Source organism: Trichosurus vulpecula, chromosome 6, assembly GCF_011100635.1.
Source record: "Trichosurus vulpecula isolate mTriVul1 chromosome 6, mTriVul1.pri, whole genome shotgun sequence".
Classification (NCBI taxonomy): Eukaryota; Metazoa; Chordata; class Mammalia; order Diprotodontia; family Phalangeridae; genus Trichosurus; species Trichosurus vulpecula.
Window position 1 is genome coordinate 4,004,004 of NC_050578.1, and position 70,327 is coordinate 4,074,330.

The 70,327-nt window shown below is 53.9% G+C and overlaps 1 protein-coding gene and 1 long non-coding RNA gene across 2 annotated transcripts; one reads left to right on the forward strand and one right to left on the reverse strand.

Moving 5' to 3' along the window:
- The first annotated feature begins 7,247 nt into the window (after positions 1-7,247).
- LOC118853750 lies at positions 7,248-8,399 on the forward strand. Its single transcript, XR_005010685.1, has 2 exons — positions 7,248-7,514; positions 7,851-8,399. It is a non-coding gene; the product is annotated as an uncharacterized LOC118853750 (long non-coding RNA).
- An 8,285-nt stretch (positions 8,400-16,684) lies between these two features.
- TEX15 (testis expressed 15, meiosis and synapsis associated) lies at positions 16,685-45,399 on the reverse strand. Its single transcript, XM_036763302.1, has 10 exons — positions 45,394-45,399; positions 44,857-45,037; positions 43,731-43,896; positions 40,808-41,045; positions 40,177-40,323; positions 34,798-34,960; positions 24,303-31,662; positions 23,571-23,588; positions 18,975-19,004; positions 16,685-17,771 (listed from the first exon to the last, which is right to left on the reverse strand). Exons 1-10 carry the CDS (start codon positions 45,397-45,399, stop codon positions 16,685-16,687), a joined length of 9,396 nt encoding a protein of 3,131 aa, XP_036619197.1.
- Between the last annotated feature and the right edge of the window lie 24,928 nt (positions 45,400-70,327).

The window sequence follows — 70,327 nt, forward strand, 5'->3', positions numbered from 1 at the left end:
CCATGGGATTTTCTTGGCAAATTAGCACACAGTAGGTGCTTCAAAAATATTTGCTGAGTTGAATTGAATAGATCAGAAGGCATGAGGCTGGCTACTACTACTCTTAAGGATCTAAGAGTAATCCTAAGGAGCTATGCTTCTAACAGTATCACTCCCATGTCCCTGGTCAGCCAGTAGACTTAATTAGCTTTTACAAATGTATTGACTCAAAGAGTTTAGTAAGAAAAGCTGGCAAAATATATTGGCTCCCACCCCCAAAAGCCTGGAGGTACTCTCTCCCACAAATACATACAGGGCCATGGGAAAGATGGACTCAAACTTAGACTACCATGGTAGTCACAATGAATTCACCTTTATGCTTTATGGCCCAGAAGTCCTTTCTTGAGTCCATAGCCAGAATTCCTCTATGGCACAAGGTGTCATACTCCCTCCATAGGTAATCATCTTTCGATATCCATTTGTCCTTCCTGTATCACTCTTCTTGTATGGCAAGTGTTGTTTCCTACTGATCTCAGGTAGTCTTTGTAATCTCAGCTAGAAAGACTTGGTGCTGCTGGTCCAATCTTTCTGATGACATGGTCAATTGGAAGAGAGAGAGAGAGAAACTTTTCTCCCTGCTCTTCCCAAGAACAATTCCCTTTCAGGGACCTAGCTGCAGCTCTCACAATGGAATCCCCCAGCTCCTGAACTTAGAGCCTGTCACTGCTAGCTTGGCCCCCGGCTAGAAAGGCTGCTATTTTTATACATAGGCTGACAGGTGTGTCTGATTCTTTCAGCCAATCAAAAGAAGTTCCCTGTAGGGAGTCATCTATCTTTATCCAATGGCCAAATCTGCACAATGCTCTGAAATGATTAATGATTTATTCATACTTTATGGGGGAGGTATAGAGGCAGCAGAGTACAGGGGACAGAAAGCTGTCCTCAAAGCCAGGAAGACCCAGGTTCAAATCTAGCCTCTGACACATATTACCTATGTGACCCTGGAAAAGTCACTTTGCTGCCTTAGTTAACTCATTTGCAAAATGGGGATAATAATGGCTCTTACCCTACAGGGCTGTTGTGAGGATTGAATGAGGTCATGTATGTTCAGCTCTTTGCAAACTCTCAAGCAATACAAAATTCTATTATCATCAGATGAGTATTTAAAAAGAACATGGAAGGTTGTCAAACATGATGCAACCAGGGAGGGAGGCCCCTAGCATTTGCAGATCTTTATGAAGAAAGGCTTCATACAGAAAATCATGCTTGAGCTGCATCTTGAAGGAAGAGAAGTCTTTGAGGCAAAGTAGATTCTCCAACATAGAATCCCCAATGTGGGGGACATCCAGAGGTGGCTGGGTGACTCAGTTGTGGAATGAGGGAGAGTGAGAGGTCATGGATAATTCCAAGCTTGTGAGCCTGGGACATTGCATGAATCAGGAAATTTCAGAAAATGGGTAGAATTGGGGGGGGAGGGGAAGACGTAACTTCTCCTGTGGATGTGCTGAGTTTATGATGACTCTGGGATATCCAGCTAGAAATGCCCTTGGTGATGCAGGGCTGGAGCTCAGGGAAGAGCCTGGGAGTCATCTGCATGGAGACGGAATTGATCATTCATTTATGAAATGGGGGTAGGCACACCCAGTTCTGTGGGTACTCCCTGCAAAGACCCTGATTGGCAGTGGAAAACTGGGCAGCAGTCACAGTTTAATTAAACAGAGGCTGTGGGGGCAAAAAGCCCGTAAAGGCAGAGACAAGTAGGGAAAGAGGGACAGAGGCAGGAAGAGTGGTGAAGGAAGGCAGGCAGCATGGGGAGAGGATGCGGAGTGGGGCGGAGAGAGGCGGAGAGTAGCGCTCAAGTAGGGAATCATGGGTTAGATTTGAGAGTCCCCAGTGGAGAGGGGACGTTGTGGATGCTCAGGGGGAGGGGGGGCAGGGATTTGAAGTCTCATTTTTATAGGGCTTTTGGGAGAAACAGACCAACTCTTATCTGTGCCCCTTGGTCTCAGTTCATTAACATATGCAAATCATCGCAACGTCTGCAAAACTGAAGTTGTCATCTGCAGGTTTTCAGCACCTCTTGATGTCCCACAGCTGTGGAGATGTAGGTTTTGTCTGGGATTCACACGAATTGCAGGCCAGAAACCTCGACAAACCATGCTTAGATGGTTTCCCCTGCTTCTGCACATCCCAGGATGTGAATTCTGATTGACACATAATACAATTTGTACACTGTGCTCCACTGACCTTTGGGATGGTTTGTATGTGACTTCCAGATTCCCCTGTGCAATGTGCTTTCTTGCTATTATCTCTTTATGCTGGCAACTTATAAAACTTACTATATTGACCAGAACAGTGGTCAGGGGGACCAGAGCAAGATATGATTTTAACGCAAAAATTATTAAACACAGGAGAGATAGAGAAGAGGAGAGGAGAGGGCAGGGGAGAGGAGGGGGGACGGGAGAGGGGAGGGGAGAGGACAGGACATGGTCAATTGGAAGAGAGGAGATGGGAGGGGAGGGGAGAGGACAGGACATGGTCAATTGGAGGAGAGGGGAGGGGAGGAGAGGGGAGAGGAGGGGAGGAGAGGAGAGGGGAGTAGAGGAGAGGAGGCCTAGAATAGAGCCTTGGAGAACCACCATAGTCAAGGGGATGCTATGTGGACAGTGAATCAACAAAGACTGAGAAAGAATAGTGAGCCAGGTAGAAGAATGCAGAGAAAGTGGTGTTCCAGCAAACTAGAGAAGAGGGGAACCAGACAGCATGATCCAGTGAGCAGAGAGCCTAGGAAGGATCAGGACTATGAGAAGACCATCAGACTTGGTAATTAAGAGATCACTGCTAAGTTCAGAGTGAGCGGTTTTCAGCTGAATGGCGAGGAGAGGAAGAACTGGAGGCTTTTTCAAGAAAACACCTTTGCTTCCCCTCTCCTCAATCAGCAGCCTAGAAGCCAGGAAGGATCCCTAACAATGTCAAGAGACAGAGCTTCCTGGACACTGCACGGCAGCTGGCAACCCACAGCCCCATCTGGATGTACTTTCAGGAGCACTGTGCCCCATCTCTATCAAGCAGGAGACTCCAGCAGTGGCACACAGTGGGGTTTGATTCATCTCACCTGGACCATTAAGGCTCATGTAGGGGTTTTGTCGTTTCCTCCTTTCTAGTGTGGATGCTCGTTCACGAAGGAATGAATGAAGAAGCCTTTACTAAACACTTACTTTGTACACAGCATGGTTAAGCACTGGGGATACAAATAGAAAAGGAGCTAGCCCTTGCTTCAGTTTGCGCTGAGATTGGGGGATACAACACAAAAGGGAAAGCTCCACTTCTGGGTATGCCCTAAGGGGCAGCTGGGGGGGGGGGCAGGGAGGGCGACGCTTGGGGGCCTTCAGTTACCAGTAGCTCAGAGGACTGTGCTGGGGGACTGAAGGGCAGAGTCCAGTGGTCCTCCATCTCACTGGAAGGAAAGAAGCTACTGGTTCCCATCATTTGAGGTCCAGGGGAAACAGTCTCAGGTTAAAGGCGGAAGGCTCTCAGTGGGGCAGAGGTTGGTAGAGTGGCCCAAGGGGTGGTGGGTCTTCCTGCTATGATGCCAGGGGAGGGAAGGGTGTGGGTGGAGAGACCTGACTTACTGCATAATCACTCACTGGAGACGCTGTGTCAAATATAGGAGTTGAAATGGGTAGGAGAAAGTGATTAAGTGTCCTTTCCATTTTAAATGCTAGAATTTACACGCCCTCTTCATTCAAATTGCTGCAGTAAGTGATCTCTCCGTCACCCAGGTTCCAAGCCTCCCCATCATCCTTGACTCAGTCTTGTCCCTCACCTCCCATGTTCAATCAGACTCATCAGTGTATTGGGAATCAAGATGGGCTCTGAGCACTTATGGAGAGTTTGGCCTTTGTTTCCTCGATTAAATTAGGAGTCCTTGGCGACCTCCTTGCCTCAAGGGAAAGTCTAGTTTACATGGGTTTGAGTGACGTTTGTGACATCAGAGGCTTTTAGACCACATGGGTTTAAGTCGCATTTTTTTGTGACGATTTTAGGTCACGTGGGTGAGTCACACTTGACCCTGAACAAGACATATAAACCCAGTTGTTTTTCTCTTTTGGAGCTCTGAGCCGCAGCAGGAGTGGCGCGACTCTGGGCCAGCCGCTGTTATGAGCTCCCCGGCTTTGATGTCGATGCTTCTCTGGTAACTGTTTATTGTGATTTTGTCAGACAGAAACCTGTCTGTTGATTTGTGCTTATTTGCTGTTTGTATCCGCTCTGAAGCTCAGGGTGCTGGCTGAGTGAATGATATTTGTATGCTGGATTAAAGTAAGCTTGCTAACCCCTTAACGTTGCTTTCCTTAGTAAAGCAGGTCACAAGAACCTGTGCTGGCAGCGTTCTTGTCGTTGGGCTTGTGTTGGTTTTTCACTCCCACGGCAGCTGTTCGTCGGATTGTTGAAACAATTGGTCAGTTCTATCTCCACCGTCTCTCCTCTGTCCATTCCTTCTTTACCCACACAGTGACCCCGTCCAGGCTCTCATCCGCTCGTGCCTGGACATCAGCTTTTTCATTGGTCTCTTGCTTCTGATCTCTCCCTCTCCAGCCTTCGCATAGATATCAAAACCATGTTCTAAAGGCCTCAGATCTGCCCCGTCATCGGCCACCCTACCCCCTTCCCCACAGTCATCAATGGCTTATTGCCTCCGGGACAAAACCCTAACTCCTCAGCCTGGCTCCCTCCACCATCTGGCTCCTGCCCACCTTTCCTGACTTCTTGTTACTCCATTCACCACACACTTTTTTTTTGAGGGGTAAGGCAGGGCAATTGGGGTTAAGTAACTTGGCCAGGGTCAAAGAGCTAGTGTGTCGAGTGTCTGAGGCTGCATTTGAACTCGGGTCCTCCTGACCCCAGGGCCGGTGCTCCGCTCACTGCGCCACCTAGCTGCCCCCCACCGCTCACTTCTGCAGCTGAAGTGGTTTACCCTTCCCTAAACCAAACATTTCCTGTTACCGTCCCCTTGCCCCAAACCTTCCCCTTCATCACCTCCACGAGAATCCTTAACTGCTCCAAAGCACAGCGCCGGTGACACCTGCTGATGTCTCTGGCCGCTACTGCTCTTTCCAAACCTAAAGGTACTTTGTATTTACTTGGGTTTATCTGCGATGTGTCCCTCCGGCAGAAGGTAAGCTCCTCGAGGATGGGACAGGACCGTCATTTTTGTCTTGGCCTCCCGGTGCCCGGCACATGGGAAGCATTGCTAAAGATCTGGTCTGGACTTTCGGGATGGGAGATGCGCTGCCCAAGTGCCCAGACACAGGCCACCCAGGATGACGAACATAGGGATGGTGTGATATCAATTAAGTTGGGACTATTTTATTTTTTTACTGTTTTAGAATGATAAATTAATTGTCTTTGATTGAGCCATACTAGGTGCAAAGCCCTAGGCCCAAACCCCCATCTACTAGGTGCTAAGCCTATGTTGGCGTGAAGCCCCCAGGGTCCTAAGGGGAGTTGCCAATAGTAGGAGCCTGAGTTCTGGTCGCCCAGATGACGTTTGATGACGGCTAAAGAGTGTATAAAAAGAGAGAACAGAGCTATCTGTGGGGGCTCTCACTCTTGGAGGTGTGCTGATGTGGAGACTCTGGGCAGCTGTAGTTAAGAGCCCCGCAGCTTGTAAACCGCATGTTGGGACTTTGTTAAACTCTGGTAACTATGCATTGAGGTTTTAATCAGACAAGGTCTGTCTGTTGATGTTTGTAATTTGTATTTGCTCTGAAGCTCAGGGTGCTGGCTTTTCCCCTGAGCTGAGTAAGTGATATTTGTATGCTGGATTAAATAAGATTGTTAACCCCTTAACGCTGCTATCCTTAGTAAAGCAGATCAAAAGGACCTGGGCTTGCAGCGTTCAGCAAGCTGGTTGTTGTTGGTTTTTCACCCCCACAGCCGCTGCTAGCCGGACTGTTGCAACAGATGGCTAACAGCAGATAGCATGTGTCAGGGGGTATAGTGGGGAGGCTTATGAGCCTTGAACGGTGTGCTAAAGAGTTCGTCTTTATTTCAGATAATTGAGCATTGAACACTTTGGGCCACGGGAGGAAGTAAGGAAAGAAGTGGGGTTTTTTGGTGGTGGCGGCGGAAGGCTAACTCCATATATTTTTACTTTGTTAAATATTTCCCATGTACACGTTAAAATTTTTAACATTCATTTTTTAAAATTTTGAGTTCCAAATTCTGTCGTTCCTGCTCCTTCTCTAGCCATTGAGAAGGCAAGCAAAGATAACTGTATACCCGTTGAGATCATACAAAACAAAATAGGCATTTCTTAAATGCCTACTATACGCGAGGCACTGCTAAGAGCTTTACATATCTGATCTCATTTGATCCTAATAACGGCTCTGGGAGGCAGGTGCTGCTATTATCAATTTACAGTTGTGGAAACTGAGGCAAAGAGAGGTTAAAGTGGCTGGCCCCATCACACAGCATATGCCAGAGGCTCCTGAATCGGTCCCCTCTGCTGTACTAGGCTGTCTCTGGGATTGTCTCCATGCCATGGCCAGCCATGGCCAAACCCTGCTGCCAGCACACCAGCCATTAGCCTCTCTGCCCTTCCCCAGTGGGACTCTGGACTCTGCCGTGTCCCCTGGCTCATCTCACATTATCCAAACAGGTCTGGCCCTCTCTCCCCTCAGGACTCTCCTACTTTCCAGCTCCCATCTGTGTGCTGTCTTTCCTCATTAGAAGGCCCCCTGAGCGCAGAGCAAGTACCCAGAGGTACTTGGATGGGGGCCTGGGTGGTGTGGAGAGGCTCAGCCCATGGGCAAAAAAGAAATGAAGGGACCCTATGGAAAAGGGAGGTGTTGGGGGAGGCTGAGTTAGAAATGCCTTTGGAGCGTGGGCAGAGGAGCCTGGAGATGGAGATGTGGGAGCCATCCCCACTGAGGGGATAAACCTTGGGAGAGGGATCTCCAAGAGTGAAAACAGAAGAGAAAGGAAGGGGAAGGGGAGGGAGGGAGAATCTGCCAAAGGCCAGAAGAGACGCGATGAGGAGGTATGCTCCTCTGTAGCCAGGGGGCGGAGATGATGGGAGAGGGCAGGGGTGCCGTGCTGGGGGCTGGACCTGGACTCACTTCAAGTCTTGCCTCAGACTCTTACTGGCTATGCAACCGAGGGTGTGCTGGTAAATGTATAACCACCAGCTCTCCAGAAAAGAAAATACGTACACAACAGTTTCCTCGGCACAACCTTTTCTCCTTGGCTTTTTTAGGTCTAGACAGTCAACAAAGTGATAAGGAAGTCTTGATTCATGGATTTCTGAGTTGTAAATGCTCCTATAGCAAACAGGACACTCAGCAAGAGACTACCCAGTCCCAGCACCAGCCTGCCTGCTCCCTGTGAAACCTCGGGCAGGCAACGAACCATTCTGGGCCTCTACCCCCTTTCTCTGTAAAAGGAAGGAATCAGCCCAATGGAGTCTGAAGGCCCTTCTAGCCCTGAATCTAGGCTTGGCTCCAGCACCACGTCCTCCCAGGGAGAGAAAGAGGGTACGGAGGGTTCAGCTGCCCGGGTGAAGAAGGGGTAGTGATTCCGAGGCCAGCGCAGGGGAGCCAAAGGGCACAAATGAGGAGGAGGAAGGGGAGGGGGAAAAGGAGGAGGAGGAAGAGGAGGAAGGAAAGCAAGCAGGCCAACAGGCAGGCAAGGAGGCCCCACTGCCTTCCAAGGACCCCAGAAAGCACACACAGAACCGCAGACACAGATCACAAGTTTTCTGATTTATTGGTTTTTTCCTTCTCCCGGATTCCAAACTGTTCCCCAATGGGAATTTTCTCTTGCTTATACTTTCTAGCAGAACTTGATTTTGCTTTCTTTTCACTCTGTAGAACAAGAAACATGATGTGGGACAGGAAAAGAACAGCAACCCCGCCCTTAACCTGGGCTGTACTGCTAAGGGACGGCGGGGCTCGCACTCGCACACTGTGCTTTGGAATAAGGGCAAGGACAAAGTAAGACAAATGAAGTGAGAATATGCAAACGCAGGACTTGCGGCAGAGCCTCGATGGACAGGGAAGCAACAGAAGAGAGCGATGTGACGTGCCAGCGTCCGGCGAGCCCCTTCACACTGTTTTCTTGGGGTCTCTTTGTTCTAAAAACATAAAGAAGCGATACCCTCTTTTTATTCTGAAGGGGAAAAAAATAACCAAAACCGGGAGGAGACTTAGGATTCTCAGTCACACTGACCTGTGACCTCCACGTCTGCATCACCCAATCAAAGGGAAGCCCTAACGTTTTTATGTGACTTTGAGAGTTAAGATTATCATGAGCCTTTTACAGAGGTGGAAAGGCCTGCCGGGATTTCTCTGGGCAGTAGAGAAAAAGGATTTTCTATCGCGTCTTAAGAGGTCGGCTTATAAAATGATTTTGTCCTTGTTTCCTTGTCTGGCTAATAGTCTGGGTTTTGCTAAGTGGCTATTTAATGATTAATTATCCTGACCAAGGAGCCTGACCCTGCTTTAATGTTTCATTACTGCTGTGTGCTTATTCCCATCAGTGGTGCTTGCCAGAATGTATGCTTTCCCTTTAGATGTGAATCTGCTGGGAACAGAAGCTGGGGAGGAGGGACCAGGGTTTTTAAACAGAATCTCCTTCCTCACCAGCTCTCAGGATTACTTTTCTCCTGTGGCACAAAAGATGCCAAAGTATGATGCGAGGAGGCATTTGGAAGCTCTGAAAACTTGGGACCAGATTCGGGTAAAGGGAAAAAAAGGGCAGGCTCTTACTATCCTGTTATGAAAGCACAGGGTCAGGTTTGGGAAAAGGTTAAAAAAAGAAAGGACGGGCTCTTGCTATATTGAAAGTTATGGGGGTTGAGTTCTAGCAAAGGGGGAAAAAAAGGACAGGTTCTAGCTGTACTGCTATGTGAAAGCACAGGGTCAGGTTGAGGCAAAGGGAAAAAAAAGACAGGTTCATGCAATACTTAATGCTAGAAGTAGGGGATGACCCTATTTATTCCATTAGGGGGAAATAGGATGGACAAGGGAGGCTCTCTGAGGGCCCACTGGCCACTGCACCTCCAAGGTCACACATACTGTATTACAAGGAGAGGGGGGGAGAGCATTTGGTGATCTTTAAAACCATGAAAAGATGTCTCCGAAGCATAACACGGCGTCCCGTGTCACGGGGTGGATAGAACAAGGTGCCGGCAAGGGGTACTGTCGCCCTCACTCTCTTTGCTCTCCTTTTTTTCCTCTAATGTTTGTTATAAATGTTTTCAAAAGGCCTGTCATCGATGACTGAGAAACAGCACATTGAGTCAGTCTGCCCTGGAAAAGACAGGGCTTGTCTTTAGTGTAATGAGAGCCGTTAGAAATGCTTCAAATCTACAAAGTTACAAAAATAAATCTCTGCTTCGGGGAAATGCTGAGAACACACAAAGCAGGGTCTCTATAATAACAGTGAAACGCGTCACAAGTACAAAGGTCCAAGGTGGTCTTCCCATTAAAGAAAACCATCAAGGCTGGGTGTGTGGGGGGGTACAAAAATACCTATTTGGTGATCCAGTCATCTAAGAAACTTAGAAAGTTCTGACGACTTTGATAAAAAAAGAAGTGCGAGGATTCAGGACGGGCCCCCTGGGCCCTTTTTGGCATTTGTTCTGAAAACAGAAAGCATCCCCTCTTTGATTCTGAAGGGGAATAAAGCGAGGCTGTGGAGGAGACTCCGCATCACACCGATAGATGGTACTTGCTCCTTTCTCGCCGACAGAATGCTTTTATGGTGACTAAGAACCGTTTACAAAGGTGAAGGCCTGCCCGCGGCCCCCTACCCCCACCCCAGTCTCTTAGAGAGCAAGCTCAGCAGAAAAGGTATGGGAAATGAACCTAGCTTTGGAAAACGGTAAAGAAAATGGCTTTTCCTACTGCTTAATGGGTGAAATTCTTGGACTTAAGTGTGCTATGGCTTCTAAATTTAAAACCAAGCTGACATAAGTTGAAAACACATTGAACAAAATCAAAGATAAAACAGAACAAACCAGCAAACACCCCACCGCACCACCCCCAGCCCCCAAACCCTCTGTTCCTGTAGACAGATCCGGGAGTATTTTCAATGTCCATTCTGGAAAGATCCTTGTTGCCAGGGGGCTACGGGGGAAAAAAGAAAACAGAAACAAGAAAACAAACCATGAGATGGGAGTCGCTCAGAGCAAAAGGCATCTCCTGATCCCCTGTTCTCTCCCGCCTTCTCCAGACCCTTTCACTGTATCAACCACGAAGTGCTGCCCCAGGGAGAAAGTGACCCCTCTCCTGATGAGGCCACAGACATGATCCTTTTCAATGACTTTCCCCCCATGGACACGGCCAATTATCACTGTCACTATTAATGAGAAGACAGGTCTAATGTATAGGGAAGGCAGAAAATCTTCCTGGGGGTCAGGGAGTTGGTTTGATGAACACTGTCTGGAGGTAAAGCTTGCCTCCTGCCTCATGCAGAAGGAGACACCGCCAGGCCGTTATTAGGGGAGCTTCTTTTCTGAGCCGGGCACTGTGCTAAGGGCTTCGTACAAATATGGTCTCATGCGATCCTTAACGCCACCCTGGGAGAAAGGGGGCTTCAATCCACACGCCCGTTTTACAGCTGGGGGAGTAGGAGGAGGCAGATGATGGGTGTGGGAGGACAACTATATCGTCAGATGTGGTGAATTCGTTCTACTTAAATATGCTTCTTTGTCACTGGTTGGGAAGGGAGCGTCACTGGGATGTTGTCTGAAAAAAGTGTTAAAAACTTTGAGTTTTCACTGGAAGGCAGCTAAGCAGTGATAGTGAGTACAAGTGGGGGTGGTATGACTCGTCCTGTGCTTTAGGAAAATGACTTCAGTGGGTGAGGGGAGTCATCCAGGCATGAGGTGAGGAGGGCCAGAACCGGCGGACGGCTGTGTGACTGGAAAGAAAGGGGCATCATGGAGAGATGTGGCCAGGGAACGAGACCTGAGCATGGACTGGACGGGCTGGAGCGAGAGAGAGTACGTCTTCTTCCTTCTCCATCCCCTTCTTATCTCTCTCCACTCATGTCAACTGAGAGGCAGCATGACATCGTGGATGGAGTTCTGGACTTGGCATTTGGAAGACTGAGTTTCAAATCTTGCCCCTGCCACTTGTGAGGTGGGTGACCTTGGGGAAGTCTCTTAGCCTCTTCTGTAAAATGAGTCACTTGAAGTTTTGAGCAGTGCTGCCCTGATTCTGGATTTAGGGGACACTGACACTTCTATGAAATTGGACTGTCCTCTCCATGTGCCAGGAATACCCCTCCAATTCACAGAGTGGAAAGGAACCTCAGCAGCCATCTAGTCCAAACAATGCCTGGAAGAGAGCCTCGCCATACTGTCAGACAAGGGCTCAGCCAGCCTCTGCCTCAAGACCTCCCGATACCACCCATTTCATTTACAGTGTGAGCTCTTCTCCTGACGTCAAGCCTCAGCGTGCCTCTTGGCTCCTTTCACCCACAACTCTGACCCTGCCCGCTCTGGGGCCAAACAGAACGGATCTAATGTCTTGTCTATGTCACAGATTTCTCATCCTCCCCTTCTCTTATGTGCCAGTGCCCTTCCCAAAGTGAGCCACCCCAAGCTGACCCTGCCCTCCAGAGGTGACCCAACCAGTGCCCAGCATGGGGGGGCCGTGGTCTCCTCGTCCTGTAAGCTGTGGCGACCACTGCCTCACACTGGCAAGTCACCCAGAGTGTCCAAAGCCCACAGATCCCGCCTCTTCAGACAAATCGCCGTTTAATCACGCCTCCCCATCTCATACAGCTGGTGTCTTTGAACTGAGGTAACGGACTTTACCGTTATTCCTAGTGAATGCTGTCTTATGGATTGGGCCAATGCCCAGCGCTTAGCATGGGGCCAGGCACACAGTAGGTGCTTAATAAACGTTGATTGATTCCGTAGCAGGTTTCAGACTCTTGTGTCTCGGGATCCCTTTCACAAGTGATCTGCCCTCTCTGGCTCTGTGACAGTAGCACCAGCACCATCATCGTCTTTATCGTCATCATCACACTCACAGAAAGCTGTAGGTCACAGCTATGGACAGTGACGATATTAGAAATGGAAACGTCTTGGCATCAGATGACAACAGTTCTGGCTCCTGGGAGCCCGCGGGGGCCTTGGGGAGCCCAGAGCACACTTTGAGAACCTGGGCCGCCGCCTGAGGCGCAGCAGACGCTTCTGAACCCTGACTCTGGGTCTGCAGGGTCTGGGGGTCGTGCATGGACTCGAGGAGACTGATCCACCCACACCTTTGGTTCAGGTCACAGAGACAGCTGGCCAGCGGGCAGTGGGCCCTGAGATTCTGTTACTGTCAGTTAAGGTCTCCAGCTGCTCGAGTTCTGCCAGAATAAAGAGGGGGTTGAGTCTAACTGTGTTTCTCTCCCTGGGAGCACGGCTCAGTATCGGTGTCATCTCGAGTCCAGAGTGGGAAGGGACCCTGAGGGTTATCTTGTTCCAGACCCCTCCTCATACAGCGAAGGAACCTGAGGATCAGGCAGGGCCTCAGACTGGCCGGTGGCCGAGGCACAGTTTCTCTGCCTCCGGGTCCAGCTGCCGTTGCCGGCTCAGGCCACCTTAGACCTGACAGCGTAGCTAGCTAGCAGTTATAAAGCACCTACTATGGGCCAAGCGCTTTGCTAAGCACCAAGAGAACAAAGAGACGTTACTAATACCGCATCAGCCCTGCTCCTGCCCACAAAGATCCTTGGCTTCTCCGGGTAAGTGTGACAGGCAGCCACTTAGCCTGATCCCTGGGGCACACACCCTGGCATTACAAAGGCATTCTGGGCTGTAAGGGAGCCCTACCCAGCTCAGCCCAAATGATTCGAGGTGGTCCCTAAAGGGAGTGGCAATCTGCTGGAAAATCAGAGAAGCCCACAGTTGGGAGGGCCTTGGAGACCACCTTGGGGTCTCCTTCCTTTGAAACATTCTCTAGCTTGTTAGTATCACCTAGAAATGAGCCCTGGCCCACAAGTGCAACCAGAAAAGGGCACAGGACGATGAGACTCTCACTTATGTGAGGCCAGCTGCGTCACCTGCTGACTCCCGCTCGGCAGGCCATCCATCCGTGGATCCGTCCATGCCCATCCGCCTGCGTCTTACAAGCTGCTTCCTGGGCATAGCCACGCACACACTTAGTTTCAGCACCCAACGGCGGGACATTCCTGAACTTCATCTGGTTGGCGTCACCCACTGTTCTGGACCATCAACACCTTTCTGGATTTTGATTATATCATTCAACATACGGAGCTGGTTAATATGCCTTTATCTCCAGGTCCGCTGATAAAATGGCTAAGCACCACAGAGCCGGCCTCAGGTTCCTGGGGCACTGTGCTAGCCGTATCCAAAGCCACCCAGCAACGGCTCTTTGGCATGGTTATTCACCTAACTCTACGGTCATCCAGTCTGTACCTCCCCATGTTGTCTATATAAAATTCCTGCCTGGGGTACTAGGAATTGAGTAAGGCACGGCCTGTGGCAGTCTGCCAACAATGCATTAGTACGGTAATACTGTTAAACAAGGAAACGCGATGGCCAAGAGTGGCCCCTTCCCAATGCTCGGAAACCTTTTTTTTTTAATGGTCTATTATAGAAAGATGCCAGGAATTGACACAGGGCCCAACCAAGCAGAGAATCCGCCTTCATCCTGTTCTTGACGGTGGAGATGACAATACTGGCTCTGGCAATGGCTCCGTCCTCCACAATTTCCAGAGATCGTCGAGGACGGAACAGTAGTCAATCCTGTAGTTCTTCCAAGGCTCGGTGTCATCCGGCCTTAAAAGAATCAGGCGCAGCCAGGAACTTGCTGACCATCTCTTTACGTATTTGGGGGTTTAACCTTCCTGACTTTCTAGTAGTTTGAGCTTCACCGATAGGGACGACGAACGCCAAGCAGCTAAAATCGCTTGGTCCATTGGAAAGAGTAGAGTCTGGGAGTCAGGAAACCCGGTTTAAGTCCCACCTTTTACAGGTACTTGCTGTGTGACCATGAGCTGACCACACCCTCTCTGAGCCTTAGTGAGTTCCTCTGAAAAGACAAAACGGGGCAGTGATAACAGTAACAGTCGTAACAGTAATATGATGCTAGCACTGGTGTCACAAAGTCAGAGGGCAAGTCACCCAAGAACCATGCGCTGTTTGTTACCCACGCAGTGGGGCTTCACCGTTTTATCAATGGACTCGGAGATAATCAGCCGCATACATGCTGAATGATAGAATCAAAATCCCTCGACAACACTGGGGCATCCACCCCCAGAGATGGGCCATCCTCTCACGGCCACACGATGCCTGTCCTTCTCCGCTGGACTCAGACCTGACAGTGTGATCAGAATTTCTGAAAGTTTCCAGCTCTTTGGAGCCTTCGACCCTGGGACGTTCTGTCTTCAGCCTGATGGTACTGATATCTGCCGTCCTGACATCGAGGGCACATACCCTCCTGCCCGATTGACCATCACGGTCCTTCTGCTGGGTGTGGGCGCTGCTTCCCAAGGTTCCTACTTTATCCACTCCTTCTTGATGGCTAGAATCAGGCCCAAGGTAAGGGGCCTCCTCTACTTTCTTTAGATTAAGTTATCAGCAAGGGAGAGGAGAAATTGAGGAGAGAGAGGGAGGGAGGGAGAGGGGGGGGGAGAGAGACAGAGGGAGAGAGAGGAAGGGAGAGAGAGAAAGAGAGAGAGAGAGAGAGAGAGAGATAGATGGAGGGAGAAACAGAAAAATGAGACAGAGAAACAAACAGAGAGAGACAGACGGAGAGACAGAAACAGAGAAACAGGAAAAGTGAGAAAGAGAAACAGAGAGAGAGACAGACAGAGAGAGACAAGAGAGAGCCAGAGAGGGATAGGAACAGAGAGAGAAATGGAGACAGAGAGAGGGACAGAGAGTGAGAAGAGGAGAGGAAGAGAAATAAAGACAGAGAAAAGAAAGACAGAAAAGGAGAGACAGAGACAGAGAGGAAGAGAGAGAAAGACAGAAACAGAGAGGAGGGAGAGACAGAGAAAGAGAGAGGGAGAGAGAGAAAGCGGGGGACTGTGGGGGAGAGAGACAGCAAGAGGCGGAGAAGCAGCCAGATCAAGCCTCTGCCCTCCTCAGCCATCAGAGCGACGCCTCTTTGGGGACCAAGCTGAGGGAGGAGGACATCAGCAGCAATCCCGTCCTCCTGGCCAGAGGCCGACGCACACCGCCCCCACCACCCCCACCCCAGGTTTCTGTCTTTCCGCCAATGCTCCCTGCCAAGTTTCTCCCATCAAGTTCATGGCTTTCCATGCTGGCGCCCATTGTCTTGAGGTCACAGGCTGCGTGATGGCTGTTCATCCTGTGTCCTCTGTGCTTTATGGAGAAGGGGCCACTGATGGGGGTTTGTGGCTGGTGTGGGTCCTGCCCCGTCCCATTGAGACCCAGCGCTCCTGCTCCCCAGGAGGTCCCACTCACTCGCTCACCTCCTTGGCTTCAGATCCCTGGCTTCTCTGGGAGCTTAAGGAGGCCCATGGTCAGAACTGCTGAGGGGATGGTAGTTGCCAGAAAGCCCATGGCTGGTTTTTAAAAGTCTGGCCGGCGTTCTTGTGGTGGCAAAGAACTGGACATTGAGGGGGTGCCCATGCTCAGACCAAACAGTGCCTTGAGGATGGACAAAGGGACAGCGGTCTCAGACAAGCTTGGGGAGACCTTGACAAGGGAGCGAGGCCAGTGGCATTTCTACCAGGCTGACGATGCGGCTGAAAGCCTCTGGTTGAAGCGTGGAAGGCCTCACGACAAAGGAAGCTCACCCCATCTCGGGACACAGACAGCGTGGGACCTTGAGATGCGGGCTGGGGGTGGTCTGGCTGGCCGTGCTGACCCAACAGCACAGATTGTTCTTTCTTTCTTTCAATGGAGGCGGGGCGAGGGGTACTGGGCAAGGGGTAGAGAGGCACCAAGAAAAACAGCCATCGACGCATTTTTTAAAAGGCCTAGGAGAGATCTGAACCAAGGTCCCCAGAAAGCCCACAAGCCAGACTGCTTTGAGGGCAATGGGGCGCATGACGGTCAAGGAGGCTGGAGGCCGACCAGAGGCTAGCTAGTCCTTGTCTCACATGTGGCTCTGAACGGAGGGCACAGATGCGGAAGGCACGTCAGGAAGGTGAGGCTGAACCATAGGGTCTGGGGGCTGCCCCAGGGTGGACTGGTCTGTAATAATAAGGATGATGGCAGGTGCCCCCAGGCATTGCTTCATATGCATATCATCACCTTTTTTTTTTTTTGGAGGAGGGAAGGCAGGGCAATTGGGGTTAAGTGACTTGCCCAAAGTCACACAGCTGGTGTGTGAAGTGTCTGAGGCCGGATTTGAACTCATGTCCTCCTGACTCCAGGGCCGGTGCTCCACTCACTGTGCCACCCAGCTGCCCCATGCATGTCATCACCTTGCCCCCACCCTGGGCAGCTGGGGTGGGGCTCACTCTCCCCCTTTTACAGATAAAGAAACAGAGGCAGGCAAACACAGAACCTGAGGCCCAGAGTCAAGAAGAAGGCCTCGGTCCCGGCGTCTCCCAGAGCAGGCCAGGATCCCTCCCCCCTGGACAATGCTTTGGGACAGAAGCACGCAGCCAGGGCTGACCCCTGCTAGTCTCTCCAGCGGAGAAGAGGATGCTCCCGGGATGTTCTCCCAAGCACCCTTCACCTGTGGGCACTGCTCCCTTCTCATCAGGATCGAGCCCGGCCGGCCAGGAGCCCACAAGCCTCTCGAACCCTTCCCGGTCCCTTGAGGTACTCACCGCACTTGCAGGTGACTCCTGGAATCGAGCCTGGGCGAGGAGGGCAGGTGTAGGGGCCATGTGGCGAGGCCTGGCTGGCTGCACAGGGGGCAGCGGGGCACGGGAGGGGTCCGTGGGAGGCGCAAAAGCTGAGCCCCTGCCCGGGCAGCAGTGGCTCTCCTAAGTCGCTCCTCGGGGGGTCCCTGGGGCCCAAGCAGCCGAGCAGATTGGCGGGCATGTGGTAAACAGGGGCCACGGCCGCAGCTGCAGGGAGGGGCTGGCCCTCGAGTGGCGTCATCCCTTGGTAGGTCTGGGTGGCGGAGCTGCTGCCGCTGTTGCACAAATGATAGACGCACCATGAAGAACAAGGGTACAGGGGATTGCAAGTGTGGCCCCAGGCCTGGGACCCCTGGCGGGTTCTTGAGGGGTGGCCGTTCCAGCAGCCCCCAGAGGCTGGCACAAAGACCCCCGGCACGTCCTCAGGCTGCTGCTGCAGAGAGAAGGACCCCGGGGCCGCCTGGTTGGGGGGCTCAGCCCTTGGACCTGGCTGGGGGGGAGCGGCTGGGCCAGGACAGGTGGGATGTAGGACCACGGCCACGTGGCTCGGGAGGATCACACTCAGGGGCTGGATGCCGTTAGCGCCATCCAGGAGCATCTCGCGGTCTGCACAAACAAAGCCCAAGTCCTTTGCCGCTGCAGCAGAATGGAGATTGTCTTCACTGTGGAAGCTGGCACGTGCTGCAAAGCGCGTGGCCTGGAGGGCATCCGCTCCAGTCTGGGAAGGGAGGCCTCGAGCGCTGGGCAGGGTCCCCTCAGACCAGCTTCTCTTCCTTAGGCCTCTTCCTCTCATCCCCTTGGGGCTCCCCTGTGGCCCAGCTGTAACTCTGACAGTCGGGGGGCTGTCCTCAGTGAGGCTCCGCAGCAGAAGCAGGCAGCTGGGCCCTGGAGACCCCTGCCCGGGCACATCTGGGGACTGCTTCCTGGTCTGGCTCAGGCCGGGCGGGGGGATGAGGTCCAGAGGATCTGCTGTCTTCTCCCTGGAAGTGGAAGACCTTGAGACGGAGGGTTCCCCGAGGGTCATACGGCCCACCACACACACACACACACACACACACACATACACGATACACACGACACACTCATGCCATGCACACAGACATTCGCCATACACACACAAACATAAACACTGAGAGGTGGCCAGTGGGAAGGACAAAGATTCCCTGGACAACACCACAGTGTCCACAGCAGGGCTGGATTGGGAACGGAGGCCGGGCCTGTCCCACACCTGCAAATTCAGGGCCCCTCACCCTGTGTCAGCCCCACTGAGAACTGGGGTGGGGGTGGGGCCCAGGCCAGGACCAAAAGAACAGGTCTGGTTCAGCAGAGGACAGGAACACGTGGCTGGGGCGTGGGCGTGGGGGTGGATTGAGGGTGGGGTTCGGGGCAATGTGCTGGAGATGTGGCCCATGTCCCTGCCCTCTGACTGGGGGGTCACATAGCCCCTGGGAGGTCAGGATTCCCTAGCCCTCCTCAAACAGCCTGGCCCACCCATCCCCTGCCACCCTGTAGTATCTGAACAAAGGGTCCTCTCTCCTCTCATTCTCCAAGGAATGTGAATTTGTAATAGAAACAGCCTCTGGAACAAGATCCCCACTGTCCTCTGTTCTAGGGGGACCCCACCTTCCAGCACCCTGAGACCACTGTGGGCGTAAAGCTGGGATGGGATGGGGGCCAGGGATCATTCAAACCCCCTTATCTTACAAATGAGGGAACTGAGGCAAAGGGGGTGCGCTGTGATGTGCCCAGATGCACACAGACCAGGCAGGAGAGCCAGGTAGTCAAATCTGAAGCGGACACAGAAACCACAACCCAAGGAGAGGAGGGGGACGATGCCACAGAACGATCATTTGAAACAACTGGGGATCTTTAGTATGACCTGACCACGGGGAACGAGAGGCCTCTGGTTTGTAGGGCCAGAATGTGGGAAGGGGCTTGAATTGACCCTCTCTGACCAGAGGGCAGGAAGAGACCATTTAAAAAGTACAATGGGCCACTTGGGCAGAAAGTGAGCTCCCTGTTCTGGAGGCATGTGAGCAGAAGCTGGATGACCAGCGGCTGTCCTTGCTGGAGGAGGGATTCTTGCAGGTGCGGCGGAGGGAGGCTGGTTAGGAAAACCTTAGTTTGAGGTCTGTCTCTGGCAAAGTTGGCTTTGTCGCTCGTACCTCCCATCCTGGGCCGGCCCCTCAGGCTCCCTGGCTTTCTCGACGTCCCTTGTGAGATCATCCGTCTGCGGGGAGACCAGAAATCGAGCGGGTTACGATGGTGATGCCCTTTTGGCAAGTGCTGCTTTCATATCAGCCCCTGACACCCCTGCATCCCACCGCCCCAGCACTCATCCCCTCTGGACCCACCACCCCCGCATCATTCTCAGCTTCCCAATGTCCCTCACACGCGCCCCCTCTGCTGACCGGCTGGAACCCGCTGACCTGTCCTTCACAATGGGCTTCTAGTCGGTCACTCCACTGCAGCCATTCTCCCTCCTTTCACTCCAAATTCCTCTCTTTGTCCCCCAAACCCCTTCCCAAGGCGGCTCCAATCCTTTCACAGCTTTTGAAACTTTACTCCCTGCTCTCTGAATACAATGCATCATCTCTCATCACCATGCTTTGCACAGGCTGTGCCCCCTACCCGGAACGCCCTCCCTCTTCACCTCCGCCTCACGGCTTCCCTGGCTTCCTCCAAGACTCCGGGCCCAGGCCCTTGCAGCTGCTCCTGCTTTTCCCTTTATTACCGTGTCTTTTGTACATCTGAAATAGGCACATTTTCTCCATCACAAAGCAGATTCCTTGAGAGCAGGGGCTGTTGTCTGCATTGCCCTGCCCCTGGCACTTAGCCCTGGCACATGAATAATGGTGACTGCTGGAGTCAACGAGTCCGGTCTGGTGACGCCTAGGGTACAACCCCCTTTTCTCATAATCATGGTTTTAAAGGCACAGAATAAAATACAGAGGATTACACAGAAAACTCATTCTAGTGAAACACAGTTAACCACAAAATGCGCGGAGTCGGGTCAGGAATCTCCACCTCAGAGGGCCCTGAAGCACCTTCTCTATTCACAGCGGACTCCAGCCTCAGCATCTGTGCCACCCGCCCTTCGCCTCCCTCACACCATCCCTCTAGCCAGAACCTCCCGAGCCCCTCGTGGGCCTTGCCGAGCTGCCCGGGGCTCATGCTCTCCGTGGGACTGATTCGAGTGCTGAGGTCCCACGAGAGGACCGGCCAAGTTGCGGCAGCAGGCTTCTCGGCTGATGGTCTGCAACGGGGAGGCATTCTCCTGCAGGCACATAGTTACCAAGTGACACGGAGCTATCCTGCCACCAACTCAAACTCAGCTCGTCTTTTTTTGTTGTGTGTGTGGGGGGGGGGGGGCTCTCTCTCTTTGCGGCCCCGCCATGCACCCAGTCTGACAGGTCCACAGGCTGGGGGTTACTTCTTTTTTTGTTACTCTGACACTTAGGAAGTCTTAGTGTTTCCACGTCAAAGAACAATAAAAAAGTGGTACATGCAGCTACAAACGTTGGTTTCAAAGTTACCCTGCCGTTCTGAGTTCCCCGAGACCTGGCTCCTGCTACCACGGTGCCCTCATCAGCAGCCGCCTCTCGAGACAGTCTGCCTGGGCCTCCACTCAAACGCCCTCAACGACTCCCCCTTGCACCTCGGTGTTCTAGATTCTCCAACATTTCGGCCTTATCGTAGTACCCACCCTCTCTGTATCCCATGCTCTATTTCCAACCCTACCCTCACACCAGAGCTGGTCTGCCAACATCACTAAGAGCCTACCAGGTATGTCAAACACATACAAAACATCTTTTACCTTTTTAAAATTTTTATTACTAAATGTTAAATAAATTAATAAAATAAATTATTAGAAATATAAAATAATGTTACATAACATATAATATCATATATTAATGACAATAAGAAATGAAAACAAAAGTAAATAAAAATAATAAAAATAACTAAAATAAAAATTTAAATATTAAAATTTTATTTTAGGTTGCAAATTCTCTCCTTCCCTTCACCCCCCAACCACCAAGAAAGAATTAAATATTCATTTGATTGTCACCTGGGTGAGGGGGGGAAGGAGGGCAGGGCTTTAGAAAGAGATGGTATTGAGCAGAGATCACTAGGAGTGAGTCCACTCCAACCTTACCAGCTGCTTCTTCTTTGTAAAGAGGGAGGGAAACAGAGAGAAGAAAAGTCATGAAAAAGAGAGGAGAGAGAAAAATACAAAATCAGCCGCTTTAACTGAGTATAAATGGGGCAGATTCACTCATGTAATGGAAGAGGAAAGCAGAAGAGAAGGAGAAAAGGGCAATCATGAGACGCATGTAAGGGCCTGCCATGTGCTGATTAACAAGGAGCTCGGGCGTTAGCAGAATCTAACTATCTACATTCTGGACCAGAAACACACGTGAGCAACAACAGACGCAGAGTTAAAATAAGGATGGAGGAGAATCTGTTATTTTTCAGTAGAAATTAAAAAAAAAGCAGGGGTAGCAGAAGCAGAAACAGCAAAAAGAGACTGATTAAAAGAGATAAACAGGGAAATGACTTTATGATTAAAGGCAATGAACTAGTATCGATATTCAATGTGCAGTCCCCAAATAGTCTGATATCCAAACACTTACAGGAAAAAACAAACAGGTTAAAGGGAGAAATAGACACTAAAACTGTAATATTTCAGGACCTCGACAGGCCCCTTTTAGATCTAGACAAGTGATGTACGTACAGTGCTTTGCAAACCCTAAAGTGCTATATGAATACTTTGTTATTATTAACTTGTTTCGGTCATGCCTGACTCTTTGTGGCTCCACTTGGGGTTTTCCTGACAAAGATACTGGAGTGGCCTGCCACTCTTCTCTCCAGCTCATTTTACAGAGGAGGAAACTGAGGCAGAGGTAAGTGACTGGCCCAGGGTCACACGGCTAATGCGTGTCTGAGGCCACATTTCACCTCAGGAGGATGGTGCCACCTAGCGGCCGTATACATGCTAGTTATTATTATTGATAGGAATCTAAAACAATAACGAGAAATAAATTAAGGGCTTGAATAGAATTTTTAAAGCTAGAAACAATAAATCTCGGGTGATTACTCAATAGAGTTCATTACTGAACAGAAAGAAGTATGCTCAGCTACGCGTGGAACCTTGACAAAAATCAGTAATAGATCAGAGCATAAGAGACTCAGGAAAATGCAGAAATATTAATCCAGAAGCGTTGGAGGTCAAAGAACAAGTCACAGGAACCACCATCAAAAACACTGAGACAGCAAATGTTGGGGATGTCGCCAAAGCGGGTCTCAGGGGACATTTTTAATCTCTAAACATGTTCCTCAACAAAAGAGAGAAACAAAAGATCAATGAACTGAACGTGCAAAAAAAAGAAAAAACCAATTAAAAAAACCCTGCAGACAGTGACGCAGAAATTCTGAAAGTCAAGTAAGAGATTAACAAAATCTAAAACCTCGTTTCACAAATAGTTAAAACGAGAGATTTTTGGGGGAAAGAATCAATAGACTAAAACTGAAGTGGAAAATCAGATTACCAATAGCAAAGTGAAAAAGAATTTACAATGAATGAAAAAAGGAAAAGAATAAGAAGGTATTTTGCTCAATTATATGCCAATTAAACTGACACCTTAATGGATGCATATATTTACAATAAAATAAAATACCCAGATTAAAGATCAAGAAACAGAGAGGTTAAATAACCCAAGCTATAAAGGAACTCCTCGAATGAATTAAGATCTTAGGATCACGGAGACTTTTTAAACTGCTCCATCTGCGTTCTCTGTTCCTTTGGCATGCAGCCCTGTCTTTCCGGTCTCCCAAACTCTGTCATCTCCGAGTTCACATTCTCCCTCTGACCCTAGCTGCCTCATCAGTTGCTAGATCTCGGGGGTGCAGATCCCCAGCATCTCTTCTCTGCATCCACAAGGCCGTGATCTTAGCTGAAGCCCACCTCGTGCCCTCTCTCCCGCCCTGTGGCAGCAGCCTCACTGGTCTCCATACGCCCGTCAAAGGTTGTTGCTCAGGCTCAGGGGTGACCACGTCAGTCCTGAGTTAGTTCATAAACTTGGGTGACTCCCTCTTGGCTCCACAGTCCAGTACGCATTCCTGCCTGGCTTTCGCAACCTAAACCCATCCTACATTTTCCAGCCTCCTCATGCCATCAGGTCTCTATTAGTGCGAATAATCCGTCCCTCAAAGCAGTTACATACTTGAATTCATACTATTCAAAGTTATAATTACGTAAAAGATGGGAACTGGTTCCAGTCCCGTGGAAAAGGACAATCATGCACCCACATCAAGGGAGTTGTCATTCACACATCTGGACCCAGCCATACATTCTTCTCCCTCCTCCCTAGCACAGGACAGGAATATTGGCCTTCTGGCCCGTCCTCCCACCAGTCCCTCCATCTCCACCTGGCTTTACTCGGGCATCAGGGAAGGCTTTCTCCCCCTGGTTGCCTTTGAGACCCACAACACGAGGTCTTTGCTGTTCCCAGTGGGCCCCTGCAAACTGTACATTTATTGCAGATATGTTCTGAATATACTCTTCCATCTTTGTGTTTTCTCTCCTGATAGACCTTAAGTAAGCTCCTCGGGGGCAGGGGTGGCAACGTTTTGGTTTTCTCGTCTCCTTGGTGCAGAGTACGTCCTGACTAAATATCTCTGGACCGAGTCACTGACACAAGAAACTGCCAATTCAATGGAACAGCTGTGAAACCAGCTTTTTGGCGACAGTCTGAGTCCGGACCTAAATGCATCTCAACAGGGCGGGTCTTGACAAGCTAGACAAGAACCGGTGAGAGGTATAAAAATGGCAGTTTTTAAAAATTAAGTAGGCCATTACGCCCTCCTCTTCTGACTCCCATTTAACAGGCTGCAGGGCCAGGTGGAACCTTAGCTGACATGATGATGCCACTGTGGCTGTATGTCCATGGTGGGGTGGACACTGCAGATTTAACACAAAAAGGGACCTCGGAAAGCGTCAGCACCAAGCTCCTCACCTGACATCTGGGGACAGCAGGAGACTGGACTACCGGCCCTCGGATCACCCGGTGCTTTTGACCTCTACGCGTCCCAGTACATCGCCCTGCCTCCTGCCAAAGGAAGAGGACTGACTTCTGACCCAGGAAGCACCAGCTGGCTGGACTAAGAACTCACTTTTGTGGGGCAAGAGTGAAAAGTTTCCCCCCTCCCACACCTTTCTTGAGGCAGCTAGTGCTAACTTTACTTAAACTGTGAAAAAGAATTGCAGCTAGAGGTCACTTTTCAATTGACTTCAGCTGCCAATGACGGGCTTCGATGTCCGATCTTAGGCTGGGCGCTTCAAACCAGATACGGAACATGGGTATTGCCCTTGGGAGGACTGCGGTCTAATGTCAGGAGACAAGGGACAGTAAGTGCCAGGACAAGTGTTGGGAGAAACAGAGGGGGCAGAGGGCTTGGGGGAGGGGTGGAAGGGAAGGCTTCAAAGGAGGCATCGCTTGAGTCCTTAAGACCTTCTTACCTTTGGTTTTTTGCATCTTGGTGAATCACGACTTCCCGAGTACTTTTGGCCGCTTTCGCAAGGAGCTAAAGGGAAAGGTCTTTTTTTGGAGACGGCTAGGTCTTTGTGGGGCATGCCTGAAGGAGGTGGCGATTCCTTCCAATAGGGCCCCAGTTTCCTGGCCGCCATTCTGGGCTTTGCCTTAGGGACAACCCTGGTCTCCTTCCTCCCCTGCCGGAGGGCTTTCTCTGCATTGTAGAACATCTGGCAGGTGAGAAGGGAGATGTCGCCGCTTCCCTTTTCGGCACAGGAGACCTTCAGGCGCTCTATGGTCTTCATGACCTTCATGACATGGGCCATTTTCCCCAGGTCTTTCTGGGAGGCCAAAGTGAGGCTTTTCAACAACGCAGCAAACTGGTTATAATTGTATTCAAGATCAGAAAGGGTCGTGCCATAATTCACTGACGTGGTGTAAGGCACAAGGTCCACGTAGGTGGCGATGGGTGGGGTTGTCTGTTCCAGGAGCGTCTTTATTTCAGAGAGTTCGGTGAGTTCTCTGGACAGTAGCTGAAGGGCGTAAGAGGAGTTGGCCCCCTCAGGGTACTCGCAGATGACAGTGGCATCCCCCTTCAGTTCCAATATGGAAGCCTCCACCGCCTCCCACAGGCAGGCTGCTGCATTCTCTTTGAGAAATGAAAAGGAAGCTGCTTTTTCTTGGTTTTGTATCAGCTCCGGAAGGAGAGACAAATCGAACCACAGCATACCCCGAAACCTCGGCTTGTCTAGCTTCCTGGCCGTGACATTTTTCAAGAAGTGAACTGTTTCAGCAAGCATGACCACTTCGATGTACATCTCAACAGCTTCGGGCTTCAGGATGACTACCTGATGGCTGGGCTGCTTGGCCACGTCCAACACGTTGTCTTCCGTGATCAAGATGCTGTCCACAGAGTCCTCCTGCAGAATCTGGAAGCATTTCTTTAAGGTCTCTAGGTGGTCTCTGCACCTCGCTGTAAGTTCCTCTAATTGTTTCACGTCAGCAGATTCCGCTTGGTCTAATATGTCTCCAACGCAGCAAAAATCTGGGAGAGAGAAGAGAGTATCACTAAACTGGAAGCTTCCCCTGCCAAGCACCTCTCCCTTTACGTAGTCACAATGCTTACCGGGAACATTTCCAGCAGTTTCCTCAAGCGAACCCTTGGAAGCCCGTTCTGCTTTGCCGTCAGCCTCTAGAGTCTCATAGATCTGCTGAAGCTTCTTAAAGGCACACTGGTTAAATGCGAGCAGCTCTTCCTTCATCTTCTTGGGGGAGTCATTTTTGCCGACTGACAGGCCCCTCTCTTTCCAAACAAGACTTTTAGCAGCATCGAAGAAGATGTGTTCCAGGCCATAGAGAGATATCTTCATACTAACTGATTCAGAATTTTTTATAAACTGCATCTTGGAGGAGATGATTTCCATGATGATCCAGAGATGGTCTTGTTTCCCAGGACAAGACTGAATTGTAGAGAAATGGTCCTGGTTACTGATCAGTTCCAAAGTGCTTTTTCTCAATGTTTCTAAATCTTCTAAATTATCTCCAAAATTAACCCCACAGCTGAACGGTGCCGAAAGGGTAAAGTCGAAGTCATTGGAGCAGCGTTTCATGATGTCTTCACACTCCTCGATCTGTCGTTTGTATTTCAAGATAGCATAGTAGGAACTGTTCTCCTTCCTGGCTTCTTCTAACAGTTTGACTAACTGACCGTGGTAGGGCTGTAACTCGCTGAATGCATCGTACCTGAGCCGTTCTTGGAAAGCTGGGTAGAGAGAGGACTGCTGCCGGTAGCCTTCGTTCCCCCGGAGCAGCTCGCCGTAAAGAGAAGCGTTGTACCACAGCAAGCTGCGGAACGTGGGCTCGCTGCCCAAGAGACCTTTCTTATTCTCGATGAACTGCATGGTTTCCATCATCATCTGGAGCTCCACTAGAGAATCGAGGGCTCGTGGGTGGAGGCAATGGTGTCTGCAGTTACTCCACCCGTTCCCTTCCACCAGCAAATTCCGGGAAATCAGCACGTGCTGAAAGGAACATTTCTGTTTTCTTTCAAAAGCTTCAATGAATAAAGGAAGGACAGCTTGGCAGGTTTTGATTTGCTCCTGTAAACTCTTTAGCGTGGACGCCTTGTCTGCCTTCTTCAGAATTCTGGATAATTTCACAATGAGAGTCATAGGGTCCTCTGAAGACCGATCCTCCTCTAGTTCACTTGTGGGAGGGGGCTGCTGAGCAGGGTCAGCCTCGGGGGTCCCTGGGCGCATTTGCACGGCACAGGTCTGGGGGTCTCCCTTCCTCCTGGGGGCAGAATCACCCATTATTGTGGCCGGAGGGCCACTGGGGGAGAGAGTTGGCTCATCCTCCACTTCCATTCTGCTCTCCACCTCCTTGGTCCTGGCCAGCTGACCGGGAGTTATTTTACTCCAAAAGGCAGTCACCACAAAAGAACCCTCCAAGGTCTGGCCCTGTTTATCTTGCCCTTCCATCTGAACAGATTTCTCAGAAGGTCCTGGTAAAATACTTGACTCTTCCACTGGCTTTTTTGATTGCTGTTCCCTTTCTATTGGCTTTTTCCGTCTTTTTTTATCTTTTTCCTTTACCATGGATTTTTGTGATGAGGAGCTCCCAGTGTTCTCCAAAGAACTGTTCAAAACGAGGACCTTGACAGCACTTTCCTTACAATTTTTATTTTTGTCAAGTGGTACAGGCTCCACCGGGGCCCTTTCAGAATCACTTTCTTCCTTCCTATCCCCTCCTCGAGGGGAGTTTTGACAAGGCCTCCATACTGTATCGAAAGCCTTCTCACCACCATTTTGAAGCTGTGGCTGCTCCTGCTGTAAGGACGAAGTGTGGGTTGCAAGGCCATCAACAGTCGGCAGCTCCTTGGAGTGGGGTGTCCACCATTCGGCCTCATTATTAATAGAGATGCAGGAAAAGTTCCGAAGCACCCTCTCTCCCTCTCGGCTTGTCCAGGGAGCTGTCCCACCTGAGCCCCCGACTAAGGGTTCTGAACCGGAGCTTGGTTTTGAGCTTCTTGCAGGTGCTACTGACTTTTCTGCAGGAAGGTGACCTTCCATCTTAGGGGGATCTCCAGGCAACTTCAGATCATCTGTTTTAGAGACATCAACATTGAAAAAGTGTTCTGTGCCTGATTTTAAGGCAGAAATGAAGAGGTCAGAATTCGCTCTGGAGTGAGTGTCACCATCACCTTTTACATGTGGTCTTTTGGTATCCTGGGGAAGGCTCTTTTTCCCAAGGCCACTGGAAAACTTTACATTACTTTCCATTCTAGATGGAGCAGAATGGACTGCTGAGGAAGCCTCCCTGGAGGTGAGGTCCCTCGAGGGCCTCTCACTTCTTTCTTCAGCATGAACGTCAGACAAGAGGACAAAGTCCAAACTCCTTTCCCTGTCAGAGCGAGGAGAAGGGAAAGCTTGTGACTGTTCATCAGGGACCCTGCGGTCAGCCCTTCTTCTTTGATCTTTCAAACTGGCCCTGCTCACCGCTGAGTCCCAAGACTCAGAGCGGTGTGGTCTGTCAGGACTGGCGCTTCTCGGGATGCTTCCATGACTTACAGAGGCCTTGCTGCACGGACCTTCTATGGAGAGTGGCCTGCGGACTCCATGGTCCCTGCTGCTGCTGCTGCCACAGCCCTGGTGGTGTGAGGCAGAGGTCCGAGATCGAACAACTTCTAGTCCTGAAGCTCTCCTCTCCTCCCTTCTGTCATCTTTTCTCTTCTGCCAACAACGCCTCGAGTAATACCTTCTTTCCGTCAGAAAATTGTAACCTACCAAGTCACAACATTCCCATAAGCTGTTGCGTATGACCTCGTAAGACTTGGGCAAGGGGCTATTTCTCCTTTTCTCCCCCACTTTCGTGATGAGCTGCAAGAATCCGCGAACTCTCCTGTGAGCTTTCTTTAAATGAACAACAGCCCGGGCGAGTTTTCTGGACAGATGTTTGCTCTTGCATAAGGATGCTTCGCTATGGAGGACATCCAGAACGTTTCTGATGTACCTTTCTGACTGAGAAAAGGTCTTTATCCGTCCCTCGGATAAAGAAGAAAACTGCTCATATGACTGGTGATGCGTTGTCTTTCTGGTCATGCCGCAAGGTTCTGGATGCCTGAAGTTTCTGCTTGGCATGATTCTGTTCTTTAAGGAGGCCGGTAGCTTCCCTTTACTACTTTTAGGTTCCATATCCTTAATCCTTGGAGCTTTGTTATGGGCATCCCTTGGCTTTGCCAGGGGGCAGGCACTCTCATCCTTTTTGGTTTGGGAAGTAGCAGCAGGTTGAGGGGACAAGGCCAGGGGGTTTTCCACTGCCTTGTGAACCGATGAGTCAGGAGGTAGGGAAAGGACCAAATTCCCCGTTCCTTCTGATGCCTCTGGCTGCACGTTCGGACCAAGCTCATCTTTACCAGGAGGGTCAATGTTCTCACAGGTAAACTGGGAAGGACTAGCCACAGGCTCTGGGTCTTCCCATGCGTCGGTCATTTCTACCTCTGTAATCTCCGATGTGGCCCACATCAGGTCCTCGTCCTGCGCTGCTAGTGGCTCCTGAGAAAGGGCAAATTCCGACTGAAAGATATTTGTAATCTGAATCTGTAAATCAGGAACCACCAGTGGACTTAAGAGCTCCCTGTGGTTTTTCTGGGTACAAGAATAAATGCAGCTGCTTTCCCTAAGGAAACACTGGCTTCCATCCTCCTGTGACGAACTGCCTTGGGAACCCTCTGAGGGCTTCTGGCTACCGCTTCCAAACAGATTTTCCCAGTCTATACGAGCTTCCAGCAGCTGGTACAGAGAGTTCATTTCCTCAGCGGACAGGTTTCTACGGAGGGCTGGGTCTTGTTGCAGGAAGAGGTCTTCGCATTGGTCACATTCCACTTCAATCTCGTTGTCAAAGTCCAGTTCCTGAGGAAATAGGAACATCGTGTCCTCGTTAACTGTGGGCTGTTCACAGACTTCATTGGGTTTCCCGTAGTCCTTGTCATCTTTGTGTTCCCCAAAGACATTTCTTCCCCTGGCTTCAAAACTGGGGCTCTGGACAGCTTGTGCCAGTCCTGGGAATTTGCCTTGGTTGTCTTCATACTCAGTGCTGCAGCCTGGCATCTGAGCAGCAATGGGCATGCTCGTCCCGGAGTCTTTGTGCACATGGGCCGCACAGGAGCCCACGGCCTCAGATGACGTGGCTGCGGAAGCCTGTGGCATCAGCCTTTTTTCACTGCTGAGAAGGATCCCTCCCTGATTCCCAAGGGTAGTTCTGTTTTCACTTCCAACCAAGGCAGTTTCTACAGACACATAGCTTTTTTTCCAGGCTAAGTTAAATGTGGAAGAAAACTTTTCAGAATACATTACTGCCGAACTGCCCAAAGTCTTAACCTCTCTCTCATCGCTGACAATGGCGGTACAGTTTTTGTTCATATAAACTACTTGCTTCTCATCTACATAAATATTTTCCATTCTGTTTTTTTCTACAAAAGGACTTTGTCTTCCTGCTCTTTCAGGATGTGGGTCACCACTTTCTTCACTCCTAAATTCTTGTTCTTGAAAATAAACGTTCAGGTCAGGAAAAGAGGTATCATCATCCCCAAAGGCTGGGTCACAGAACACAGGGCAATCTTGACTCCTGTTGATCTCTTCAACAAGGTAGGCATTCAGTTTGCCATTTTTATGTGGGCCAGCTGGGGACACCAGCTCATTTTCATTTTCCCCATGAACAACTGGGTATTTCCCATTCTCATCTCTGATCATCTTGAAATGGGGCACTTTAGTGTCAAGTGACAAATTAATTACATCATGAGGCTTTTCTTTGGTCTGAACAATGACGTCCATGTCCTGGGAAGCATCGGGCTCCATACCAACGGGTATCAGATGCAGATTTCCCATTTTCAATTCTGTTACTTTTGTAGATTTGGAATAATATTTATCAATGTACATTCTTTCACATCTCAACCACTCTTCAAGGCAATTTTTTGAAGACTTCTGTGCACTTACAGGAGGGAAATCATTTTCTGATTTACTAGGTATGTGTTGGGGGTTTGACTTGCTTTCTTGCTCTGTAGGTGATGGGGAAGGTTGCACCAGAATAGATGGCCCCTGTCTCTGAGGCTTTTTACAGGCTTCACCCTCTTCCTGGGATAAAATCAAAGTCTTGTGCTTCTCACGGGGAAGATAACAATCTCTTAAGCTGCTCCTCCTTTCTCCATGAGAAGAGTCATAACTATCTTTTTTCTTGGAGTATTTATTTTTTCCTTGTTTGGAATGGTTTTCTGCGTCTGTGTTCAGGTTTTTCGTATTTTGAGTATCCTGAATGAATTTATTTCTGGTTTCTTGCTGAGCCTGGAAAGGTTCTGGAGGAGAAGGTGGTCGAAGTCTTTCATGCACAAATTTGAAGTCAGCAGGCTGTAATTCCCATGTTTTAGGGTCACTAAGCCTCTCTGGACTGGTATCCATTGACATGCCCTTTCCAGGAAAGTGACCTATCTCTGAGATGTACTTTCCCCTGGCTTGTTTCTTAACTGGCAGGAGGATCCTGTTCATCCGGCTGGAGTCATGCCTTTCTTTTTCACTATATTCCTGGGTCTCATGTTCTGGAATGACTTCCTCGGAAGCATGTGAAAGAAGATCACTATTTTGGGGGTCTTGTTTTGCATCCTCCATGGTTACCTCACGGATAGCTCCATAGTCACAGCTCTGATAGAATGTGCCCTCAGAACGAGGGCAGCCCCAATTGAGCGCCATGGGCTCACTAGGGACAGCTCCAGAGGGGAGAACAGCATCCGTGGGCAGGGATGGTGAAGGATTCGCTTCTGAATCAGGGCATTCTTCCCTGCTCTCTCCGGAGCCTGTCTCGGGGTTTGCTCGGTCACAGGATCCTCCTCTTTTCACCAGCCGAGGGTCCTTGATGAGCTTGGAGGTCGTCACGGTACTGGTACCAATGTTGTTGGGAAGAGCCACTGCAGCAGAAAGGGTGGTGAAGAGTTTTTCGAAGTAATTAAGGTTCATCGACAGGTCACCACTCCCACTTTGAGGGGCATCCATGCCGGGTGGGAGGGGCGGGTTAGCCTCAGGTGCTTGCACTTGAGACAGGGTGTAGCCTTCTGCTAAATTATGCTCAGTCTGGCCATCGACGGTGCCTACAGCAAAGAAGCTAGTGTTCTGCACACTTCCACAGGGAGAGGATCTATCGGCGGCCAAAGGATTCATCTCTGCAGCACAGGAACAGCCGTCCTGGGGCGAGGAATCCGCGGGCTTCGGGAAATGCTCATAGATGATCGTGGCGTCTTTTCCCTTCCCGATTCTCTTGGCAATCGTACAGTTATTCAGGGAGCCCCTTTTTTCTGTTGAGAATTAAAAAGAAAGAAAAAGAACATGTAGGTGAAATTGTCCCCCTGTAATTGGTGAGCACGAAGCCAGGTGAAAATCTAAGAAGGGGAGAACATTCTGAAGGCTAGAAAGGATTCTGGAAGTTATCCATCTCTGATCGGACAATTTCTCATCCCACCCTTCCTATACCAAGCTTTCAGCTCTGGGCATTTTCACCGGCCATCTCCCCGTGCCAAGAGTCCGCCGGCTCCTCATCTGTAGCCCTCAGCTCCCCTAGCAAGCTTCTGCTGAAAGGGGCCTCCCCCCTGCCCCCACCTGCTAGAGCATTCCCTCTGAGCACACCTGCCTGAATCCACTCTTTCTCTGTTCTCTCTGTATGTGTGTGTACATACAGACACAAGCATGATAATAATTTACTGTACTTTTTTTGCTTGCAGTCTCCCTGCACAATGGGAACTCTTTGACAACAGGGAACCCCGTGTTTGCTTTTCTTTGTGTCCCCGACACTTACACAATGCCTGGTGTAAAGTAAGGGCTCGCTGAAGGAGTGTTGACTGTCCAATGTTAAATCTTTGGTGGGGACGGATACTGTGGAGAAACTTTAAATGGTTTTCTAGCATTGCAAGGCCAGGGGGAAAAAGAGGTTACATCCACACAAAAGTGGGTCGGATACAGTACTGTATCAAAAATCTGGATTGGGGGGCTTTGGATTAAAGTTCAGCTAGGATGCCCTTGAGGAAAACCGGCAAGGCTGGAGATGCCCGAGATGGCGTTAATGAGTGACCCTCCAAACTGAGATGATCTGGGTTCAAGTCCCACCTTTCAGGCATCCTGGGCCTAGGTCACCCCGGACTAGGGCCCTGACCCGCCATGGCTCTCAGCAGCTTTCCAGGATGGTAACTCACTGCCCTGTATAGGCTGACAAAGGGAGTCTCCCCACCAGAAGCTCCTTGCACCAATATCCCCATGTGTGGAGCAGTCTGGCACTTTGGTGCCATGACCAAGGATGTTTAAATGTAAAAAGGGCAGGCAAGCATCGATCTCATCGACCCGCCAGCTTGGCACTGTCGTTAAAGAGACAGTGAGAGGACACCAGAGATTCCACAGAGCTAACCTGGCCTCAAGGAAGACCCAAGTTCAAATCTGACCTCAGACACCCACTAGCAGTGTGACCCTGGGCAAGTCCCTCAACCTCTGTTAGCCTTAATCCAACGCAGGAGGAAATGGCCAATCGCGTGGGTGTCTTTGCCAGGAAACGTCCCCCATGGGGTCACAGAGAGTGGGACACGACTGATGACAACCTCCCAGGCCGCGCAGGCTGCCTCCCCTGCCCTCGCTGACGGGGTTTCTAAACCGCACAGAGCCGAGAGCCCCGCGTCACTAAGCTTCTCAAGGAGCTCGGCGACGCTGCAAAGACGGAACGTCGAGGGCTCACACGCAGATGGACTCAGATCTAACGGGGCGGCCAGTCTCAGCGCAGGAGGAACTGGTTCAATGTCAGTGTGGTGGGTAGGGGTCTCCAGGGAGGGCCCCAGGGGTCTGTGCGCGGCCTTGGGCTACTGAACCTTTGGACCACTGACTTCCAGAAAGGCACCAAATTCGTAGGTAACGCAAAGCCGGGAGGGACAGCTAACGGCCGGAGGACAGACTCAGCACGCAGGAAGTTCCTGACAGGCTGGAAGTCTGAAGTTGGAACTCAAGAGTGAGAGATGTAAAGTCTTACATTTAGGTACCCAAAAAATCAATTTCAAAGCCTTAAATGGAGGCAAACATAAGTAAGTAATAGCTGTTCAGAAAGGGCTCTGGGGTTCTCAGGGGACCGCAAGCTCAGCAGGAGTCGGCAGCACGTGTGGGATGTGGCCACCAACAAAGGCTGGTCCACTGTCCTCTACCCTGATGAGACTCCACGCGGAGTCACCCCGGTTTATGGAGGACACTGAGGTTCCTGAAAAAGGCCCAGGAGGCACGGCTGAAGGACCAGGCTTGTTCAGCCTCAGGGATGAAGAGGTACCCCATCCCCCCCACCCCAAAGTCTAAGCTAGCTCCTGAGGAGTCCATCAGTCCATCAACCAACATCTGCTAAAGTGCCTCTTCTCTGCGTCAAGCCCCGGGCCAGGCGCTGCAGACACAAGGACCAAAACGAAACAGGCCGAGCCCTCAAGGGAGAACGACTCGTGTGGAATGAGGAGATAACACAACTATAAACTAACTATTTGGGGAGAAAGAGTGTTCTGGTTGGGGAATTAGGGAAGTCTCAGCAGGAGCGAGGGATTCCAAAAAGGAGAGCACACCAGGCAGGGGGAACAGCGAAGGCAAAAGCATGGGGATGGGAGCATCTGTAATGGAACTGCTCTACTTTAACTTTACCAGGCCAGATATTCGAGATTGCTGCTCCTCCCTCTGCCATGCAGTAAATAAAGACCACGGTGTCCTGGAGGGGGCGACCACAGCCACACTCCCAGAGACCACCCAAAGGTCCTCCATGGAGACAGGACACGGAGAAAAGCGCCAAAATCAGCCATCAGTGTCTTGTAAATGGCGGCTGTGTCCTCACTGTGACATCTTTACGGCGCAGCCAATCCCGGAGGTGGGGAACCTGCGGCCTCGCGCCCCACGTGTGGCCTTCTAGGTCCTCGGGTACGGCCTTTTGACCGAGTCCAAGTTTTACAGAACAAACCCTTTTATTAGGGGGATTTGTTCTGTGAAGTTAAGGGCCACACTTGAGGACCCAGAAGGCCCAGGTGGCTCCCCACCTGTGGTCTATCCTGACTTCTCGGGCAGCCCTCAGGAAGAGTGAGTAGGAGGCTCGGGCAGGGCTGGAGGCAGCTCCGACCTTGGAGATGGGCTCAGGCCACTAGTCAAGGCCGGACCGACAGCCTTGTCGATTGTTAAGACTTCTTAAAGTGATGGAGAAAACACCAACGATGTGGTGTGAGCCTCAAAGTGTATCGTGGAATATCCCTCCACCCCAGACCTCGATGTCCAACATTTTACCAGCATGCCCATGAGATCCCATGGCTTTATACATTTTGCTTATTTTTAAATGGAATCTGACTCAGACAAAACAATGCCCTTCAGGCTCCTGCCCCAGACACAGTTCTGTGACTCATTCTCCCACTGGCTGATGGAGAGGACGACCCCATGCTTACCAGACCACGTGGGGAATCCCGTGGAGAGAAATCGCAGGGATGTGATAGTTGGCCGGCTCTCTGCTCTGTGACCCAGGAATCTGACCGTCACGGCAGCGTATGGGAGACACTGCCGCGGCTTGTCCACGGGCTTCGAAAACGTGTTGTACTCGTACAGATAAACCTGCAATGGACAGAGCAGAGAAAAATGGAAGCCACGTGCACCCTCCTCCCGCCCACCAAGATCCAAGGTGGCAGCTGGACGTCCCGAGCCCCTCTAGGGTCTGCAAAGTGCCCGCAACCACCCAGGGCAGGGGGGCTGTTGTAACCCCCATTTTCCAGGTGGGAAGATTGAGGGAGAGGTGCCCAGAGGTGCCAGTCAGTGTCTGGGGCGAGATCTCGCAGATGCCAGGGCTGCCACTTTACTCTCCATTGAACCCTCCATCTTTGCCTCTGCAGACTCTCGAGATGCCTACACTCTGACCCAAAAATCTTAAAAAATGCTGCTTGTCCTACCCACTCCCCACACACCGGGGTCCTAATCAGGGCTTGGCGTCTTTGAGGAGCTCCCAGTGAGGGGAAGAAATGGGAACGGTCTTGTTTCTGTCATCCTGATGGTAGCAGCGGCAGTGGATGACACCCCAGAAAGCCCCTTCCAACATCTCCCTTGGCCTGCCTCCTGGTTGCCTAGGAAACAAGCCACCAGCAGCGCCCTGTGCAAGTGGAAGGCCAGCTCCTCGCCTGGTCCTGCTGCAGGCTTCCACCAGACACCCCGGGGGAGAAGCCCTCAGGCACTGCTTAGAGCAGTCTCTCTCATCTCTGCCGTGCATCAAACCAGCTCAAGGCCTGGGCCGGCCCACTGCAGCGCCTGCAGATGCTTGTTATTATAGACGCAGATTCTGCAAAAGCTGGGGTGGGGGAGGGTAGAAAAAGAGAGGAGGAAAAAGAGGAAAGGAAAGATGGAGGAAAGAAAACAAGGAAAGAAGGAAAGGAGGAGGAAAGAAGAAGAGAGGGACTCTGTAGGACCCACTTATGTGACAAGCCCTGTGCTAAGTTCTTCACCAATATTATCTCACATGACCCTCACAGTAACCCCCAAGGGAGGTGCCTTTTCTCCTCCCTGTCCTCATTCCTCATCTGTCAGGGCCCGTGAAGGTATGGGGCAGGGGAAGGAGGAGGGCACTTTTGTCTAGGGACTCCATCACAGCCACCCGCCGGCCAGGCCGTTCGGATCTTCACCACGGCTGTACTTGGTTCTTTTGGTCGAGGCAGGGCACAGCCCGTGGCCGCCGCCTCGCCCAGCTGTGGGTGAAGGGGCCATCTGGGGGCATGGCCGGGGCTGCTGTTTTTCCTTCAAATAAAACTCGTGTCTTTGCTCTCAAGGGCAGGCTACTGATAACCGGGAAGGCCATTTAAAAAACCAACTGCCCCTCCGGCCTCAATGTCCCCTCTCCACACAGACAGCTTCCAAAGCTATGTGGCCCCTGGCTCAGGCTGATCCCTCTCCAGCTCCACGCGACCCACTGGGATCTCATCGTCTTCTGCCCCAAACCTTCCTCCTCCAAAGCTCTCTGTTGATCCTGAAGGCAGCCCCTTCTGAGGCACATGGTCATCCTGGACTCTGGCCTTTCTCTCCCCCAGTTCCTCATAGTGATTCAGTGGATGGCTACATGTTGTCCATTCTACATCTCCCTATGACTGCCCCGCCCACAGGCATACACAGGTAAGTCAGATGCATGTGTGTGTCCTCTTGGAGCATCCATTCCAGCACCCTGCACACAGATAGCGCCCCGTTCCCACTCTCACTTGGACCATGATGTAGTGCGCACGTTAGACGATCTTCCAAGGTTTCACAGAAGTCACCCACAGACCAGCCTGGATGATCTATTCCTCCAGAGGCTCCCTAGCCAGGGAAGCCCCTGAACCTGCTGCTTTCTCAAGCAGGAAGCTGCGTTTCAGTCCCACTGGCTTCATCTCCAATCTTCTGTATTGATTCCAGGCATTGGCGAGCCTGCTGCTTCAGCAGCCCCAGCCAGGACTGACCGAGAGAAGGCCGAGGATCCCCCTCCTTTCCCCACCAGCTCAGTCCCACTCTCTATGAAGACTGCCGTGTTTGCCGATCACCACTGGACCAGTGGAGAGGCCCAAGACAGAGCAGGCTGCCCCTCTCCCGACAGAGCGGTGAGGGGCCCTGGCGGCAGAAAGAGACATCGCTCCAACCATCCAAGGTGGGGATCTGCTTTGCTCCATTATGTCTGTCTGCTTCAAGGGGTGTCTGTCTTTTTTTTCCAAGGGGGGCTGGGAGATGGGAGGGCGGAGGGGCAATTCAGAGGGGTGCTAGAAGAAGGAAAGCAGGTCATGAAAGCATTTCTTTTTTTTAATGCAGAGAAGAGAAGCAAGGGCAGAAGGAATCCCAGCCAGGTGGTATGGCTTTGTAGGCCACAGGAGGACAAGCCAGCCCGGACTGAGCAGAGACAGGCAGGCTTGTGAACATTCATTCTCGTGCTCTGTGTAACTTTTATACTGAACCATTCATTTGGGCATCGTCACAACCTGAATAAAACTTTTTTTTTTTGAAAATCTCTTTCATTTCATATTAATTGGCATTTAAAATTTTTGTAAATAATCCTCCATTTCTTTTTAATTTTTGGTTTTGCTGGCCAACTGAAAGAAACAGGATTATTTACCATGGTTTTGCTGGGCTAATAAGGCAAGCAGGTGGAATAGTGGGTAGTGTTCTGGGCCTGCAATCAGGAGGACCTCAGTTCAAATCCAGCCTCAGACACTTCCCAGCTGTGTGACCCTGGACAGCTCGAATAACCCAATTTACCTCAGTTTCCTCATCTGTCAAATGAGCTGAAGAAAGAAATGGCAAACCACTCCAGCATCTTTGCCAAGAAAACCCCAAACGGGGTCGTGAGGGGTCGGACACGACTGAGAATGTGCACGGCGACTCCTAAGGACGATGACAGCAACGTGCATTTCTGTAAGGCTTTGAAGGCGGGCCACACACTTGGCGAATAGGACCTTGCCCGTTCCTCACAACAGGCCCAGGGGTGGGTGTCTGATTACCCTCAAGGAGGAGATCTGGCCTGGGCCGCTCATTCAGCATGCGACGTGGACTCAGGCGTCTCCCGCCCCCACGTCCGAGCTGGTCACCACGACGCTTCCGATGCCTCCTCTGCGGTGACGTTCCCGCTGCATCTTGGGCCCGTGATTTCCGCCCTATTCTTGGGGCCCAGATGAGCTAAATGTGTCCCGGCGTGGGCAGTCTTCAAAGACGCAGCTGGAGGCTTTCTTCTGATTCATCCCGTCTTCCGATTTCCACTTTGTCTAGATTTTCTTGAATTTCAGGTCTTCTGGGTTGATTTGCAGTGGCTAAAACTCCACGGGAGGAGGCGTTCGTGCACGTTTGCAGAGGAACACCTCTCCCTCGAGAAGGAGGGCTGCGGCGGCGGCAGCTCACAGTTTGGGGACCTTGACTCACGCCTCGTTCTCTCTCCCGAGCCCCGGCCGCCATTGCTTCTGTTTCTGATGCCCAGCGTCTGGGGGGGCTCGTGGGGCCCCGGTGCAGCGGCTCCCCGTGTCTGTTACTGTGTTCTGCACAGAACGGCTTCCACACGTCGACTTTTGAACATGTACGTGTCGTTTCCCAGCGTCTGAGCGGACAAAGGCCAGCCTGACGTTGCAGCCTCCGACACAACTGTCGCAGCGGCTTCCTTTTTTCCAATCCTCTCCTCCGGTTTCCACCCACTGTCCCTAGTTCCACCCACGGGGGCCCAAACACAAACCTAACCCTTCTTCCATGCCATGGCGCAGCTCTTCAAGTATGAGGAAACAGAAACAAGAAAGCTCTTCTCTTGCGGGGTTCGACACTCTGGGCTCCTTCTAATGATTCTCATACGGCATAACCCAGAGGCCTTCCGCCATTCCCACTTCTCTCTTGGGATGCTCTCAGACCCATCGATGCCCCTCCTAACAGGTGGTACCAGCACTCACACACAGAGTTCTCACTCACTCACCGACCTGGTGACTTGACCAGGGACACATGTCACTGTGCATCTGGGCTAGATTTGAACCCGAGCCTTTTGGACTGCCAGCCTGGCCATACCACACACTACACATCTCTACCAGACGACATTTCAGAGACATTTCCTAGAGGACTGCACTGACCAAAGACCAGGTCGAGGGAAAGGCCCATCTCTGTTCTCACTCCCCTGTCCCATGTGGTTGATCAGCCCACTCCAGGGACGATCAGGACAGCCAAGGGCCGGCCGAGTGACAGGCAGCTCGGGGTGGCGGGGGGGGGGGGTGAAGCGGGGGATAGGGATGGAAAGACTCCCCAAGTCGCCAATAATCTGAACTCTATGGAAGCCCTGCTAGCCAACGAGGCCTGACGGCTCCTCCTTTCCCCAGACAGCTTTGCGGGGCGTATGCAATCTATCTGGGCCTGGGGTCAGAGGCTGCCAGGCCACAAGGACGCCCAAATGGTGAAGAAACCACAGGACCAGGGCCGCCGTCACTAACTGTGTGACAGGCCGCACAAGGACGCACAGCCTGAATGGAGGAAGGCGGCAGCCACAGTCTTTATTCTACAAAATAAATTAATATTAAATTAAATTAAAACCTCCTTCTGGAGAAACGGGGAGGGGGCTTCTGACGAGCAGAGTCAGTAAAAGAGGCCAGCTTCAAACCTACAGCTTCTGCGTCCGAATCCAAGGTTCTGCCCTCTCCCCAGCACTGGGTTCAAATCTCACTCTGATTTCCACTAGCTCTGTGAGCTTTGGGCAAGCGATAATGATGAGGACGGCAAACATTCATTAGGCACCTACTGCGTGCCAGGCCCCAGGCTACGCACTTTGCAAAGATGACCTCACCACAGCCCTGCGTACCACAGCATGACCCTGCACTGGAGGGACAGAGGCAGACTGAGGGTCCCCAGCTAGGAAGTGTCTGAGGCTGGATTTGAACTCCTCACTCCAGACCCAGCCCTCGGTGCACTGTGGGGCCCCGTTCCTGTCTCAGCTTCCTTACTGTACAGTTCATTTATTTTTGGGGTTTTCCGGAATTAATTAAAGCGACAGGCTGCGCTGAACTGGGCTCCCCAGCTGTCCCACCTTCACTTCAGAGGGAACATTCCAAGCAACTCAAGGTCACTCGGTGCTGGCCAATCCAGCCTCAGACATTTATTAGCGGTGTAACCTTGGGTGAGCTCCCAACTGTGCCTCAGTTTCCCGTCTTGTGCATGAGGGTTGCTGTGGGCACAGGAGAGGGCATTTGTATAGTGCGTGGCAAACTTGGAGGCACCGTGCCTGTCATCATTATCATGGTGGCTGCCATGATGATGGAGGAGGTGACGCGGCTTTGCAAGTGAGGGAAGACAAGGAAAAGCGGACGTACAGCGGAGCCGTGGGCCTGCTGCTCAATGGGGTCTTTGGGCTTTGCGACGAGTCTCGACATGTGGCAGTCAAAATTGGGTGAAGGGTCCAGACACGCTTTGTTCTTGTCCACCATGGGCTGGATCTTCTTCACCTTTCCATAGAGAACCTGAGGGAGGGAGGGAGGGAGGGACAGGGAGGCATTAAATGATGGCCCCTGCGCCAGGAGGACAAGAGTGGAGACGCTGTCACTGTGTGGGTTAGCGCACCCTCTGTGCCCAGCACAGTGGAGAGCTGGAGGAGGGCTGATGGCGATAACCTCAGTGGAGAACACTGACCACATCCACCGGTCCAATGCACACACTGTACTCTCCACCCAAACCAGCTTCCTCTCTGCTCCTGCTCCCTCTCACCTCCCAGGATTTGCACAGGCTGTGCCCTGTGCCTGGAGCACACACCCTCTCTTCTCCCCTCCAACACGAGAGCTTTTCTGATGCCCCCTGTTCTTAGTGCCCCCTCCACCCTGAGAAATCACTGCTTATTTTGTGAATCTTTAGGATGGAAGCCCCCCCAAATAGTTGTGAGCCTGGTACTCAGAAGGCACTCAATAAACACGTGCTGCATGGGCGAATAACCCCAAGGACCCTGCCTACCTTAAAAATCATGAGATTGTCCACACGGTACTTCCTACTGTGCGCATAACTCAAGGCGACATCGGCGTGCCTGAACAAATAGACGCCAAGCAGGGGATTGCCGAGCGCCTTCATGGCAGACTCCCGGGTGCACAGTCCGTTGTGGTATATGCGGTGCATGGCTCTATGGGACAGCGCCAAGAAGCAGTAATGCTCCTCCAGCTCGCGGCCTTGCCGGCCGTATTCTCGCATCTCTGTCCTACGAGGAAGCACTGGGGGTCAGTGGGAGCTGGGCTGCTGGGCTTGGGGCAGACGGCAATGTTTGGAGGCATCGTGGAGGGCTCCTGGCCATGCCAGGAGCCAGGAAGCGACCAGAGGATGCCCACCACCCCCATCTCCATCACGAGATGGAGGCGCCATGGTCCTCTCTCATCATCTGGAAAATTAGGGGGTGGCCTGGCTGGCCTCAGAGCTAGGACCCTGGTACCCTCAGTCTCCTGGGCATGTGTCCTCTATAAAAATGAAGGCGTCAGACCTGATGGCCTCCCAGGTCCTTTCTTGGCCCCAGAGACAGGTAGGACCCTATCGGCCTCCTTCATGGTCCCTGACCACAGGATGAAACCTGCCAGCATCTCAGAAGGAGCCACACTGGGCCCACAGGGCAGGGGCTGGACCTCCACGGGGACCTCTTAAGGGAGGAGGCCCCTTCTCTACCACTCCTGATCTTAGAGCAGGGATGCTTAACCCGGGGTCCCGGAAGCACCGATGTGGGAGGCCTGAGACTTCCAGGGGAAAAACAGCTGCAGCCTCACTTCATTAAAATTGGCTTCCTTCCGCATCCTGTGCACGCATATAAAAACACGATTCTAAGGAGGAGTCCCTAGGCTTCCCCTGAGGGCCCCCAAAGGGGCCTGTGCCACATATGAGGTAGGTCTCCTAGAACCGCCCAGAGTCTTAAGGAGTGACCTGCTCAGAGTCACTGTGCTGGGCAGGGTCTGAGGCAGGGGGCTCTGAGGGCAGCCCTCTATCCACTACCCTCCCTTCCTCTCTCTCTGGGGACATGGCTGCAGGTAAAAGTGGTTCGTACGCAGACAGCTGGGGTCACAAGCCCTAGACAGGTGAGAGGTCAAGGCTGGAGACCCATTTGGGAAAAGGTGGCCACCCCCGAGTCAAGAAAGGTGGGTAAATTCACCAAGGGAGAAAGTTCCTGCAAAGGAAGCCAAAGGAGAGGCTGGGAAAAGCCAGCAAGGTGGGCCATCATGAATGAAGCAGGGTCCTGGGGAGCTCTGGGGTGGGCAGCCAAGAGGAAGAGGGGGAGGAGTGGGGAAGACCAGAGGCTGGAGCAGGGAGGCCGCTGGCCACCTTCATTTGTACAGGGGATAGTGGGAAGCAGATTCTAGGAGGAGCAGGGTGGGTGGGTCTCAGCTCTTCTCCAATGGGGACTGATGTTATGAGCCACTGACCCTGTTTCCCTGGTACTCCTGTAAAGGGGGTCCGGGGAACGTCTCCCCACAAGACTCCCTAGCCTGACCCATCAGTGCCCCTGCCCCACACCCCCCAACCTTGGGGAGAAGCCCTGGGAAGGAGAGGAGGAGGGGATGCGGTCACCAGTTGCGCAGGAATGACCATCCAGTGTTACACTTTCCAGGGGTAAACATCACGTTCACAGATAAAAGGGCATGGGAAGTGTATACCAAGTGCTACGGGAGCGGAGGAGGCCCGGCCAGCGTGGGAAGGAGCCAAGGCATGTGGAGGAGGAGGGATGGAGGGGGGGCAGTGGGAAGAGAGAAACAGCAGCCGCTTTCAGGAGGGTCAGCAGCATCCCCGGCTGTTGGAGATGGGCGGGATCGGGAGGCAGGCCGAGGAGCATTCAGCAAGTACCAGCCAAGGCACTGGGCGAGCCGCGGGCAGAACGCTGCGTGCCGTAGAAATGCTGGCCACAAATCACCACTTACATAGGTCATTCTCATCGATGGCGGGCATTTCTACAGCATCTCAAGGCTTGCAAAGCACCCCGAAAACGTTATTTCACTTGATCTTGGTGCTGCCATGATGCCTACTCACAGATGTGGAAACTGAGACCCACAGGGGCTGGGCTGCCCAGGGTCCTGAAGCTAAGGGCCTGTGCAGGACCGGCATCAGACTGACTCCAGCCCAGGGCTCTCTCTGCTGTGCCACACAATGTCTTAGGGTCACACAACACCAAGAAACCAAATTGTGGGGCTGAGGACCCCAAAGGCGGGCTGTGCGGGTACATTCTTCCATCAGTGGAAGAAAGAGAAGCCTTGGAAGAGAAGGCAGTTTCCAGGAAACAGACCAGGCTGGGAGAGGGCAGGGGGACAAGGACTGGTGTTTCTTTTCCTCCTGGGCTAGTCCCAAAGCTTTCTGAGCAGACAAAACCAATAGGAGGATTTCCTGAGAATGGGTCAGACCTCCTCCCTGGTGGCCGTTTTCTGTTTTTCTCAGGACTTTGCTCAGGGCGGTCTCTGTACTGGCCAGTGACCCACTGCCTCTCTGGTTCGAGGGTAGTTAGCCCTTCTAGTGAGGGTGATGCCCTCTTTGGAGCCAGCCCATTAAAGGCCCCACAATTCCCCTTCTAACATTTCTAAGATAGCTTGTGCCTTAAAGTGTGGTATAAACACCATCGTGAGTAAATTTACACGTGTCTATCGAGCTACAAAACCAGGGAGGAAGACATTCTCGGAAGTCACGACTGGCACCGACAGCGGCCTGGCTACCTCATCTGAGGGTAAGAGCCGTCTCCAAAGTCCATGAAGGTGGGCCATCCTCAGGCTAATTCTGAGAAACTGCCCCGTACGGGCCTCTCAGGCAGATAGCACCCCGGGCTTAGGGGCACTGGCGATGTTAAACATCTGCCCAGACCAGTGAGCTCGGTCTGTCACAGCCACATCCCACAGGCCCGCTTCACATCGAGGGAACTCACCTCTTGGCCAAAAACCTCTTCTCCAGATATTCACTGTGAACTAGTTTCGTTTCCCCAAACTGCCAGGATGCCTGCAGCTCGCAGCTCAGGTCCAGTCGGCACTGGGTGAGCGTGTGGCTGATGGAGCTGTACTCCCTCCAGTTGGTGTGGCAAGTTGACAAGTACGCTGTAGATGAAGCCGGAAAGGAGAGTGCAGCACGTGAGCCGATGCCCCGACCCAGGCAGCCCCACACACACATCCATTCCCCTGGAAGGGGCACCGTGGGGATTGGGGCTAGGGTCTTTCCACTCGACCCCACCGTGAGCTCTGAGAGGTCAGACGTTCGGCATCCCCCTCCTTACCTTAGCTCAGGGCTCTCTCCAAATGTGAAAGAGAGACCCCAGGGCTACAGGCTCAAGATTCCCAACCTCAGACCACCCGAGGCCTAGGGCAGGAAGGCCGGCTGGGGTCACTAAGCCCAAGCAGAGGGGAAGGGACCTGTCTGCACAAAGCTGTCCAGGCGGCCTCGATGGGGCCCTGGGCAGTCCCCTGGGTGGGGGGCTCCAGGGCTGCTGGGGTTCTCAGCAAGGTAACCAGAAGCCCTCAAGGCTGCTTCCTTGGATCTGCCCCCTTGGCTCGATGTTTGCCCTACAATGCCAGGCACCCCCTTATGGAATCCAGACTCCCTGACCAGGGGGTGTCTGAGGCCCAGCAGGGGGGCAGGTACGCTCACCGTCCCCCTGGGGACCTTCCTGTGTGAGCCAACAGGCGAGGGATAAAGGATGCCCAGTGCCTGGGCCATCTGTCCCAGAGAGAGGAGCCTCCCCACAAACACTGCTTGGCATGTTCTAACCGGCCTACCCAGGTCCCGGCCGGCAGACAAGATCAGCTGGCTGGACGGGAGCAAACAAAGGTGGACGTCTGGCTTCCCCTTCCCTCTCAAGGGTCAGAGGCGTCCCGGATGGGCCGGGTCCGTGGTGGCCAAGGTGGGGAGGGAGGGCTGCCCCGAGCCATCTCCCAAGTCCTAACATAGGGACCGTTACAACAGGGCTGAGTAGGCTGGGGGTAGGGTGGTCCCCGAGAGCCAGTCCTAGAGAAAGCCAGTAAGCGGGTGGGTGGTGGAACAGACAGAGCGGCGGCCGGTACCTTTCTCACATGTCCGTGAGATCTTGGGGATGGTAAAGGTCTTCAGAGACTTGTCCTCCTGGCCCGTACTGGACTCAGGGGCTGCAGGGTCATGGCTGGGGGTGCCATGGTGGCGCACAGACTTGGCTCGCTTGGATTCCTTGGCTCGCTTGGATTCTTTGGCTTCCATCCTGGTGCTGACCTAAGGAACCAAGAACCATGAGAGGAGCCCTGCATTAAACCTCCGGGGGCTGGAAGGGGAGGGGGGCAGGGTTCTGATGGCTGATATCATGCGGCCAAACACCTCCTAGCCTGGGGGTGCAAGGGCGATCAAGGTCCGGTCCTGCGCCAGAGCCCTCCTAGCTGGGTGACCTTGGGCAAGCAAGCCACTCATAGCTTCTCTGCCTCAGGGGCCTCATGTATAAAATGGGTCTGATGAGGAGAGGGTCTGTCTCATGGGATACCGTGTTTCCCCATGTATAAGACACACCCCTTTTCTGAAAAATTTGGGGTCTAAAAGCTGGGTGTGTCTTATACAGTGGTTGTAGATGTTTTTACTTGCATTTCCCGCTTTGTCGCACTTGCTGTCTTTGCGCTCACTGTTTCACATTTGTTACTGGTACGTTAGGTTACGTTTTGCCACGTTCTGCCCAGAAATGGCTCAGAAAAGATTTTCGTACGGTGCTGAATTCAAGTTAAAAGTGATCCAGTTTGCGAAAGCGAATGGAAATCGTGCTGCTGGACGTAAGTCTGGTCTGAGAAAGTAAACAATCCGAGACTGGCTACGGGAAGGAGAAGCCCTACTGAAAACGCCAGGGCAGAAGAAGGCTGTGAGAGGCAAGTCAGCCAGACGGCCTGAGTTAGAGAGGGAACTGAAGATGTGGATCGCAGAGCAAAGGGCAGGTGGAATTCCTGCGTCCACAAAGACGATTCAGCAGGAGGCAAGGAGAACTGCTGATGAAAAAGAAGTTACTGATGTCCAAGGAGGACACAACTGGTGCTTCAGGTTCGTGAAACGGAATGGACTAAGCACGCGCATGCGCACACGCGCCACACTTGCCCAGAAGATGCCCAACATCTGTGAGCAGATGAAAAAAACTGGAGTTCAATAACTTTATGTAACACTTTTTTTTTTTCAAATTTCGGGCCCCAACATGAAGGTGCATCTTATACAGGGGGAAATATGGTATCTGTGAGGCTTGATGAGATGGCCTGAGAAGAGCCTGGCACACTTTGAGGCTCCAGCGGAGAAGCTGTTCTGCCCGGGCAGCGGAGGGGGGGGCAGCACGGGAGCTGATGAAGGAACGAGGGAGCCGTGGGAGGGAAGGGCTAAGCGACTCGCCCAAGGTCATTCAACCTCTGAGGCAGCATTTGAACTCATGGCTCACTGGCTCCAAGCCCAACAACCGACCACTGTGGAGCCCTTGCTGCCCAACATGAACTGAAGCTTTTAAGAAGCTTTGATGACCAACGAGGGAGGTCTGCCCTAAGGCAGGGGGCAGAGCCCTGGGCCTGGAGCCAGAGACCTGAATTCCAATCCATCCGTGGGACTTCCGAGCCAAGGGACCCATGGGGAGGTCACCTCCACCCGCCTCAATGGTTTCTTCATCTGTAAGATGCGGATCCTAATAGTGCCTCCCTCGCAAGGTTGAGATCACACACACAAAAAGCCCTCGGCGCCTCTCAGAGTGCCCTCTAAATGCTGCCCAAGGGGCTCACCCAGGCATGATCAGGTCTCCACTAACCAGCAGCCTTACGCAGAAGGATTCTGGCATTCCAGGACAGGGGAAATGAAGGAGTCATGCATTTTTGGCTTAGGGTGAGCTACAGCATCCCACGAAGGAGACAAACGTCATCACCTACTTCATCAAATGTTTTAAAAGGGGGTGGGGAAAGGAGGAGGGTACTGGGAAACAGAAGGGCAAACCCCCCCCCCAAGACACTGACCAAACACCCCCAGACACTGAAAAAAAGCTGTCTCTAGTCAAATTCCCCCCCAAAGAGACTGAAAACAGCTGTCCCTAGCCAAAAACCACCAAGAGCCTAAACACAGCTGTCTCTAGCCAAAACTCCTCCAAAATACTGAAAACAGCAGTCCGTAACCAAAACCCCCCAAGAGACTGAACAGAGCTATCCCTAACCAAACACCCCCAGAGACTGAAAACAGCTGTCACTAGCCAAAACCCCCCCAAGAGACTGAACACAGCTGTCTCTAGCCAAAAACCCCCTTCTGAAGAGACTGAAAACAGCTGTCCCTAACCAAAAAAACCCCCAAGAGACTGAAAAGAGCTGTTCATAGCCAAAAAATCCCCAAGATGCTGGAACACAGCTGTCCCTAACCACCCCTCCAAAACTGAAAACAGCAGTCCGTAACAAAACCCCCCAAGAGACTGAACAGAGCTATCACTAACCAAACACCCCCAGAGACTGAAAACAGCTGTCACTAGCCAAACCCCCCCCAAGAGATTGAGAACAGCTGTGCCTAACCAAAACCCCCCCCCCAGAAGAATGAATGTAGGGGTCTCTAGCCAAACTCCCCCAAAGGACTGAACATAGCTGTCCCTAGCCAAATACCCCTAAGAGACTGAACACAGCTGTCCCCTAGCCACCCTCCCCTCCAAAAGACCTACGAAAGTTGTCCCTGGTCAAAAACCCTTAAGAGACTGAACAGAGTCGTCCCTGGCCAATCACCACCGTCCTCCATGTGGTGGCAGCCCAACCTGACCACTCCTCAGCTCCGGGTGCCCCCTTTGCCTCTAGGACCAAAGACAACGTTTCAGCTTGGCTTCTGAAGCCCTTCTTGGGCTGACCTGTCCAGGTTTCTTCCACCAGACTACACCCCGAGGCAACCTCTGGTTCAGATTCTCTGGCCCTCCTGTCCAGAATGCCCTGTACAGAGAATTCCGTCCATTTCTGGCCCTTTTAACTGGCCTTGAACCCCTCCTCTGCTCACCAGGACCACCAAGAATTCATTGGTCCCTTTAAGGACTGTGGGAAGTCCCCAGGGGTGAACGCTCCCTCTTTCCTCTTGAAATTATCCTCCATACCCTTATCTGTCCAAAGGTTCGGTCTCCAGGTGGAATCAACATTCCTGGAGAAGGGAGAGAGTGTGTGTGTGAACAATTTCAGAGAGGGCATCAGAGAGTCAATGGCCATGAACAATTTAACAGAGGAAAACAAAGCTAACAAACACACTGAGAAATCTACAACTGGATCTCTCTAACTATGTCTGTGTCTACGTCTGTATCTACACCTACGTCTGTGTCTACGTCTGTATCTACACCTACGTCTGTGTCTACGTCTGTATCTACACCTACGTCTGTGTCTACGTCTGTATCTACACCTACGTCTGTGTCTACGTCTGTATCTACACCTACGTCTGTGTCTACGCCCGTATCTACACCTACGTCTGTGTCTACGTCCGTATCTATACCAACGTCTGTGTCTACGTCTGTATCTATACCTACGTCTGTGTCCGTGTCTGTATCTATATCTGTGTCTGTGTCCGTATCTGTATCTATGTCTGTGTCTACGTCTGTATCTGTATCTATGTCTGTGTCTATGTCTGTATCTGTATCTATGTCTGTGCCTGTATCTGTATGCCTGGCAAACAGGACAGATAAGAAAGTGATGTTAAAAATATAAAGAATACTTTAGGAGACAAATGTACATGCTATATATGGACACAGGAGGCAAATACATTTCTAATCATCACTGAACAAAGAGATGTGAATTAAAGCAACGCTGAGGTACCATGACAAAACCATCAAACTTACAAACGGCAGGGAAAACAAACGGACACATTGTTGACATCAGTACACATTCATTGTTGGTGAAATTGCAATTTTCTTTAACCCCTGTGAATCTGCCACGCGCAGGGAAGCGCTTACCTGTCTGGTCTTGTCCGGTGGCCGGTTCCAAGAATCCCACTCAGCCCTGGGGAGGGAGAGAATGGTGAGTCGCCAGCATTCTCTGGCCCCACCATCCCTCTGTTCCCTTCCTGCCTTCTCTCCCACACTTCACCCACCATGCGCCCACTTCCTCCTGGCCCCGGCCCATCACGGTGTATGTACACAGCAGGTGCCTAATAGAGACAGATTCAATCGAAGGGAAACAAATTAAGTAACGCTCCTTCTCAGTCACACGCAATGCCAGCCCTCACCGAGAGGGGCCACAATCTGAGAGCTGGGAGTCTGGGCAGGTCTGTTGCCCTCTCCGACACCCCAAGGCCGCCTCATGAGCCAAATGAGGGGCTTCAGCCTGAGTCATGTGTCACCCGGGTGACCCTCCCAACTGCATCTTCTCCTGTGATATCATAAGCACCCTAGGGACGGGGGAGCCAGCTCCTGCAAAGATGGCGGCACCAGCTGGCCAGACTGCCCGCTCCCAGGCAGGGGCTCCCATGGCACAGGAGGACCCCAGGGAGGCAAGTGTTTGAGCCAGGCCACCCTTGTCTCTAGCCCCCTCTCTTCTCTCTCTCCCCTTCCCTTCTGCCCCCTCTCCCTTCTCTCTCTCCTTCCTCTTTCTTCTCTCTCCCTTCTTCCCTTTCTTCTCTTCCTCTCTTCTTCCCCTTCTTTCCCTCCTCTCTCCTGCCTGTCTCCTTCCTCCCCTTTCTTCTTCCCCTCTTCTTTCTCTTCCCCCCTCCCCTTTTTTCTTTCTCTTTTTCCTCTCACTTTCTTCTTTCTCTCTCCTTCATGTCTCCCTTTCTTCTCTCTTCCCCTCCCTCTCCCCCTTTCTTCTCTTTCCCTTTCTCTCCTCTCTTTCCCATCTCCCTCCTCCCCTTTCTTCTCTTTCCCTTTCTCTCCTCTCCTTCCCATCTCCCTCCTTTACTTTTTCCTCTCCCCTCCCCCTCTCTCCTTCCCACCTCTGTGTCTCTCCCTCCTTCCCCCCATCTCTCTTCTCTCTCTCTCTTTATTCATCTAACTTTATCTCTTCAGATTCTGCCCATCACAAGTGCTGGGGAACATGCATTCCTATATACAGAAAAGGGGTTGCCCAGACAGGAAGCCACGACATGAATCCGGTCTTTCTACGGGAAGGGGCTGGGTGACCTCGGTGCCCAGGCTGCCGTGCTCAGATGGGGGCCCTGGGAGCTGCCTCTTCAACACCTGTCCAAGCGCTGCTCCAGTTACTTTATAAATGGATCTGAAGGCCCTTCGCTGCCTGCCACCTGCCTTGGTTTCTGTATCTCTAACATAGGGGCTATCGTGAGGCATCTAAAGAACTGAGCTCAGTGACTGTACACAGTCAGTGACTAATAAATGCTTGTTACACTGCCATTAACAGGGAGCCGTTATCGAGGGCTGGAAGGTTCACAAGCGCCTCAGAATTCCGCTTGTTCCTCCCCTTCCGTCCAAGCCTGGGGCTTTCTGGGCACCTCCTCCCGTGCCCGGGGGTCTCCTGGCCCCAATGAGTGATGACCGAGTCAGACCCAAGGGGCGGGGATGTGTGTGACCCGCCGTGCCGAAGGACCCCGAGGGAAGAGAGGAGGGAGTGCTGCTGGCTGGAATCCCCTTCTTTGACTGCCAAAGCCCACCTGGCCCACGGCTGGCAGTGTGGCTCAGACCAGGCTCCTGGGATGCCCAAAGGGGCCCTTGGCCATGCGGGCCCAGAGTGGACCGGAGGGAGGAGGGGCTACAAGTGAGGTCCCAGCCTGCCTCGCCTTCTCCCCACTCCAGTCTATCCTTCCTTTGGTGTTCAAAGCCCTTCCTACATTTTCTGTCTTCCTACGCGGCCTCACTCACTCACACACACACACACACACACACACACACACACACACGCGCACACACACATGCACACACACACACGCACACATGCACACACACACGCACACAGGCACACACACACACACGCGCGCGTGCACACTCCCTCCGGCTTATGCAGTGATCCCCTTCGCACATGCCATCTCCAGACCCCGGGGGTTTCCTCGGGCTGTGCCCCTTGCCTGGAATGCTCTCCCTCCTCTTCTCTGCCTCCTGGCTTTCCACACTCCCTTCCGGTCTCCACTAAAGGCCCCCTTTCACCAGGATCCCCCTTGATTCCAGCCCCTCCCCTTTGCACACAGGTCACAACTTTTTTCCTGAATGCGTCTTGTTTGTACGTGGCTAGGCATGCTGTTTCCCGCATCAGGCTGCCAGATCCTGACAGCAAAGACCATCTTTGCCTTTCTTTGTATCTTGGCACTTTGCTCAGTTCCTGGCACACAGTAGGTGCTTCTAAGCCGAGCTGGGGGACTCCTGCCTGCCACGAGCCATTTCTGGGCCAGGGAGAGCCGTCCTCCGTCTGGCGTGGACTAAAGGGGGAAAGAGGACCAAAGCATCTACCCTGCTCATCCCTGATGGAACCTGGCAGAGATGCACCCCCCTTCCACTGCATCCCTCTAAATGGGGGGCCCCAGCCAAGAACGGGGCCCGCAGGAGCCCAGGAAGGTGGGACTGACAGCCGGAGTTAGACAGCTGGAAGTGAGAGGGGCTGTGGTTCATCGACTGACTAAGTGACCAATGCAAGGGAGAGTGAGGCCGGGTCATTGGCAGCTCTTCCTTCCCAGGGCACCCTCCCCCCGGGCACTGCCCAGGCACTGACTGGCCCCCCTGAGCCCAGAGCTTCAGAACAGGGCCAGGGAAGGCTCCAATCACTAAGACTTTGGGCCACGTCCCTGAATAATGCTGCCACTGGAAAAAAGGAGGGAACTTGAACCCACCACTGGGGTGGGGGGGCCCCTACAACCCTATGGTCATCGAATGCCAGAGACCAGCAGGACCCACCCAGCCAAGACTGCCCCTAACTCTGCAGAAGTCAAAGGCATTAATCGACTCCAGCCCAGAAAGGGCCCATCCTCTCCTTCCCCATCCAGTGAGTGGGGTTCAAAGAAGATGGCCAGCACATCTCTCTACACTGACCCCGCCCTCCCCGACAAAGCGGCAATAGAGGCTACCTGGAGAAACAAGACAAATGCACCAAAGGACCAAAAAACCCCATTCGTTAAGAACCTACTATATGCCAGGCACTGGGTTCAGGGCTAGAGACAAACAGAAATGAGAAGCAGGCCCCACCCTCTGGGAGCTTATAGCCCACAGATCCCAGGGAACAGCGACAGCTGGGCAGTCCCAATGCGGGCAGGCGTTGCTTCCATACTGACACACCCCAGCCAGATGCAGGGGGAGGGTGGCTTGGATCACAGACCCTGAGAGGGGGAGCACGGGAGTAAATGGAAATAGGGTGAAGAGGAGGCCGGCTGCTCCCCGGGCCTGCAGGGCTGGGCAGCCTGGGGCAGCGGGGACGGAGAAAAGAAGACAAGAGTCCACCGCGGGACTGAGCCGAGGGCACCGGGCAGTTTACTTGACAAAGACAGCTGGGTGGGAGGGGGCTTAGCTTTGTTCTGCCTAGCCGGGGCTGGGGAATCCTAGACAGGCAGTGGTGGCTACTGGAGGATCCCAGCCCAGCAAGGCCTTGTTCTCATCCCCAGGTCTCCAAGCTCCTTCCAAGACTCTAGAAAATCCAAGACAGGTTCCGGCCTCTGAGAAGGCTGATGATCTTGGAGGCAGGAGAAGAATCGTCCCTTTTCTGTGTCGGTAACCCATTGGTCAGACCCTCCTCCCCAAGGAACCCAAGATGGTTCTGGACAAGAGGCGGACTCTCCTCTGCCCCCCACAATGCAACTCGGTGGTTGGCAACATTGTTCTTTGTTGAGCTGGAGACTGGGCTTGGCTTGTAGGAGACACCCTGACTGACCACAAGCACACCCCGGCTTTGAAAGCCCCCTTTGGAGTGGCTGGCCCAGCTGGCCCACCCTTCTATGATCTCATAATGCTCAGAGTGTGGGGTCCAGAGGGTCACTGCAGCTGAAACCTGGTACTGGAGAGATGGAAGGGCTCTCAGAGGACTCCAGAAGTATGTTGTGGGGAGAGGGGCAAGGGAAGCTGGGGACTTGAGATGGCTGGATAGACAGAGACGGATGGATGGATGGAGAGAGAGACAGAGAGAGAGAGAGAGAGAGAGAGAGAGAGAGAGAGAGAGAGAAAGAGAGAGAGAGACAGAGAGAGAGAGACAGAGAGAGAGAGACAGAGAGAGAGAGACAGAGAGACAGAGAGAGGAGAGGGAGGGAAACAGAGAGACAGAGACAGAGAGAGAGAGAGAGAGAGAGAGAGAGAGAGAGAGAGACAGAGAGAGAGAGAGAGAGAGAGAGAGACAGAGAGACAGAGAGACAGAGAGAGAGAGACAGAGAGACAGAGAGACAGAGAGAGGGATATATGGACATGGCCAATAAGAGAATCTATTTTACTTAGCTATGTTTTAACAGGAGTTTTACTCATTTCTTTCGTAATGGACTTGGGCAGGGGAGAGATGCGGGAGACAGAAGGCAGATTTTCCTTGACTGAAAACTAACATTTGATTAATCATTTTAAAAAAGTGCACGTGTGAGTGATAAGGGCCTTCGGTGGGGAGGTGGCTCACAGGGAAGGCACCTTTGGTACCAGACTGACCACATGGGGGGTAAGAGTGAGGAGTAGAGGCTGACGGCTCAGTGGGAAGACTTGGGGGACACAGATGCCCTTGACAAGAGGAGGAAAGAAGTACCGAAGAGGCCTCAGGAGAGCTCATGGGAGTGTCCAGGGACCTTGGCAGAGGATTCCTGTTCAGGCTGAACCAGAGGCCTCCTGAAGTGGGTCCCCTCCAACCCTGAGACTGTAAACTTGGGGAAAGGAGTGAGTTTTGGGCTGCCAGCCCAGGCAGACCCAGAGTGCTTTGACTTTCTGCTAGATGCTTCAAGAGGGGATTTGTCCCACCCGAGCTGCACAGAAGCAGCCCCTGGAGAGAGCTGCAGCCCCCGGAGGCTGGCATACAACGTGGTACCCGTCTGCCAACATTATCTCCGTGCCTGCTCGCATGGGAAAAGACGGTCACATAGTGACCAGACAAAGACCAGACAGAGGACACTGCCTCGTCTACCCCCGGACAGGAGCAAATCGCTCCTGTTACCGTTGTCCCTCTCCTCCCAGGTCATCGTCACTCAGACCCAAACCACTGCTGGGCAGTGCCCATCCTGAGGGCATCCTATGCCAGCTTTCATGCCCACCGACCCCCAGCATCCCTCTCTCTTCTTGGCCCGCTTCTACCGAGCACCACGCCAACCCCTCGGGTCACTTCCCTCAACCCCATCCAAAGTTCTCCATTAGATAACAAGAGGACATTTAACAAGAAACAGGATTTTGAAGCACTCACCGGTGCCAGTCCAGGGGCTGTTCCCATGGAAGCAGAAGGCAGAACTAGAACTCAGCAACGGAAATTCCCTCCAGGGAACCAGGTGACCGACGACAGTCCTCGGCTATTCCCGCAGAAACTGGGGAAGGCAAAGAAACCACTTCAGTGTCATTTTAAATGACTGTTTATTGACTTCACTGGCAGCTTCTCCTCCCACCCCAACCTCAGGCCCAACCTAGAGTGAATAAGAGAAAAACAAAACAGGGTCTCGTCAAACAAAACAAGCGCCCACACGGCCACGGCCAGCATCTGCGTCTCTGCCTCCCTCTCCGTGGTGGGCAGCCCGTTTGGGTGTTAGTGCTCAGGGATCGTGGCCAGTCATTGTGGAGGTCACAGCCCCTGCGCATTTCCAAAGTGCCTCCATCATGCTGCCGGCCTCCCTTTGCGTCCATTCATGCGCAGCCTCCCAAATTTCTCTGACACCGTCTCTGTCACTCCTAATGGCCCCACCAAAGTGGCTCATACCTTCATGTCCGTCCGTCCCCCCCCCCCCCCCCCGCCCCATCCTGGGCCACTTCAAAACAAGCTGCTCTGAAGAGTTTTGTAGGGTCTTGGAATCTGCTCTGCGAGGACCGGCCCCTCCTCTTGTCTGCCTCCCTCTCGTTCCCCTCCCCCCTTCCTCTCTTTCCCTCCTGTCTTCATCATTTTTTAATATTGTCTTCAGCATTTTCAAAGAAGATGGGAATGGACGAAATGCCCATCTCTCCACAGAGATTCCAAGTCGATGGGATGGATGGTGTGAGATGTGGGTGAATGAGCCTCCATTGTCATCGGGGGATCTCACGGTGGGAAGGCACAGACAGACACCAGTTTGTGCAGAAATAAGGGGTCTGGGGGTGAGGAAGTTAGTGCTCTGGCCACGATCGACGCTCACAGCTCTCCTCCCCAAAGGAGCCCCCACCGGCGTGTGTCCGACAGCGTGTGTGCCACGGAGCCTCTGTCTGAAGACCCACCCGTCCCGGCAGCCCACCTCCCCTGGGGGACCTTTCGCTCTGGGAGGGAGCCAGAACGGATGCCTGAAATGCTCAGACTCCCAGCAGCCTCTAGCAAACCCAGGTTTAATTGGGTTCATTAGGTGTAAAGCAGCACCTCACACCCCATACCAAGAAAAGATAAAGGAGAGTATTATTCTGTAAGTAAAAAGTGACAGCTTCCAAGAAGACGACCTCACAGGCCGGTGAGCCGCTCAAACGAGACTTTGCAAACTCGAAGTGATACAAAAATCTAAGTCGTTCAAAGATCCGTGATTTCACCGATGCCGGGGAAGGGAACAGACCCGGAGAAGGGGAGCAGCTAGGCGGCACCGGCTCCAGAGTCAGGAGGACCTAGCTGCGTGCCTCTGGGCAAGTCAGTTCACCCCTACAGCCTCCACAACCACAAAAGGCAACAAGTCTGTGAAGACAAACCCTGCGCAAGGCTTGGGACCTCTGCACGAGCTGACCACCGCCCTGATTCCAGAGGACGGAGGACGGAGCGTGCTCCCTGCCTGCTGCCAGAGGATCGTGGCTGCGGCCAGTGAGAGGCAGAGGAAGGCTCCACTGTTAGGCGCAGTCCCTGCGGGGATGTGTTTTGCTCAACTATGAATATCTGTTACCGGAGTTGGAGTTGTGGTTTTCCCACGGGGGAAGGGGGCACCGAGGAGAAGGTGGTCAAAAAGGAAAAATCACCTAAGTGTTTTTCCATGGACAGAAGAGGCCAGGAGGAAGGCCAGAAAGAGAGACCGACCAAGGGGACAGCTCCGACGGCTAAACGCTGACCTTTCTAAAAGGGAGCAGACAGAACAGAGATTTCCAGCGTCACGCCTGGCCCTTTTTTCCTCCTCTGCCCTGCCTACGGAAATACCTCATTTGGTGTTAAAGTAAGAATCTTAACATTCTCTTATTTAAAACGACGTTTAGGCAACTGGGAGGTAAGGCAGCCAGAGTCGCTAACGGAGGCCTCTCAAAGGAGCTTGGGGGGGGGCAGATGACCTCTGACATCAAACTTCCTCTATCACTCTCCAGAAAACAGACATAAAGTCAATTAAACACAAAATGAACTACCTCGCGAGCTCCCTTAGCTGATAAACTGCAAAAATTAATTGTAGCATCATCTCTCACGACGTCCTATAACCACACCAAATGTCTGTGAGTTTGTCGCGCTTTTATTTAATTCCCCTCTCCCCACCCCCGAAAGAGAGGCACAGCAGGAGGAGATTCCACCTTGTTTTACACCCCAAAGCTCCTTCTGGAACCTGACTCAATAACAGAGTGAGGGGCTAGGTGGGCATGGCCAAAGAACCCTGCCCCCTCCCCCGCCGCCACCCAATGCTAGGCTTAGTGTCCAGAGGGAATGGGGGCAGAACGAGGAGACCTGAAACAGATGGAGAAAGAGAAAGAGAAGGGCGTACCTGAGCCATCACAGTGGAGATGGCCGTGTGGGCCGGTGTGAGCCCACACCTAAAGAGCCCCACGCCACGCGTGTGTCCACTGCCAGGAGACTGACCGCCTTCGTCCGCTAAACGCCGTGTCGGCTGGTTTTCTAAGTTCACGATCTCAAAACGGTCACTCTCAGCCCAAAGCGCCTCGGCCAGCTGCGGCTCCTCGTGCTCCAGATTCATTTGACACGCTTGTTCAGCCACGTCCCGCTCCTTGTGACCCCAATGGGGGTTTTCTCGGCAGAGATACTGGAGTGGTTTGCCTGTTTCTTCTCCAGCTCACCCTACAGATGAGGGAACTGAGGCTAGCAGGATGAAGTGACCCAGGGTCACACAGCTGGTAAGTGTCTGAGGCCGGACTGGAACTCAGGAGGAGTCAGCCTTAACTGCAGGGCTGGCGCGCTGCCCGCTGTACCACCTAGCCACCCAATTCATTCAATAAGCACATACTGGGGGGGCACAGAGAAGGATCTGAACAGGCCTGGCCCCCGAGCCAAGAGCATCTTGATGAGCTGAAGCACGGGTGAGGAGACAGACTAGACGGAGGGTGGCCTGCAGAGGCAGGGGGAGAGGGGCACGAGGGGGGCGAGAGCTTTGGCAGACCTGTGTGCCATGTACATCTCTGAAGAAGCGGGATTCAGGATCCCCAAAGGAGGACGATGGAGGCTCTTGGAGTGTGGCTGGTCTGAAATGAGGAGTGAAGAATTAGGAAAAGGGAGAGAGAGACCGAGGCTTAAATGGACCGGAGACCGTGGGAGGCGTCCAGGACGGGGCGAGGACCCCGGGGAAGGCGCCGGCCTCCGCAGCAGACCCAAGCAGGCTGTTGAAGCTTTATCTTTCTGGGGTTTTTGTGTTTTCTTCTGCAACATGGCCAACGTGGAAACGTGTTTCATGTGACTTCCCACGCAGAACGGAAATCAGAGGGCTTGTCTTCTCAAGGGGGGAGGGGCAGGCACAGGCGGGAGGGAGAAAATTCAGAACTCAAAATTTTAAAACACGAACGTTAAAATTTGGCAATATAACGAACACCCAAACTAAAAAGAAAAGGTCCATACTGTACAGAAATGAGACGGTCAGTCACAGAGCTGGAGATGACCATCATAAAGCCCCCTGTGACATCACGAGGGTGAGAAGATCCGGTGGGCAGGTGGACCACAGCACAGGCAGGTACGGAGGTGCGGCCACCTGTGTCCCTGGAGGGAATGGCAGCATCACCTTTGGAGCACGCAGACTACCTCCCCGCTCCATCCCGGCTCTCCACGTCCTGCCTCTTGGACCATCTTTAGTAAGTCCCCAGCTCAGATGTCCTGTGCCCGCTTGGGGTCTCCCCTAGTCCTGCAGATCTTGGTTTGGGGGTTCAGGGTGGCCACCCCACGTGGTCCATTGGTGAGTCCTTGCGGCCGAGCCTTTGAGAAGGAAGGCTCCTTTCCAGGCCTGGTTCTCGGGAGCCTGGGCTGAGAACGTGCAGGAGTCCCTAATGGCCCCCCAACATCCACACAGATCGGTGAAGGGGGGCAGCTGCAGGAAGGCCCCCCCCAGGCTTCGTGCTCACCTCCACGGTTCTCAGCCCTCACAGGAGCCAACACACAGGCCAGGGAGTCAGAAGACAGGCAATAAAGATTGTCGATGAAGAAAGACACAAGCACTTATTGAGCACCTACTGTGTGCTGCACCGCCCTAAGGCCCTTTCAAACATCTCTGATCCTCACAAGAGTTTTGGGAGGGCAGCACCAGAATTATCTCGGTCTTACACATAGGGAAACTGAGTAAGCGAGTGGTCCAGCTACCAGCAAGTCTGAGGCAGGATTTGAATCTGGGGCCCAGCCCTCTCTGCTGCATCACCTGGTGCAGGGCACCCGGTGGGGACACCTCTGGACCCCCTGCGGCCATGTCCGGCACCCCATGGCCACCTCTGGACCCCCCAGCACGGCCTGGGGGGCTCCTGGCCTGTCCGCGAGGGGGCAGGGGCGGCCTCGGGTACAAGCCCCACCCACCCTACAGCCCCTGGCTGCCTCAGTTTCCTTCTCTGAAAAGGGGGCGGGCCAGACGTGGCTCAGAGGTCTGAGTCAGGGTGGGGCTGGGGGCACTGGAGGTCTTCCCTGGGAGGTCGCCAAGGGACAAACGGGGAAACTGAGGCAGAGGCCAAGCGCTTGTCCATGGTCACACAGCTACTGTATTCCAAGGCGGGCGTCCTGCCTCCAGACCCGGTGATCCTGGGGACTGACCTAGGGACCCAACATTCACTTAGATGGGGCTTCACACCGCACCTCCAGGGACCCCGCAGGCAGGGACTCCGCCAAGGTCACACTGCCCCCAGGGCAGAGCCGAGGAAATGCCCTGCCAATGTAGTCCCCTCCCCCTCTCAGCTGACAGGGGCGCCTATGGGTGGGCCCCTCAATTACCAAGAGGCCACAATTTTAAAAGGCACAGGGAAGCCTCATCTAAAGCAGCGAGGGGGTGGAGCCTGCGGGAGGAGGCGGAACCAGTGGTAGGAGCCAGGATGAGGGGCGGAGCTGGAGGGAGGAGCCTGCGGGAAGAGGGGCGGAGCTGGAGGGAGGAGCCCGCGGGAGGAGCCAGAATGAGGGGCGGAGCCTGCGGGAAGAGGGGCGGAACTGGAGGGAGGAGCCCGCGGGAGGAGCCAGAACGAGGGGCGGAGCCCGCGGGAAGAGGGGTGGAGCTGGAGGGAGGAGCCCGCGGGAGGAGCCAGAATGAGGGGCGGAGCCTGCGGGAGGAGCCCACCCACAGGAGGAGGGGCGGAGCAGGAGTCAGCCCAGACGTTCCCCAGTAAGGGGGCAGCCCAAGCCGCTCCGCACACCGGGAGGGCGCCGGGTGCCCCGCCCGCCGCAGCCCTCGGACCCGGCCTTCTGGTCACTCTTCCTAACCACACCGACGAGCTGACCGACAATGGCCTGGGCGGCACCCGAGGGTCACAGGTCCAGCTGCGGTCAGGGCCGGGCACCGGGGCTGTCCGGACCCCGCACACGCATCCCCTCCCGCGCCCCTCGGGGGCCGGGTCAGTCCTGGGCCTGAGCTGGGCTGGGGAGCGCTGCGTCTGTTCCTCATGGCCCCACGAGGCTGGCGCTGTCGTTCAGCCCCTTTTACAACTGGGAAAACTGAGGCAGAGGTCAAATGACCTGCTCAGGCTCACACGGCTCATAGATGTGTGAGGTGACATTTGAACTCGGGTCTCTGTGGCTCTAGGCCCAGTGCCCCACCCCACCCCCCGCAGGGGGTGCCTGGTGGGGACAGGGCTCATGTCCAGCCCACCCCGTGGCAGGAGCTGGGGACACACACAGACCTGAGTTGGGCGGCCTCCGCCCCATCGGCGGCCTGCCCCCCCCCCTCTCTGTTTCCACATCCCCGGGCCGGCCCCTCTCCCCACCTTCTTCTCCAAAGCCGGGGCTGCAGCCCCCAGGTGCAGCAGGGTCGGCCTTGAGCCCGCCAGGGAGGCCTCAGCCCTGGCCGGCAGGCTGAGCCTTCCCAATCCCTCCCCCAGCCCGGCCCGGCCCGGCCCTGCCCTGCTGATACGGGCACTGCCAGGGTGTGCGGGGGAGGGGCTCTGCTTTCTCCTGCTGCCAATGAGACCTACCCTCGATGGAGTGTGGAGCCAGCCAGCGCTAGGCAGAAGGGCTGGCCCACACCTGGATGTGCCACACACACCAGCTGTGCTGGAAGCCCTTCCCACCTTTGGGCCTCCCGCCATGCACTGCCCTCCACGTGCTGTACATCTCCCACCCCAACCCAGAGCCTGCCACTCCTCCTGAGTTCGCCCCATCTCCCATCTCCAGGCCTTTGCTCCCGCAGGCCCTCATACCCAGAGCACTCCTCTCCGCAGCAGACCCTTCCTGGTGTACCCTTAAATGAATCCCCATCACTCCGTACCTGTCTCACATGGGTCTGGTTCTTTGCATGTCGTATGCCCCTTGCACTGGGTGCTCCTCGAAGGCACTCCCCCAGCCCTTAGCACTGTGCCTGGGACGGAGCTCCCCTTTAATAACTGCCTGGTGACGCATCATCGCCATCATCACGATGGCCATCACGATGACCACCATCACTACCACCACCACCATCCTCCTCCTCCTTGTGTTATTCTAGGAAGGCCAGAGGGAAGCCCAGACCACAAGGAAAGCTTGGAAACCCACAGACTGATGAGATCACGCGCTGGACGGCAGGCCTCCATCAGAGAGCCTCTCCTTCCCCTCCCGCCGCGGTTCTGGAGACTTCTGAGACCTGGGTCAGGGACCCCATCAGGCTTGGTGCCGTGCCCGAGGCCTGGGGCTTGCAGTCAAATGAAGGGAGCTGCCACCAGGCCCGGTGCCCACAACAGACCAAGCATCAGCCGGTGGGGGTTGGGGGTGTCTCACGGTTAGGCTCCGGTTGTCCAAGTTCAGCTTTTTAAGGCTAAGTTTTCCTTGCCGTCTTTCATCTTTTACATCCTCACGGTTTCCCCCAGCATCCCTCCCCTCATCCCTTACAGAGGAGCCATCCCATATAACAAAAGAGTTTTGAAAGACAAAAGAAAGAGAGGAAAAAACCCAGCTCAGTCAATCAACACAGTTCGATACTCTCACCAATCCTGGGAAGGAGGTGGTTTTACGACTCCCGTTCTACAGACGGGGAGACTGAAGCCAACAGCTGGTGGCCTTGCCCCCTCGGTCCTGGTCTGTCTCAAGGTCTTGTGCCTGCCAAGCTGGAGACCGAACCTCACAAGGGACCTCCTAAGAGGGGGCTGTGGTCTCTAGAGGCCCTGGGCTGGGACCTTCTCGAAACTCAGACAGGAGACAGGAAAATGCTGATACCTGATATTCTATGATGCTCCAAGGCGTATGAAGCCTCTACGTGTGTGTGTGAGAGAGAGAGACACTCAGCTGGAGGGGCGACCATCACCTCAGAGGACGCAGGCCCTAACAAGGTCACGAGAGGCTGGACCGGCAGGCTGAGAAAGACGAAATTTAAGAGGAATAAACATAAAGTCTTTCCCTTGAAGTTAGAAGAATAGTCCAAGATAGAAAGAGAAATTCTATTTAAAATAACTACCGACAGCGTGAAATACCTAGGAGTCTATCTGCTAAGACACACACGAAAACTATACGAACAGAAATAAAGACGGATGTAAATAACTGGTGCAATATTAACTGCGCATGGACAGGCTGTGCCAACATCATTAGAAATGACAATATGACCTAAATTAATTCATTCAGTACCGCGGCAATATGGAGCTGGAAAAAACGCCTGAAAACCACCTTCAAAAGGCCGAGATGGGGGAGGTGTGGGGAGGCCGCCGTCTGAGAAAATTCTGGGGGTTTTAGCGAATGAAAAGCTCAGGAATCAACTGCGTTGTGAACCCAGATGAATTGTGAGGACCAGGAGCGGTCGCCACCATCCCCCAGTGGGAGGACGCTGACATTCCCTCCCAGGGACCCTGAAATGCCGGGGAGAACCTGGGCGGGGGGTGGCCCGGAGGGGGACACGAGAGGAGCCTTCCAAGGCCTGATGGGCTGACAGCATTAAGAGGGACACGCGTCGGTCAGCAAACATTGATTAAGCACCTGCTGTATGCCAGGCACTCTGCAAAGCCCCTAGGATGCAAAAAAGAAGCAAAAAACAAACTAAAACAATCAGCGGGTCACAGCGTAACGGGAGGCAGGGGAAAACAACAGGCAAATAACTGCGTCTGTGAGAGACATGTACAGAACAGCGGGTGAAAGAAATGTCAGAGGGGAGGGAAAGCCCTCCTGCAGAAGATGGGAAGGGGGGGGAAGGGCACTTCAGGTGTGAGGCACAGCAGGTGCAAAGGGGTGGAGGTGGGGGATGAAAGCAGGTCAGTGCAGAGGCCTCCCAGGGTGCACACTGGACAGCATAAGGTACAAAGGACGGACAGCTGCATGGGGCTGGGCTATGAAGAGCGTGCAGTTTTCAATTTGGTCCTGGAGTAATAGGGAGCCAGTGCATTTTACCGAGCAGGGGCACGGCATGGAGCAGGACCCAGAGGGAAGGGCTCCCCACACCCAGGAGGCCCGTCCCCAAAGGGAGCAGGCAGCCTCTGCACACACAGGAACCCCTTCCCTCCCTGGAGGTCCCCTGGCAAAAGCTGCAAGGCGAGAGGGGCCGAAGGAGAGGCCATCGGCTGCATCCGGGGACCCACGCTGGCAGATCAACAAGAGGCCCGGCGAATCTATTAGGGCTCTGGGACCTTCCCGAGCCTTCAGGGAAAACTGAGGAAGAATGGCTGATGAGCAGCCACCGGGGCCCTCACTTGGTGTCCCAAGAGGGGATGGGGAACACGGCCAGAAGCACAGAACCTTCTACCCTAATTATTCCCCTAATTGCCCTCTGGTTCCTTGGGGCTTACCCCATCCATCTACCTTCCAGCTCTCCCTCTCTGATGGGCACAGGCTTCTGGGGGGGGGGTGTCGGCCAAGGCCCAGAGGCCTCTGCAGTCTCCTCGATGCCCTGGATGGCCCTAGGGCCCCAGATACACCCAGTGCGGGGGCGGGGGGGGGGGCTTTCCCCAAGTTCAGCCAGGTGCGGCCCAATGTCTGGGGACCCGGAGGGTTGCGCTCACCCCCAAGGGGTCTCAAGGTCTCTGTCAATTAAAAGCAGTGAGAGTGAACCAAGGAGGCTCGAGGAGGCCCTTTCATACGCCTCCCAGGGCAGCCCCCTTATGCCCGAAATTATTCCAAGTACCATGTTGGGAAACCTAGCAAAGAAGGTCCAGACACCACGACACGCTTCTGAGTGATGCTGCGCAGGGGGGCCAAAGGGGGAAAGGCCACCCGAGGACCCGCCTGCTGCAGCTGGGAGGCCCAAGGCTGGAGCCTGTCCCTTCCAAGCTGGCTGTGTGACCTCGGGCAGGTCCCTTCCCTTCTCTGTGTAAGAAAAGATAGTATGGTATCTGGTTTTGCTCCCACACAAGCTGTCCGTATAGTTGGGTTAAAGCTTACCTACCAAGACAATGGCTACCACTTGGCATTTCCCTGGGGAACCCTGTGGTCTGCACAGCCTTCTAAGGGGCCATCGTGGATCTTCCGGCCCTGTCTTAGGAGCCTTGTGATCTTACCGCCGTTCTAAGGGGCTATCACCGGGATCTTCCTTAGGGTCTGACCCCTAGGAAGCCTTGGATCCCCACAGATAAAGGGGGGCTACCACTTGTTCTTCCTCTGGGAGTTCTGTGGTCTGCACAGCCTTCCTTAGGGATTGTCACGTGGTTCTTCCTCAAGGCCTGACCCTGCCTAGGGAGGTCCTGTGATCCCCACAGACTAAGGGACCATCACTTGGTTCTTCCTCAGGGCTTTGGCCCTGCCCAGGAAGTCCGGTGATCCCCAAAACCGCCTTTCTCACATCTGGGACTCAGTTTCCCTTTTTGAAGTATGCAGAAGGGACATATTGAGAAGTAACAGAGATATAGAGAAAAAGAAAATTAATAAAGCATATTGAAATAATTTCTTTAACCGGGAAAGGGAAAGCAATTAGACCAGTGCCCTTAGTGCGGCATCTGCGTCTGGTGCCACAGAGCCCCTCCACAGTCAGTCTTGGGGGAGCCTGGGGGCCCCTTCACAGAGTGGTGTTTTGGGTGCATAAAATAAAATGCATAAAGTGAAACAAGGCTACTGGAACACTTCTTCCAAACACGTTTACAGACACTAGGTTAAGAGCCCCTGGAGGGAGGTGCTGAGGCCCCTCCTCACTCCCTTACCTCATTTGTAAAATGGGGGTGATCCTCTGAGGACCCCCCTCAGGAGTGCTGAGGGGATGAAATGAGTTCATGTTGGGAAGTGCTTCTCAAACCTTCTGGCTTTATGCATATGCTGGCCATTAGTCCTCTGGGGGACAGGACTCGGTCCCCCCCATAGGCCTCGAACCCAGGGCCTTCCTCCCCAGGAAAATCCTGGTCTTCAGGGTCCCTGGAAGTCAGCCAGCACCATCACGGCAAAGCCATACCAAGCTGTCCATTAATGAGTGAGACGCTGGGAACAACTCGTCAGACAAAGGGGACAAATGCAACGCCTCCTTTATTGGCAAGCCAAGGAGGCGAGGGGAGGAAGGGACCCCACATACAGCTCAGACACCCCCACAACAGACTCTAACTCCCATGACGGTGGCGCTGCCCTGGGAGGCAAAGACACGGGTCCACTCAGCTGGAAAGGCTGCCCCGGCTACCCGTGGGGCTCAGGTCCCCCTGGAGCTGGACACTCCACCGGTCAGAGGTGGGGGCACGGGGGCCTTGGGGGTGTGCAGCCGCAGGGCAAAAACTACACTAACCCCCCTCACCTTTCAAAAATATAATTTATCAAACTGCTTGCCTTCTCAAGGGGAGAGGGAGAGAATCTGGGACTCAAAATCTGTAGAAACGAATGTCAAATTTTTTACACGTGATCGTGAAATACTTAACAAAATAAGGAAAAGGATACTGGGGAAATACCACTGCGATGCCTCTTAGGCTCCCTGCGCCTAGTCTGTAAGGGGCGGCCTCCCTCAAGGGAGCCCGCTCTCACCCGCAGAGCTCACTTTGGGGAAACGTGTTTTTAAAGCTCTTATCACCAAACAGCGAGTTCATTTTGAGCTCTCGGTCACTGTCCTAAGACGCTGAGTTCTGAACTTTTCCTGCCTCCACTCCCCCTCCCTAAGATAGCATGTCACCTACAGGCTATACACGTCCAAGCATGTTAAACACATTTCTGCGTGAGCCATGTTGTGTAAGAGTCAGAACAAGAAAGGAGAGAGGAGCTCGCCTGGGCTGCGTTCCGACTCCCCAGCTCTTTCTAGGGATGTGACCAGCGTCCCCAACGTGAGCAGGAGGCTCCTGGTCACTCCCAGAATGCAGCGGTTTGGGCCTCCGAGGTCTGAGCTGTCCTCAATATCCCAGGGCCGGAACAGGCCCTTCACGAGCCCTTCCAGGCTGCTGAGGCCAGCCTCGCTCCTCCACGCTCTGAGACCCTGCCACGCTGGCCTCCGGGCTGTCCTTCACGCCTGGAGTGCCATCCTTGCTTCCTTCTGCTCTCGGGTCAACTCCTGCCCTCCACAAGGAGCCCTTCCTGGGCCTCCATCCCCCATTTTGGCCGTGAGCTCCACAACAGTAACAAAGCCCCCCCCCCAACTAAACAGGGCGCAAATACAGAGACTCGTCCTCTGAGGAGATGCCAGGAGACAGCTGGGTGGGGGGCCCTGGCACAGGCTGGCGGCTAGATGGAACAATGGACAGATGGCTGCATCTGGAGCCACAAAGACTTGAGTTCACGTCCAGACACAGACCAGCTGTGTGACCCTGGCAGCAACCTTCCCCTCTGTCCGCCTTGGTGTTCTCACCTGTAAAGTGGGGATAAACACAGCACCGGGGGCTGTGAGGACCAGCATATAAGGTAACCCACGGAAAGCGTTCTGGAAACCGGAAGGTGCCAGAGAAGTGCCACTCACTACTAACTGTGCTCCAGCTCTGTTTTTAATAAAACAAGTCCACTCTTCAGGGGGCTCTGGGAGGGAGCAGGGAGGGCAGGAGAAAACATGAACAATGTGAAAACTAAAGGAAATCGATAAAAAAGCCCAGGGCACAACAAGGCGGCCATTCATTTGTCCGGTGAAGGCCAGACTGGCCGCCTCTGACCGTGGGCCTGGGCAGAGAGCCAGCCGAGAGGCTCCTAGGGTGGACCCAAGGAAGGCGCTGGGCTCTGGAAGGGGCCCGAGGCACTGCCCATCCACCCACACAAAGGGCCTGGCACACAGGAGGGGCTTAAGAACAAACCAGTCAGTGAAAGGATCCAACTGTGACCTGAGTCCTGCACTGAGAGCTGATGCGACGGGGCCCCCGAAAGCTGGGCCAGAACACAGCCATTGGCCCGGTCTGGGCTGCCTAAGCCTGACTCCGAGTGGCAAGGTGTGGGGTGGCTCCGGCAGGTCAGCTGGGCAGGATGCTCTTTTGGGGTCCGGGGTGGCCCCTGCCCTTTGCCCTGGCAGGCCAGCTGGGCAGGATGTTCTCTCCAAGCCCCCAGGGAAGCCTGGCCTCAGCTGATCTAATTGTCCAAGGCCCCCAGGACCAGAGTGATGGCTCTGTTAAGAGGCAGCCTGGTGGGGGCCCCGGGGACAGAGCTCTGGGCCTGGCAGTCTCACAAGTTCAGGGACCCCTGGAGGCTGCCCCTTCCCCCCACACCCCCACTTCTTTGATGTCAATGCGCTCCTGGAGCCAAACAAAGACAAAGCCCTGTGTTCAAATTCTGCCTCACTGGCTCTCTGGCCAGGTGACCCCGGGCAAGTCCCCTAGCCCAACTGTACCTCCCTTTCCTCCCACGTAAAACAGAACAGATGCCTCTGAAGGCCTGTTTTGGGCCCCCTAGAGCAGGCCCTGAAGGAGAGATGAGACTGTTGCGCAGCCCCACTCCCCCACCCCTACCGGAACAGATGCTCAGGCAGCGCCTGGGGTTGGGGGGAAAACACTAAACTGACACTCAGACGGGATATCAGAGAGACAGTGAGGCCAAAGCGGCTGTGCTTGCCGCAACTGGGGAAGGAGGGGAATCTTGGTCCAGGGAAAAGTCCTGGCCCTGGGTTCAAATCCTGCCTGTCTGATGGTGTCATTCCCTCCCTCTGGGCCTCAGTTTCCCCACCTGTCAGATGAGAGGCAGGCACAGAAGGCCTCCGAGATCCCTTCCTCTTCTAGGTGGACAGGGAAGTTCCCGAGCCTCAGTTTCCCACCGTATAAAAACAAAGGTGATCAGACTAGCCGCCTCTGAGCCCCCCCCCCCAAAAAAAAAACCCTTTCACGTCCACTTTATGGATGAGAAAATTGAGGCTTCACCCAGCCCAAGTCACCAACCTGGGCTCCGGGGGTGGGGCCCTCCCCAGCAGCCCCTCCTCCCTTGCCCACCCCCAGAAACCTCGGCTTTGCAGTCTTGCCGGGCAGGCTCACCACGAACACGCGTGTCTTCCCCTCCCCCCACGCCCGTGCTGGAGTGATGCTAAATCCCTGGGACAGCGGGGTGGGGGCAAGGACAGGCCCTGCACCTCAGGGGTTAACAGTGGTGCACGGACTTGGTAAAGGAGGTCAACGGCCCCGCAAGGAGGGCTCGGGCACGTGCCCAAGACGAACGGGCTGGAGAAATCAGAGAAAGGTCTGGGCCCGAATCTCGAATCCAGCCGCCGCTCGGGCTGCCGCCCGGGGCCAGCCGCCAGGCTGCACAGGCACTGCACACCGACGGTGGGGCGCCCCAGGACACCGAGTCTTTTCTACCGGACACCTGCACTTTCCAAGGCTCCATACCCCCGAAGGCCCTTTCGCTCTCCCCGGCCCCTCCTCGCAGCCCCGGGTCTAGCCCGGGGTCCACGTGGATGGGCCTGCCTTGCCCCCGCGTTTCCCAGGCGGTGCCTGGAGTCCATCCCCGCCCCCACCATCTCCCCTCTCCCCTCCCCCCTCCCCCCAACGCGAGCCAAGGTCACAATGTATCCAGTTCAGGCGCCGCGCGTCTGGGAGACCTAGAACCTCCCCACCCCCACCCCGGGGCCCCGCCCAAGGCCCCGGGCCCCAAGGCCGAGGCCTCGAGGGGCCGGCACCCCCTGCCGTAGGAGCCCCCACAGAGGGCCGGGCACCCGGCGGTGGGTGGGGTGGCCGCCTTTGCTTTTCCCCTGCAGGACCCCCGCGCGCCCACGGGCATGGCCCAACGGGCCCCCCACCCAAAGAGCGCGGGTCACGGGGTCCTGCCCAGATCCACCCGACCCCACGAGCCGGGGGAAGCGGAGGAAACTGAGGCCCCGCTCCAGGGCCCTCCCACGGGGCTCCTCCGGCTCCGTCAGCCGGCATGCATCGGACCCCGCCACCCGGGGAGCCGCGAGGCGCCACGTCCGGGGAGCCCCCCGCCCTCGGAGTGCGCCCCTCCGCTGCGAGGGGGCCCCCACGTCTGGGGAGCGCCCTCCAGGCTCGCTGCCTCCACGTCCCCGCCGTCGGGGCGCGCCTCCCTACCTGGCACGGCTCCGTGCTCCCGTCGGGGCGGCTGCTGCAGCTCCCCTGCCCGCCTGACTGCACGCTGCGGCTTGGGCGCCCGGGAGCGGGGAGGCGCGTGCGTCGCGCCCGGGGGGAGGGCCGCCCTCGGCGTTCAATGCCCCCCGCAGAGCGAAGGCTGCACTCCGACGTGCGCCTCCGCCGGCGCCCAGGGCAGCCTGGGCTGCCTTCCTCGTCCCGCCCCTCCTTCGACCTGCCCTTCGCTGGCCCAGCCCCGCCAGGCCTCCCTAGGAAGCTGGCCCGGGGGCGGGGCGGGCCACATCTCTCCGCAGGCGCCCGGTCCTGAGGAGCAGCCCTCCGGCCACGGCCCGGATGGAGGGGCCAGGGCTGCCCAGCGCGGGGAAGCAGGCACGCGAGGGAGCCGGCTGAGCCCTGCCGCCGAGCCAGGCCCCTGGCGGGGGCTCTAAAAAGGGCGCCTCCCAGCCCGATCCTGGGCTCCCGGCTCGGGGTGGGGGTGGGGGGCGGGGGAGGCCCCGGAGCTGGTCCTCCGCAGGTAACAGATTACAGCATCACCCAGGGGGCAGGGCCGCAGGTGTGCCTCCGGGAGCACCGCCCGCCCTCCGCGCGCTGCTGCTGCTCTGGGACTACCTGCGGACCCCGGGGGCCGCCTCCCCGACGTCGCCCGAGCCCAGGGCAGCCGGCCAAACGCCCCCCTGTTCCTGCCAGGAGAGAGTCCCAGGGAGAAGGGACTTGGCTCTTTGGTCCGCACAGCGCCCAGCACGTCCACAAACGGAGCAGATGCCCAGTTCGAAGGGCACAGGCTCTTCTCTGGGTGCAGTCACCGTTCGGGGCAGAGGCGGCACCAGATGGCCAGGCTTCGGTCACTAGTGCCCGGGATTGCGTGCAGAGTGTTCTGCCAGTCGCGGGGGCTGGGCAAAGAAGACACAAAGTTTCCTTAAGATTCCCCCAGTCTGGCCCCTCCGTCCCCGTCACCGGTCATGTCTGTGTTTATGTGTACCCCCGCCCCCCATACCTGGTGCTCCAGAAGGCCTCCCCACAGATTTCTGGGAACTCATTCATTCTCAGGGCTACACCGCCTGTCCCTCTCCCCACTTAGACTGTGTATACAGGGGCCCTTTTGGAGTCTTGGGGGGCAGAGTTCTCAGGGGTCAGTCCGGGCATCCTTGGAGCGCATGGCCGGCCTGTGGCTCCTCCCCATCCACCCACAGCAGCTGGCCTCAGCTCCTCCTCCATGGAGGCCTTCAGTGAGCAGCCCCGACCCCTCTCCCCTCCAAGACCCCAGGCCCTTCTCCTTTGCTCCTGCCTTAGAGTAAGAGCTGGGCCCTCTCCTCACCCAGACAGCCCCTGGGGGGTGGGGGGGCCTTGGCTTTCTTCCCATCTTCAGGCCCTCCCAATCTCCTTACCATCACAAAACTGCTCAGGCTTCCCCCTTCCTTAAATAAACCTTCCCTAGAACCGTCCTGGGTTCAATGAGAGCTCTATGCAAGAAGATCCTTGAATGTGTAAATGCCCCAGACTCTCACCAGCTGTGACCCTGGGCAAGTCACGAAATTTTGTTTGCCTCAGTCTCTTCACCTGTAAAACTGGGGTAATCGCTTGCCTCAGGGGTGTTAGGAGGGTCAAATGAGACGTTTGGAAAGCGCTAAAGAGAACAAGTAGGGGCTATATAAAGGCTTGTCGCTCCCTCCCTGCCCACTCCTGTAGCGGGCACTTAACACCAGGCCAAGCCCAGACTAGGCACTTAAAGCCTCTTCATTCAGGCCCGGGCTCATTAGGCCTTTGATCTGCGAGCCTTAGGGCATTGTTCTCACACCAGCAATTTTAGAGCCAAGAAGGAAGAGGTGGCCAGGCAGGGAGGTGGCCCA

Bases quoted from the DNA above. Each gene is read 5' to 3' on its own strand.
- TEX15 (XM_036763302.1), bottom strand. The intron at 43,897-44,856 runs GTACCGGCCGCC...CTTCATCTACAG, and splicing joins CTCACGGACATGTGAGAAAG to CGTACTTGTCAACTTGCCAC. The intron at 34,961-40,176 runs GTACGTCCGCTT...TGTCCATTGCAG, and splicing joins AGCAGGCCCACGGCTCCGCT to GTTTATCTGTACGAGTACAA.